Source organism: Camellia sinensis, chromosome 5 (genome assembly GCF_055761805.1).
Source record: "Camellia sinensis isolate YWXY chromosome 5, ASM5576180v1, whole genome shotgun sequence".
Taxonomy (NCBI): Eukaryota; Viridiplantae; Streptophyta; class Magnoliopsida; order Ericales; family Theaceae; genus Camellia; species Camellia sinensis.
In genome coordinates, this window is record NC_138965.1 from 93,981,150 (window position 1) to 94,053,238 (window position 72,089).

General features: G+C 39.2%; 1 protein-coding gene and 1 pseudogene across 20 annotated transcripts; both read right to left on the reverse strand.

Moving 5' to 3' along the window:
• Positions 1–2,185: 2,185 nt before the first annotated feature.
• On the reverse strand, positions 2,186–28,493 carry LOC114307908 (uncharacterized). 19 transcript variants are annotated; one of them, XM_082869280.1, is made up of 11 exons: positions 28,353–28,493; positions 27,607–27,715; positions 27,099–27,157; positions 13,260–14,490; positions 9,706–9,878; positions 9,192–9,440; positions 8,867–9,094; positions 8,731–8,818; positions 8,536–8,626; positions 8,007–8,407; positions 2,186–2,631 (listed from the first exon to the last, which is right to left on the reverse strand). In XM_082869280.1, the coding sequence occupies exons 8-10, from the start codon at positions 8,740–8,742 to the stop codon at positions 8,265–8,267; spliced, it is 246 nt and encodes an 81-aa protein (XP_082725406.1). In that variant the 5' UTR covers positions 8,743–8,818; positions 8,867–9,094; positions 9,192–9,440; positions 9,706–9,878; positions 13,260–14,490; positions 27,099–27,157; positions 27,607–27,715; positions 28,353–28,493; the 3' UTR covers positions 2,186–2,631; positions 8,007–8,264. The 19 variants fall into 19 exon arrangements, with proteins under 19 accessions (XP_082725406.1, XP_082725392.1, XP_082725398.1 ...); XM_082869266.1 differs by having other exon boundaries at positions 8,525–8,626; XM_082869272.1 differs by having other exon boundaries at positions 8,525–8,626; positions 9,188–9,440; positions 28,353–28,488.
• Positions 16,648–44,804, reverse strand: LOC145791538 (uncharacterized; annotated as a pseudogene). The gene is made up of 3 exons (XR_014331159.1): positions 44,478–44,804; positions 27,099–27,157; positions 16,648–20,473 (listed from the first exon to the last, which is right to left on the reverse strand). The product of XR_014331159.1 is annotated as an uncharacterized LOC145791538 (transcript).
• Positions 44,805–72,089: the final 27,285 nt, after the last annotated feature.

Below are 72,089 nucleotides of genomic sequence, written 5' to 3' on the forward strand. Positions count from 1 at the left end.
TAAAAAATGGGAATCAATGATTTAGATTCTCTCACTTCATTTTTTTTTTTAACATCTCTTTCCCTCTTATTTTTCTTTGGGAAAATTATACTTCGTAATTTTAAAAAAATAATTATAAATTAGTGATAAATTTTATAAATATTAATAATTATAATTATAATCTCCTCCATATATGTGTAATTATTTTATGAATTAACCACTAAATTGTAAATTTTCCTTTTTCTATTTCTTCTCAAGTCCAAGATCCAAATATAATTTTAATCTGCATAAAAATAAACTTGTAGATAAACATGGTTGTTCAATTACAAAAAAAGAAAAAGAAAAAAAAAGGATAAAATATTAATTAGAAAACAATTTGCAAACTTCCAATTATTGTACTCAAATTCTGTAAAGTTTTGGCCAAATCATTTAAAAGTTTAGTTGAAAGCTTGAATAGTTTAGCTAAGAGATTGAAAATTTGAAAAAAAAAAATAGAATGGGCAAATACAATTAAAAGTAACAAATTGGGATTGGAATTAGCCATAGAACCACAACCTTTATTGGACAAAGAAATGTTTTCATAAAAAATCTCTCTTTTCGCCTTCTTTCTTTCTTTATTCTTATTAAATTATTTTAAAATTAAACTCTTACTCTAGTAACAATATAGAACAGAGGACAAGATGGCCATATATGACTCTGAAACAATGGTGTTCGCTCTCATTGCTCTTTACTGAGAAACACTCATCTATCCTGTGTTCTATGTTTGAATTTGTGCAACAACTATAACCACAATTACTACTTAATTCAAATAGAATTCTAATTAAAAATCGATTGACAGTCAATGTAGACAAACACAACAGAATCTACAATCAGAGAGAAAACAAAACTTGAATTCAGGACTTACTGAAAATTAGAGCTCACGCCATATTAAATTCACTCTAATGTATATATCACTTGCCAACAAGGAGAGAGAAACGATACACGAAGATCAACATGAAAACTCACAATGCATTTCTTGAGTGGTATTAATATCATTATGATGATCAATGAGAATACTATACCTCTATATGTCCCAATTCCTGATTCAATTCCAATCCTAGTCCCTGTTCTGGTCCTAGTCCCTCCAAGCTTGTAAAGAAATTGAGCATTGCAGTTGTAATTTTTTTGTAAAACCAGTGGCTGAGATGACTAAAAATCAAGTCCCACGTCACTAGACTCACAACAATGACAAAAAAAATGAGCCAAATCATGTAGTGAAGCCAATGGAGCCGATTTGGGATGAAGACGAAGACTAGGGACATTGCAGAAAGAAGCCTTGAGATCAGAACAAGATGACTAAAGAATCAAGAATAGTTCAAACAAATCTGAGCCAACTGGAACAAAACTCACTACAAGAATTTTCACTTTTGGCGACTAAATTTTTAATTGCCAAAAGTCAATTTTTAGTCGCTGAAGGACTTTAGTGACCAAATTTTTTTGTCACAGAATTAGTAGCCGAAGAGTTGTCGGGAAAGCTAATTGGCGACTAAAATTATTTTAGTCACCAACTGTATTCAATTGCCGACTAAATTTTTAGTCGCCAAAAAAAATTAAATAATACATTTTCGACGACCAATTTTTTTTCGCCAAAAGCCTCAATTATTGTTAACGACAAAAGATTTAGTAGCGGAAAAAGTTTTTAGCTATTAAATATATTAGTCGCCTAAAGTAAATACTAATGTTTTGACTACTAAAATTTTAGTCGCCCAAAGTCAAATTTTTTTGGCTACTAAAATTTTAGTTAGCAAATAATTTTTATTTTGACTACTAAAAATTTAATCGCCTAAACTCTCACATTTTTTGCTACTAAAATTTTAGTCGGCAAATAATTTTTGTTTTGACTACTAAACATTTAATCGCCTAAACTCCAACATTTTTTACTACTAAATTTTTAATCGGCAAAAGTGTTTTTATTCAACTTTTGTTTTTAGCTACAAAATGTCTTAGTCGGCAAATGTTTAATTTTCTTTTGACTACAAAACTTTTAGTCGCCAAATGTTTGATTTTCTTTTTTTGCTACAATTTTTAATCGTAAAAAACATGACATTACGTTTTATTGCAAATATTATAATTTCTTCATAACCTGTCTATATTCCATGCAACCTGTAATACTTATATAAATAAAATGATACATATACTATCAATCATTCCACAATCTGCATCTGTATACAAAAAATAAATAACTTTAACTGTCAAAGTACATACAAACCAACTATTGTCCAAACTAAAATAATAATTCCATATAAAATATAGAATCATACAAAAATAAAAGCCCTCCGTATACAAAAATTACATTTACTACCATGTGAAATGACCATTTGGCATGGTACAAATTACCATCGTAATCTGTACCACGACAAAAGGTGATGTATGTACCAAGACAAAAGTACATCTATGTACCACGACAAAAACTCATATATGTACAGTGACAGAAGGTGATCTATGTACCATGCCAGTAATTATCTGTTGGCTGCCAAAAGTTTTCTGTATTAGTAATAGTGAACTGCACAAAAGCCGGAGACGACAAAAGTATTTTATTAGTTCTATACAAAAGTGAAATTTCTTCTCCATACACCAAAATGGATTATCCACAAGTCCATGCAACAAAGTCATCTACAAAAAACAAAAAAAAAATTAGCAATTGGACCCAAAAATGCCCAATTTCATGAATGAATTTGGCAACAAGTGACAAATGACATATCAAAGAAGCAACCTTCCATGATGAATCAATTATCAGTCTTTCTAAAGTCTTTTGTTATAAGGAACATTGTTAAATGCAGAACAATCATTACTAAATCTGTCATTACTAACATAAAGCTAATGTAACAATCTTCTATTTGTATACAATATCTATCCAAATTCTGTGGCTAAACCAATATCAAAGCCCAATGTGAATAGAAAGTATTCTTTTTACCAACTTCCTCATTAATTGTTTGCAAAAGGCACTTGAATCATTAGATTGGATATAAAACTATCCCTACTTCTTAATGTAGGTCAGTGCCATTTCATTTAGGATATTAGAACATGTGAGAAAAATAATAACAAAAATAAAGTTCAATCACAAAAGTAAATATGTAGAAATGTATGTTGAAACACCTATAAATGGTTCATCAAAAAAGAATACTTGATATCTCATGAAGCACATGGCCTCACAAACACCATTCAGAGTTTGATACTTGTATAAAAGCTTAAATATAATATAACACACTAGTGTACATGCAAGAAATTAATATAATATAACAAGGCGTAAAATGAGTTAATATTGGTTTCTGAATATTTTTCCCTTAATTTTCCATTACTCTACATCTCTAATAAATAATTGTATTCACTATACACTTCCAACCACAAAAAATCTCAAAACAGATGCTCAAAAAACCTTAACTAACAATACTTGAATATAGTGTCATTCCAGTCTGAGAAAAGACAATTAAAGTAGAAAAGAATAACAATTGTTGAATGATCTAACATGGCAACAACAATAACTAACAAAATGCAGAACCAATCATGTGTTGATCTATCATGGCAATAACAAATACTAACAAAATGCAGAACTCACATACCAAGCTCCTGCAAGTTCACATTCGGAGCAAGAAAAGAATTTTCTTTCATCTTATTTGTACGAATCTGAAGAACAATGGGCATTTCAACAAAACGCCATTTTTCGAGTAAGTTTAAGGTGCATTCGGCTCTAACTCCCAACCTATGGATCCGGATTAAATTCCGTCAGTTCTCACAAGTCCTATTTGTCGTAGGAAAACTGTCCGTGAGAGTCACACGGCCGTTTGGAGGCTGTTTTGAATTTTTGCCCTCAAAACGCCCTTTTTCGAGTAAGTTTAAGGCGTATTCGGCTCTAACTCCTAACCTACGGGTCCGAATTACATTCCGTCAGTTGTCACAAGTCCTATTTGTCATGGGGAAGTTGCCTGTGAGAGTCGCATGGCGGTTCGGGGTCTATTTTGAATTTTCGCCCCCGAAATGCCCCTTTTTCGAGTAAGTTTAAGGTGTATTCGGCTCTAACTCCCAACCTACGGGTCCGAATTATATTCTGTCAGTTGTCACAAGTCCTATTTGTCATGGGGAAGCTGCCCATGAGAGTCACACGGTGGTTCAGGGGCTGTTTTGAATTTTTGCCCCCAAAACGCCCCTTTTATCGAGTAAGTTTAAGGTGTATTCGGCTCTAACTCCCAACCTATGGGTCCGAATTACATTCCGTCAGCTGTCACAAGTCCTATTTGTCATGGGGAAGCTGCCCGTGAGAGTCACACGGTGGTTCAGGGGCTGTTTTGAATTTTTGCCCCCTAAACGCCCATTTTTCGAGTAAGTTTAAGGCGTATTCGGCTCTAACTCCCACCCTACGGGTCCAAATTACATTCCGTCAGTTGTTACAAGTTCTATTTGTCATAGGGAAGCTGCCCGTGAGAGTTATACAGCGGTTCGGGGACTGTTTTGAATTTTCGCCCCCGAAACACCCTTTTTCGAGTAAGTTTAAAGCGTATTCAGCTCTAACTCCCAACCTATGGGTCCGAATTACATTCCGTCAGTTGTCACAAGTCCTATGTGTCATGGGGAAACTGTCTGTTGGAGCCACACGGTGGTTCGGGGACTGTTTTGAATTTTCGCCCCCGAAACGCCCTTTTTCGAGTAAGTTTAAGGCGTATTCAGCTCTAACTCTAACCTACGGGTCCGAATTACATTCTGTCAGTTGTCACAAGTCCTATTTGTCATGGGGAAACCGTCTGTGAGAGCCATAGGATGGTTCGGGGGCTGTTTTGAATTTTCGCCCCCAAAACGCCCTTTTTCGACTAAGTTTTGAGCGTATTCAGCTCTAACTCCCAACCTACGGGTCCGAATTGCATTCCGTCAGTTGTCACAAGTCGTATTTGTCATGGAAAAGTTGCCCGTGAGAGTCACACGATGGTTCGAGGGCTGTTTTGAATTTTCGCCCCCGAAACGCCCTTTTTCGACTAAGTTTTGGTGTACTTAGTGGGAGTGTTTGTAACACTTGTATTTTTTGAAATTACGATATTGATCTGTTAATCATGTGCTTTTGTTGTGTCCATCAATCCGGACACAATGTGGTCTAGTTCAGTGGATTGGTGGGGTATTCAGTGGGGTTGTGCTTGGGTCAATTGAGTGGCTTCTTAATTTGTGGGCTGGGTTTAAGTTTAAGAAGTTCAAATGGCTGATATGGAAAACTATGCCAATGGCTTTACTGCTGTCCATCAGATTATATTTCCTGCAATGTGAGTATCAAAGCAGCTCTGAAATGCATTGTTTTTGGGACTGTTACACAGTTGATTGGGTGTTTAGTGCTTTTATTATGTGTACTCCTTGTGTAGAATCCATGCAGAGTCAGCATCGCGGATGGTTCTGGGTGGGAGTTTATGGGTGGCTGCTCTGTTTTGCATTGTTGCTGGGATTGAATTAGCTGATCTGTTTTGCACTAATGTTGGGGTTAAATGGCTGCTATCTTTGAGTTGTTGGGGCTGCTGCATTGGTTTTTCGTTTTTTGTTTTCTATGTTGCTCTTTCCTTGTTAAGTTGGTTTCTTTGAGTTGCACTATTGAGAGGGTATGGAGAAGTGAATCTGTTGAGTACATAAAGTAGATACATATTGTATCACTGACATTTGTTGTACAAAATGGTCCTCTTATTTTATCAAAATGATTGGAAATTTACAAATGGTGTCATGTAATAATAAGATGGTGGTGACCTTACAGTTGTCAAAAGGGGTTAAATTTGTGAATTCCAAAAAGAAGCTATTCAATAAAAAGATTCAAAATTTTAAGAGTGGTTATGAGGAATCTGCTTGGTATTTCCAAGTTTTTTTGGTAAACAGCTATATGTAACAGAAACTTCTTAGGGCCCCTGCTGGTCCCCCCTGGCTCTACCCCTGAGGCATACAACAATATGATGGCCAATGGGATGATCACACCACACCACAATATTGTTGGAACCCCTTGTACCTTATCACTCTGCAAAAAGTTCTAAACTTTGGAAGAGTTGTGACCTATTATATAGAGACATCAAGAGATCTATATAAGGGTGACTTGGATGACCCTTTTCAGTCAATTTAAAATTATCCACTCATGAATGTCTCAGTGCTCACTGAGGGAGAATTTGGGGGAGACTGAGAGAGAAAGAGAATCATTCTACATGAAAGAATATCAAATACTAGGAAACAATTTGAAATTCACAGGACTTCCAAACAACTAAAGTAAATTTCAAATTTCTATCAGTTTGTAGAGGTAGGCATAACTTTTGGACAATAAACGCACAAATCTTAAACACACAATTCATAACTTCGGGGGCTATTATGAATTTTCGCCCCCGGAAAGCTCTTTTTCTAGTAAGTTTAAGGCGTATCCGGCTCTAACTCTCTACCTACGGGTCCGAATGACGTTCTGTCAGTTGTCACAAGTCCTATTTGTCATAGGAAAACTATCCGCGTGAGCCACACGGTCGTTCGGGGCTTGTTTTGAATTTTCACCTCCGAAATGCCCTTTTCCAACTAAGTTTTGGGCGTATTCGGCTCTAACTCTCCACCTACGGGTCCAAATTACATTCCGTCAGTTGTCACAAGTTCTATTTGTCATGGGGAAGCTGTCCGTGTCAGGCACATGGTCGTTCGAGGGCTGTTTTCAATTTTCACCCCCGAAACAGTCTTTTTAAGGGAATTTTCTATGACTTATCCTGACAGTGAGCTCAATGGATATGCAGATAACAGATAGTATTACAACAATATAACAGCACATCATTGGTATTATTGGTGCCAAACAAAAGAATCTCCATGTGTCTATTGTTCCAGCTAGAAAGTAGCCATAATAATATTTGGCACATTAAATTTGTATTGTCACAGAGAGCAACTCCATTAAAAATACACTACACCAAATCGGCATTAATAAATATATTTTGAAGCCCATTAAACAAAAGACAACATCAAGCAGCAGACATGGCAAATCAGATGCAGTCTTGTTTATGGAACTTACCTGCCGAGCAAGTGACGCAATTTTTTATACCATTGAGTACATTTCTATTGTAACCTAAGATCATAACTATGTGGAGGCACAATATGTAGTTTATGTTGCTATAATATTAATTTTAATTTTGGTTTTTGAGCCCTTGTTTTTAATTGGTTTATCGAGATTCAATTTCTGAATGTCTTTTTTGAGTTTTGCAACTTTTCTAACTGTACTCCCTAAACATTGAATTGTATTAACTGTTTGGCGGAATACCATCTGTAGTCCCTAAACATTGAATTGTATTAACTGTTTACAAACTTCTCTAACTGTATAGAAAATTTAGGTACAATGAGATTAACTGTTGACGAGGAATGATGAGAGTAGACATTGCACAGTTGACTAGATTGTTTGCAACTTTCTATAAGTTCATTACAATACAGATGCAATGGCTCAATGCTAGAAACACAATTGCCATGACCATACCACTACTTTCCCTAGGATAGCACTGAGAACTTCCTTATTCTTTCAACATTTCTTAATCATATTGAGTAATTATGCTTAATCTTTGATAATATAATTTCTCATTTAAAAGAGACTAAAAACTGTTACTTGTGTCCAACAACATTACCTGAGTCTTCACTAAGATTTTTCATTTCTTCTTTTTTGTGTAACAAATTATAGGACTCAAAAACCGAAATTAACATCCAACAATTCTTGGACAATAAGCCTCATCTAAAAGATCAAAATTTCAACCTATTGACAAAATGAAAAAAAAATAAAAAAAATACAAATAACAACTCCAATGAGATTAGTCTAGCTCTAAAAGATCAGTGATAGAAGCATTCAAGGTCAAAATTGCATAACGGGCACTATGATAGGCCCTCTCTACCTACACAAATTTTAATTCTTCAATTGCATGATTTTTTCTTGCCCTCATGCTTCACAACAAAGAGATAGTGTTGTTTAGTGAATATGTAAATCTAAGTTTGTATAAGTTTTAATATGATATGAATGAAATTCTTCTTACCAAATACGACGATGACCGTCTGAACCCTCCAACAGTGTTGAGAGTCGTAAAACCATAGAGTTCAAATGATTCAGTTGTTCTTGTTGCGCCTCCCTTGCTTTTTTTCCTTCTACTTCTTTCATCAACTCCTCTCTCTCCCTCATTATCTCTTCACGATCTGTCTAGCGCTCTTCTTTCTCCTTCATCAAATTTTCGTGAAGAACCTCCATCTCAGATCGCATTGCCTCCATTTTTTTGTCACGAGATCGTGCCGCACTATCAAATGGCGAATAGGGTCGTGGGCCTATCCCAAATCCACGCAAGTAATTCTTTCTCTGTCCAAGCACTTGCCGTGAGAGTTCCTCCTGTGTCAATGGGATCCCCGCATCCGTGGCTGTCGCTTGTAGATTCACCATTGCATCCTGTCATTACCAAAAAAAAGTAGACTATTCAACAAAGGCACAAAGAATCACATGAAATTTTGTGCTAAGATAGGCATTAATATTAAATACAATTGGTAAAAAGAGTTTACTCCTTACATGTAGCTCACCACATTTGGGATCAATCCATTCGTTTGTTTTCTTCGATTTGTGTGATTTGAAATAAAATTCCGAAAAATCCAACTCCCCATTTTCATCTACCTGTTAGTTTCAAATAACAAAATTAATTTGTCACAATAGTAACCATGACTTTCGTCTTACATACATAAGTGATGAGAAATCTGTTCCAAATGTATCTAACTCACCATGAGCGACATTGCTATTGGAAAGGAGCGAGATCCACTAGTGTGATTGTACGGTAGCAAACTTCGGTTTGCCAGCTTTAGAGCGTTTCTAAAAAAAAAAGAATTATTCAAGAATTAGTACATATCAATGCATTACCAAATGAGAATCATCCTTCTAAGCCACATCAATCATGTGTTTCCAATCATCCAAGCATACTCCTGTAGGCGGATGACTATATGGGTCATCAACACCCTCTTTGACAAGTTTTTCGAAGTGTTGCTTCAGGGTGTACCACTAATCCTTGTACAAGAGATACGCCTTCGTATCAACGATCTCTTGAGCTTGCTGATCAGTATGAAAATCCTCACCAATTTCAAACGTGTCCTGCAAGCATAAGTGTGTGACGTATTACAGAAATTGAATGCAGCAATTGCAACTTTACATAATGAAGACATTTAGTTTAAGGTCAGAAATTACTAACACAGCTTGTACTACAGCATCTTTGATACTCTGATCAATTTTCTTCCATGACTTCACTCCCTTCAGAGGGCACAACCCGCCTTATCAACAAGCCCAACTCATTCGTTGCAGGCGTGGCATTCCCTCTAGTGAGGGCATTCAGCATGTGATTGACATATACATGTAGTTTCTCCCCTTTTTTTTCTCACAATCCTTTTTTGCACTCCTTTTCCGACTGTAGGACCACGTACACGAGTTGACGTACTTTTCCCTGGTCAAGAAGGGGCAACAAGTGTAAGGCCTTCACATGCAATTAGTGCCCCAAACATATAATCGACAATAATTAATATTAAATTTAACAATCATCCAAGCAAATTGTCTTTCTAGATGAAGAAAAATCATTTGGTTAAGTCAAATAAAGTTATCTTTAGGGGCCGAAACACACCTACAAAACTACCAAAAACAAGAATAAACATTGTAGTCCGCAGTCAGTCAACCCTGAAGATGCAACAAAAACGTATAATGATCTTACGTACGCCGTGCGCCTGTGTCTCTTCCACAAATGTTTGTGTCATCCGGCGGTTGTGTCTCATCGGATAAAGTCTGTGGTGTGACAATGACATGTGCAGATGTTCCTGAGGGTGATGCCATGGGTCAGTTGTTGTTTTCTTACGTCACCCTGTCTTCGTCCCAGGAACCATGCTGGTACCTGCAAAGTAGTTGCAAACATGATATATAAACACCACATGCATCATCGATATTATGACCAATATGGACTGTTTACAGAAGCTAAAGTATTCACAAAATTACAAGAAGACAACAATAGGAAAATAATTGATAATGATTGTCAAGTAATAGTGTTGTACATAAACCAATGTTAAGCATAAATGTCAAATGACGAGGTTCATCAATTTAACAGGTTCAACATTGCGAAAAAGTTTACAATATAGCTCAGCATGATGACAAGAACAACAATATAAACAAAAGGACTAAACTCTCAGCTAATTACATAACACATACAGAACAACAATCTCCTTAATCCTTTTCCCCATTACATCAACAAAACGATAAAAAGACAAAATAACTACCAAGAACACACATCGAAATTTAGAAGCCATACATCAAGACTTTATCACACATCCAATCTCTCTCTTGACTCATCCTGAGTTCTAGAACCTTCTTCAACGTGTCGAAGAAGAGTTCGGGTTTGATCACGACATGGGTCTTACCATTCCTTGTGAAGTAGTTTTTCAGTCACTTCTTGGGGGATAGAAAGAGTGTGTGTGTGTAGGAAAAGTAGGGTCTTTGTTTGAAGAGATCATGAAGATGTTTCACTGCTTCTCAGTTTTTTCATTTTCATTTTCATTTTTCTTTTCTATTACAGTTAGTTTAACCCAAAATCGCAAGAACACATTCTGAGTTTTAGATATAGCATATGTATATCTCAAAAGGTTTGAAATTTATCCTCAGTGTCGTTTGGTTCTATGCCCTGTGAGAGAAAAGAACTAATATTAATGATAATTGGGGTTGATGCCCATTTTAATTCACTCTCTACGTTCATATATATATTGATGGGTCGTTGAACACACCAAAATTAAACACTAAACTACACCAAATTCTTTTAGAATAATGGCAAGTCCAAGTATCGATCCATAGGGATAATTATGAAATTAAACTAATTTAATTCATAAATTCCTAAATTAATTTTTATGAAAAAAATGATTGATCATAACCCAATTTAATAACGAATAAATTAAACTAAATAATTAAATTATCAATTATAACTGAAAATGGATTTACTAAATTGGGGAAAAACCTAGGGCGAAAAGTCCACCACTAGTCACGTAAATAGGGTTTTCAAATTGAAAACAATTATGTTATAGTTCGAACGGAATAATGCTTCGTAACTACAAGTTCAAAGCAATTAACAAGAATACTATCACGTTCAATGTACGAGCACGAACCATCTCAAGTAGTATAAATCGTTTACCTAAACTAAGGTAGTGATACGACTCGTTTCTCGTAGCATGATTCGTCTCATACCTTGAATGTGAAAGAATAGAAAACTCTTGTATGGAAAACATTCAACAGTTACAGAAAGCCGAATATTTGAAGAAATAATGGAAAATATATATATGAAACTTCTAAAACACCATACAAGTGTTCAAACCTTTACATAATTGAAAATAAAAAAAAAAACCTATTACATGGCTAGGGTTTCATCAAAACCCTAGAAAATGAGACTAACCACTCATGGAGGAGTGGAAGGAGGTAGATGGAGAAGAAGCCACCATGGGAGACATGCTTGAAGCTTCAAGTTCCTCTTCTTTTCAAACCCTAGCCTCCCTTTCTTGACAAAACAACTGCAGAACCCTAATCTAGCCTTTTTCTTGCCTATTTATACTTCCGGTGTCTTTCCAAACAGGTTTAAAACATCTGGCACGTTTTCTCAGAAAAAGTCAACACACGAGCTGGAAAGTCAACGCACGTGCGGACAAAGTCAACTCTCTCCAAATTCTGTCTTTTTGCCCATTTTATGCTCCGACTATGTACAATCTGATTGACATTCAACAAACAAAGTATACATTTTGACAAACAAGTGAAGTTAAGAGATCCTAATTAACGGCCTCAATGACGTACAATTCGGCCTTAATCACATCCCCTAACTTACAACTTGCTAGTCCTCAAGCAAGTGATAAAAAAGAGATAAAATTAAACAAAATCTAGCTATTTCCTCTTTCGTGAGAAAACGGTTGCATTTAGCATATGCAACAAGCCTTTAAACCACAAAGTTATCCCAAGTGGACGAGTAAAGTCTCGTGAGGGTTTCCAGAAATGATACCCACAAACATTTTCATATTCATATACGCCCAACAATTAACCAAATTACTCCACCTAGCAATCAACTTATGTGCCACTACAGCGTGATATTAAAACATAATGAGTCATTAAAGGCACAATGGACAAAGGAACCTATTGAGTCAAAACCACAATTCAGTTAATACAAAAGTAAAGTCCCCTGTCCTTGTGCATGCTAGTAGACAAATCATCAGTACCCTCGGTGTAAAGTGCAATCTCCATATTAGTTAACTGTCCACTATAATAGCCCAGTGTAACTCATGATAACACTCAACATATACAGAAAAACTAACCTGTTGCAGCCAAGATTCTCAAGTGTTTTTTTTTTTTTAAATGATGGTGCAATGTTTTGATCCATTAAGTTTTGTAATCAACCCATGTAGCAAGTATTGGGCCAATGACTCCCAAACCAGACAGTTTTAGGGCACTAGGTGTAGAGACACCCCTACGGGCTTAATAACTCGAGTTGAAAAGGCTATGAATCCGAACAAGTTATTCTCCTTTTTTTTTTTTTCCCTTAACTGTGCAATGTCTAAGTTCCTTCTGCTTTCTAATTAACCCATGTAGCAAGTATTGGGCCAATGACTCCCAAACCAGACGGTTTTAGGGCACTAGGTGTAAAGACACCCCTACGGGCTTAATAACCTGAGTTAAAAAGGCTATGAATCCAAACAAGTGTAGAGAATCTTGGCTCCTCATTTATTCTTTTCTGCAACCTAGCTATTATTAATGATATACACCAGGGATTATAATAAAGAGGTCACCGCTATGAGAGTGTATTCATGTGAATTAAGACATACTTATGACAAATGTACTAATACCACAAGCACAAATGACTCCCCTAATGCAAACATCACATGCAAGTATCTACCCAATAAATCCTTTTCATACAAGTCTACTATGCTCCCCAATTAACATATAAAAATATCATCACCCTACTAGTAACAAGTCACATCAAGTGAAGCAATGCAATCAAGTGAAACAGGTATAAGCATGAATGATTAAGCCAAATAGGAATGCACAAAAGAAAATACAATCCTCATCCGCCAACTTGAATATGACATTGTCCGCAATGGAAAAGTAAAGAGAAATGAGAGAAGATTACCAGAGATTGTAAGTGCACATCCAGATAGGCATATAATAACACACACTCAACTTTTTTTTTTGTTTTTTTCTTGAGAAGAGGAAATAACTGAAAAGAAATAAAAATAAAAGAGATAAAGCAATATACAGTGGGTGCTACGGAGAAGCCAGTGGCGGTGGTGGCGGGAAATGCTGGGCAAAGAAGGCTTGCATCAAAGATCGCGTCTCAAAGGCTTAATCCTGAACCCGTTGCTGGATGTCGAGCTGGCGAGTGTGTAGCTGGTCGAAGGTCGCCTGAGAATAGTCTCGATGCGCCTGAAAATCCGTGCACAACTCCATGAGACTCTAGTGGTGATCACGAAGAGTATTGTGGACCTAATCCACAGAGTGCTGAAGCTGTAAGTACTCCTCGCGAGTCATGTAGAGTGGGTCCCCTTGGAGAGGTGAGGGGGGAACAAGATGAGGTGGGTGGTCATGTACGGGGTCCTGGGCCTCATCAACTGGGGCACCAACCTGCTGCGGGATGCGAGATATGCTATGTTGCCATTCCCGCTGACCGAAAGTTGGATACGCTCTATAAATCTCCTCATTCTCAGCAATGGGGAGGCCGTTCAGCTCAAACACAAGTGTCAACAAATTGGCAAATAGCAGTGGCCAAGTCAGGTTCTGCATAGGTTCAGGCCGAACTGCCTCTCGTAGAAATTTTCGCAAATGCATCCAGATGATATGCTCAAGCGAGACCTGATAGCCATGCTGATAACGGTGTAAAACCCGAACAAACTCCAAACGGTGCTTAGCTCTATGCCCAAGTGAAAGGACATTCTTATGGACCACGAAATCAATGAATAGCAAGTGGCTAGGCAGCTTGCTCCGCCGCAAGCATGTGAAACTGTTGTCACCGTGGCCCCCGGGAAGTATTGCTGGATAAGGCTATGTATGGGTTGTCGATCCTCAACTTCCGGGAAGGGCTGATATTCTGGCTTGGCGAAAAACCCTAATGCGATGGCAATCATGGATGAGGTGATGCGGACAATATGACCATCAATGGTAGATAGCAGTCCATCCTCAGTGAGTGACTCATACAGGTTCTGGTAGAAAAGTCGTACCAGACGAGGATAAGTGGGCGCTGCCACAGTGCAAACGCCCAACTGGTGCCGGAGTTGGAGCTGCTCAACAGCCCAAGTGGTGTCCATGTCACGCTGAAAATATGGAATGTTGAACTGCGTGAGCTTGTGAAGAGGGCGTGAAGCCCACTCCGGCCGTGGCAAGTCACTCGGTGGTGGTGGCGAGGATGGTGGTGACGGTGGCGGTGGTGGCGCCGAAGAGGTGGAACCTCTGCCCTTTTTGGAGGCCCGAGCAGACACACGTCGACTCATATCCTGCACACACCAACAAACACATATACCCGTGAAACCAGCATGAGAATCAAATAAAATATTAAAACACAAGTCTGCCCACTGATGTATCACATGCAACTCGCACCAAATTTTTTTTTTTTTTTTTTTTGTATTTATTTATATAAAAATGAAAAGAATTAAATGAATGAATAAAAATGACATTAAATAAACTAAACTAAGCTATAAAAGAAGTAAACTATAGTACAAAATAAACTAAAGTATAGAATAAAATAAAATAAAATAAACTAAACTTTTTTTTATTTTTTTTTAAGTTAGTAGAAGAGAAGAAAATAGAATAAAATAAAATAAAATAAAATAAAAATTTAGAAAATAAAATAAAATAAAAATAAAAACTAAACTACTTAACAATTAAATGAACAATTACATCATAATAATAAAAAAATAAAAGTAAAAATAAAATCACTAACTAAACAAGTAAAATAAAAATAAAAACAATCCACTAACTAATGAAACTAATGAGAATCACTACTAAACTATTTAAACTAAACAAATATAGTAAATAAAAAAAAACTAAATTATTATTATTATTAGTACCTTTATTTCTGAGGTTTTTTTTTTTTTTTGACCGCACGTGCAGCTCTCATCTTCTTCCTATGCAGATTTTTGTTTTTTGTTTTGTTTTGTTTGTTTTTTTTTTGTTGTTTTTTGTATGATGAACAAACTAAATAAACATGGCTAAGTTAGTATCCTACATGGCTAAATAAATAAAATAAAATAATAGAAAGAATAAACAACTAACAACAAACATGGCTAAGCAGTATAAAAAAAAATCCCTTATTTATTTATTTATTTATTTTTGGTATGAAACAAAGATCAAGATTTGAACAAAAATAAAAAATAAAAACAAAAATAAAAACAAAAACAAAATAAAATAAAATAATATAATATAATATAAAAATAAAATCAAAACTTTACTTCTCTCCTCCTATGTTCACAAATCTAAACAAAAAGTAAATTTTACCTTGAAAAATGAGAGAAAAAGAGAAAAAGAATGGAGATTCGCGGGAAAAAATGGTTGTCGCCGAAGATTTGTCGGACGAAGAGAAAATAGTGATGCCGGCGGTGAGATGGTAGGAAGGAGGGTTGAGAAGGAAGAAGAAGAAGAAAGAAAAAGGAAGAAGATGGTGATGGTGGGTTGTGGGGTTGAGAGAGAGAGAGAGAGAGAGAGAGATAAATAATGAGAGGTAGAGAGAGAGGGGGACAAAGTCTGGAGTGATTGCGGAGCGGCGTCTTTTTTTTTTTTTTAAATTTGATGGGTCGTTGAACACACCAAAATTAAACACTAAACTATACCAAATTCTTTTAGAATAATGGCAAGTCCAGGTATCGATCCACAGGGACAATTGTGAAATTAAACTAATTTAATTGATAAATTCCTAAATTAATTTTGATGAAAAGAATGATTGATCACAACCTAATTTAATAACAAATAAATTAAATTAAATAATTAAATTATCAATTATAACTGAAAATGGATTTACTGAATTGGGGAAAAACCTAGGGCGAAGAGTCCACCACTAATCACGTAAATAGGGTTTTCAAATTGAAAACAATTATGTTATGGTTCGAACGGAATAATACTTCGTAACTACAAATTCAAAGCATTTAATAAGAAAATCATCACGTTCAATGTACGAGCACGGACCATCTCAAGTAGTATGAATCGTTCACTATAAACTAAGGTAGTGATACGACTCGTCTCTCGTAGTATGATTCGTCTCATACCTTGAATGTGAAAGAATAGAAAACTCTTGTACGAAAAACATTCAACAATCACAGAAAGCCGAATATTTGAAGAAATAATGGAAAATATATATATGAAACTTCTAAAACACTATAAAAGTGTTCAAACCTTTACATAATTGAAAATCAAAAAGAAAAACCTATTACATGGCTAGGGTTTCATCAAAACCATAAAAAAAGAGGCTAGCCACTCATGGAGGAGTGGAAAGAGGTAGATGGAGAAGAAGCCATCATGGGAAACATGCTTGAAGCTTCAAGTTCCTTTTCTTTTCAAACTGCATGTGCGGCTTGGTTTACGCACGCCTCTTCGCACCTGCTTTTAAAGCAGTGTGCAATTGTTGGATTTGGAATTGAGCCGCACGTGCGGAATTTTTTTTTTTTTTTAATAAAAGAACTCTGTGTATATGTATATGTATATTTTTAAAAGATTAAAGATAAGAAATTAAAAATCGAGTACCACCCAAAGCATGCTAAACTATTTCTACCTTCATTTGACATCCGGAATAAATAAATAAATAAGAAAATAACGGAATACCCACTAGAGGTATAATCTTCACACGAAAACTATGGGGACTACTTTTCTCCCTAACTGTGTTTGTAACTTTCCCTATTCTCCAACAGGGTGACAAAGTAGGTTGATTCGGTATCCAGAATCGAGGCGCATAAAGCTACCTCAACCTCTGGGGCTGCCATACAGAGTTCAAGCCGGGGTAGTTTTGAAGTAATCTCCACACCCCTGGATATTAAAACCATACTCTAATCTCGGAAATTCCAAACCTTTGTGTTCTAAGCTTTGCCATTCGAACTCTAGTTTCTACCGTCTCAGTTGGTCTCCTAGGAACTCACTACAAACACGGTTAGGTGGCTATACCAGACCGTCAGATGCCGTTCGGGCACGACTAACACCAAAGGAATTACACCTTTAGAGGATTTAAAGTCTCCTAAACGCAAATGAAGCACATCAAGAACAAAGAAAAACAGAATAAAATAAGAGGGAAAGAAAAAAAAAACAAGAAATTAATCTATCAATCATAGTAAAACGGGTCCATCAAAGCAATGGACTCAATCATTTCCCCATTCCCAATCCCCTCTATATATGGCTTCAATCTTTGGCCATTCACTTTAAAAGTGTGGCCAGTCTTTGGATCTTGCACCTCAACGGCGCCATGAATAAATGCCTCAACAACCACAAAGGGGCCATCCCATCTTGATCTTAGCTTACCCGGAAAGAGTCTCAATTTTGAATTAAAAAGCCACACTTTTTGGCCGGGTTCAAAGGATTTTCTATTAATGTGCTTGTCATGGAATTCTTTAGTCCGAGCTTTAGAAAACTCTCGAACTCTCTCATAAGCATCATTCCGAATTTCCTCCAACTCATTGAGTTGCAATTTCCGGTTGAGCCTAGCCGCGGCCATATCGAAGTTAAACTTCTTTATGGCCCACAATGCTCGATGCTCAAGTTCAACCGGGAGATGGCAAGCTTTGCCAAACACCGCCCTATATGGTGACATCCCAATGGGTGTCTTACAAGCAGTGCGGTAGGCCCATAATGCATCAATCAACCGTTGTGACCAATCTTTCCTATCTGGCCTCACCGTTTTTTCTATTATGTGTTTTTATCTCCCTATTTGAGACTTCTACTTGGCCACTAATTTGAGGATGGTAAGGAGTGCCAACTTTATGAGTGATGGAGTATTTCTTGACTACCGACTCAAGGAACCGGTTACAAAAAATGCGTACCCTAATCACTTATTATGGCTCTAGGAAACCCAAAACGACTAAAGATGTTTTCATGCAAGAATTTGATTACAACTCTATGATCGTTTGTTCGGGTAGCTATCGCCTCCACCCACTTAGACACATAATCGACTGCCAAGAGAATATACTCAAACCCGAATGACGACGGGAAAGGTCCCATAAAATCAATCCCCCAAACATCAAATATCTCTACCACAAGAATAGGGGATATTGGCATCATGTCATGCTGAGATATCAAACCCATTTGCTGACAACGCAAACAAGTTCTATAAAATTGATGGGCATCTTTAAAAATTGTGGGCCAATGAAACCCGCTCTGTAAAATCTTGGCGGCTGTTTTATGCCCACTAAAATGACCGCCACATGCAGAAGAATGACAACATGTAAGAATGCTATGCACCTCACTCTCCGGCACACCGTCGGATCACTTGGCCGGAGCAATATTTAAACAACTCCGGATCCTCCCAAAAGTAATACTTGACCTGCGAAAAGAATTGGTCTTTGTCTTGCTTAGACCAATTCTGCGGAATTTGCCCATTGGCCAAGTAATTTACAATATGTGCAAACCACGGGAGGCTCGCTTGTGACAGCTCAAAGAGTTGTTCGTCTGGAAACGAATCATGCAAAATAAGAGGGTCACTAGTATACTCAACGAGGATTCGGGAGAGGTGATCCGTCACCACATTCTCAGACCCTTTCTTATCTCGGATCTCTAGGTCAAATTCCTGAAGCAACAAAATCCATCTAATTAACCTAGGTTTGGTCTCTTTCTTTGATAGTAAATACTGCAAAGCGGCATGATCAGTGAAGACTATGGCCTTGGAACCTAGGAGATAGAACCGAAATTTATCTAAGGCAAAGACCACAGCTAGCAACTCTTTCTCGGTGGTAGTATAGTTCAATTGTGCATCCGAGAGAGTGCAACTAGCATAGTATATAGCAAATGGTGCCTTATTGACCCTTTGGCCCAACACAGCCCCCGGCAGCATAATCGGAGGCATCACACATGATTTCAAAGGGAAGTGACCAATCTGATGATTTCATGATTGGGGCGGTGGTCAGGGCCATTCTCAGTGTTTCAAATGCCTTTAAGCATGCCTCATCAAAGATAAAAAGCACGTCCTTAACCAGTAAACTACACAAAGGACGTGATATCTTACTAAAGTCTTTGATGAACCTACGGTAAAAACCTGTATGCCCTAAGAAAGACTTAATTTGACGCACGGAATTGGGTGGAGGAAGGCCTGCAATGAGGTCAACCTTAGCCTTGTCTACCTCTATACCTCGAGGGGACACAATGTGTCCTAACACTATACCCTCACGAACATAAAATGGCTCTTTTCCCAACTCAAAATTAGGTTTGCCTCAGTGCATCGTTCCAACACTCTAGTCAAGTTCCTAAGGCATTCCTTAAAAGACGATCCAAACACCGAAAAATCATCCATGAAAACTTCCTAAGAATTTCTCCACCATATCAGAGAAAATGGCCATCATACACCGTTGAAAAGTCGCTGGTGCATTACATAGCCCAAAAGGCATGCGCCTGGAAGCAAAAGTGCCAAAAGGGCATGTGAATGTGGTCTTTTCCTGGTCAGCAAGGTACACTGGGACTTGATTATACCCCGAATAGCCATCAAGAAAACAGTAGAAACCCTACCTCGCTAACCGCTCTAGGATCTGGTCAATGAAAGGTAAGGGAAAATGATCCTTCCTAGTCGAGGAATTCAGTCTCCTATAATCAATGTACACTCGCCAACCAGTAGTGATTCGTGTGGGGACTAACTCTCCTCTCTCATTCTCAACAACAGTGATGCCCGATTTCTTGGGCACCACTTGTGTGGGACTCACCCACTTGCTATTCGAGATGGGGTATATAATACTCGCATCCAACAATTTCAATACCTCCTTTTTCACCACCTCTTTCATATTAAGATTTAGTCTTCGTTGCATTTCACGAGAAGGTTTGATGTCCTCCTCTATGTGTATATAATGCATGCACACGGAGGGATCTATCCCTTTCAAATCAGCCACTAACCACTCTATAACACTCCGATGTGTCACGAGAACACTCATTAGCTGACTCTCCTGCTCTACAGTCAAGTCAGATGTAATGATGACTGGTAAAGTATCCCGAGGCCCTAAAAATGCATACTTGAGTGTGGCCGGGAGTGGCTTCAACTCAAGTGTAGATGGTGTGACCAAAGATGGTATGGCAGGCTCTCTCGACAGAGGAGGAAGTGACTCAAACCGGGCTTTCCACGGAGGAAAATTCGGTGCAGAAGAACCATTAAGCAAGACATTCACCTCCTCAACTGACCCATCAATATCAAAATTTTCAAACCTAAAATGAGCTAGACAAGCCTCTAAAGGGTCCTCTACAAGAATGGAGGGCAAAACTTCCTCCACAACCTCATCCACAACATCCACAAATAAATACTCCTCTCTCTCATGGGGTTGTTAGGATGCTTGGAAAACATTAAGTTCCACTTGCATGTTACCAAATGAAACTTCCATAACCCCGGTCTGACAATTAATGCATGCATTGGCCGTAGCCAAGAAAGGTCGACCTAAGATTACCGGGATTTGTATCCTAAAACTGGCTATCGGTTCCATATCTAAAACCAAAAAGTTGACAGGAAAATAAAACCTATCGACCTTCACTAGCACATCCTCAATCATGCCACGTGGCACTTTAAGGGACCAGTCAGCCAACTGAAGAGTGACAGTAGTGGGCTTCAACTCGCCAAGCCCAAATTCCTCGTACACAGAGTACGGCAACAAATTGACACTAGCCCCTAAATCTAACAAGGCCCTATCAATGAAATGGTCCCCTATAATGCATGCAATGGTTGGGGCACCCGGGTCCTTAAGCTTAGAAGCTGTGTCATTCAACAAGATGGAGCTTACTTGCTCCGTGAGTAGGACCTTTTGGGACACGTGTCCTAGATTTACGCTTTTGCGTACAAAGATCCTTCAGAAATTTGGCATAGGAAGGTACTTGCTTAATTGCCTCCAGCAAAGGGAGGTTGATTTTTACCTGTTTAAAGACCTCCATCATTGCTTCCATAGATGCCGCCTTCTTATTAAAAAGGGACGGTATATCAAGGCATTGGGGAAAGGGTGCCTTGGGCACATATGGTGCCTTGGGCTCATGTAAAGTGTTAGGGACTAAGTCATCCCTCTTAAGTGTTTCCTCCTCACCCTTGCTCTCATTGGGTGTACCACCGTGGTCACCCTTCTTAGCTCTAGTTGCATCAGACGCAACTGACTGAGGCTCTAACTCCCTCCCACTTCTCAAACTAATCACTGCTTACACCTGCTCATGGTGCTTTCCATTCCCACCCGAACTCTCTGCCCCGTATTGTTCCTTAGGGTTGGCCACAGTTTGACTTAGTAATTTTCCCTCCTCTCTTCGATTCATGTTGTTAGCCATTTGACCCAATTAGGCCTCTAGCTTGGCAATAGAGTGAGTGTGGGAGTGAACTACCAGTGCTAACCCCTTAAGTTCTGAGAGAACTTCCAACACCTGAGTCTCAAAGGCAGAGTTGCCCTGAGGAACAGGCGGGGGTTGTGGTTGCCGGTACGGTTGTGTCGGTCGATAAGGTTGCGGGTGTCGGTAGGATGATTGGTTGGCAAAATTATTGAAATTCTGCCTTGGTGGTGGAGGATTGTAAGAAATGCCTTGTGAAGGGGGTCTCCATGAAAAATTAGGGTGATTTCTCCATCCCGGATTGTATGTGTTGGAGTATGGATCATTACCCGGGTTGGAGAATCCTTGAGCCACATTCACATGCTCTTGGACTAACTTCGGAAATTGTGATGCCGAAAGGCACTCACTCAAGTCATGAGTAGGGCTCGCACATATAACACATGCCTCGTGAAATTGAGGCTAATCTTGCTGGGTAGGGGCATGTCCCGTAGCTAATAATTGGTCCATTTTGTGGGACAGTGCCTCTACTTGTTAGGCTAACTCTAGATTTTGCCCAACCTCATAAATGCCCCCTCTTTTCGGGGCTCCAACTACTGGTTGCCGGACTTGCTGGGCTGCGGAGGCATGGTGAAGGGAATTATCACTTAAGTTCTCAAACAATTGCCATGCCTCGGCATCATTTTTGAACATGAATGTCCCATCATAGGATGAGTCCATCATTTGGCGGTGCGGCTCAATTAAACCATAATAAAATGTTTAAACAAGTTGCCAATCAGGCACTTGGTGGTGGGGGCACTGTTGGAGAAGGTCTCGAAGTCTTTCCCCCGTCTCATAGAATTGCTTGCCATCCATTTGAGCAAAGTTTGTGATGGCTCGCCTAAGTTGGTTGATTTTACCTATGGGAAAGTACTTCTTCAAGAACCGTTGTTGTAATTGGTCCCAAGTTGTTATTGAATTAGCAGGTAAGGAATTCAGCCAGTGTTTGGCTTTATCCTTTAATGAGAATGGAAACAATCGCAACATTAAGACCTCATTTGTGAAATTCTGGATCCTCACTGTCGAGCAAATTTCCAGAAATTCATTCAAATGTTTGTAAGGATCATCATGAGTTAGTCCATGGAATGATGGAAGCATTTGTATGGTGCTGGACTTAATCTCATAATGAGCAGCAGTGGTGCTGGGTAATTGCATACAAGATGATGATGTATATGCAGTGGGTGTGAAATAATCCTTAAGAGTCCAGTTAGGCACATTCGGGACATCTGGATCTACCATCTCTAATGGCTTAATGTATGAATATGAATACTTAAGCCTAGGAACACGGGCAGAGGCCCTAAGTTTCCGAAGAGTCCTTTCTAGTTCAAGGTCCAAATTCCACAATTCAGGGCGACAAGAACGATGCCCGTGCATATACTACCCACACACACACACAAAAAGTTCCGACTCTGTGCACTAAGTTATGAAAGCAAAATACCAAAGGGAGAAATACTTAACGAAAACGCTTTACTCGTCTTGCAGGTGCTTGACATGTAGACGTTGTCTCCAACCTCTAATTGAGCTTCGTCTTGCTTTTTAGCACTTTGGTGCTTTGCTTGCGAGTGTTTACTTCTGTTTACGTACTTTAGTGCTACGGTTTTTTTTTTTAAAGCTCGATTGCGCTCCGCTTGCACTTCGGTGATGGCTCCAATTTCAAACGCTATGCACACTTAACAACACGAAAACATAAAATCCTAAACTTAAAATTAAAATAAGAATATAACTTTAAATTAACTAATTTCGCCAGAAGTCCCCGGCAACGGCGCCAAAATTTGATGGGTTGTTGAACACACCAAAATTAAACACTAAACTATACCAAATTCTTTCAGAATAATAGCAAGTCTAGGTATCGATCCATAGGGACAATTGTGAAATTAAACTAATTTAATTGATAAATTCCTAAATTAATTTTGATGAAAAGAATGATTAATCATAACCTAATTTAATAACGAATAAATTAAACTAAATAATTAATTTATCAATTATAACTGAAAATGGATTTACTGAATTGGGGAAAAACCTAGGGCGAAAAGTCCACCACTAGTCACGTAAATAGGGTTTTTAAATTGAAAACAATTATGCTATGGTTTGAACAGAATAATGCTTCGTAACTACAAATTCAAAGCATTTAACAAGAAAATCATCACGTTCAATGTACGAGCACGAACCATCTCAAGTAGTATGAATCGTTCACTCTAAACTAAAGTAGTGATGCGACTCGTCTCTCGTAGTATGATTTGTCTCATACCTTGAATGTGAAAGAATAGAAAACTCTTGTATGGAAAACATTCAACAATCACAGAAAGCCGAATATTTGAAGAAATAATGGAAAATATATATATGAAACTTCTAAAACATCATACAAGTGTTCAAACCTTTACATAATTGAAAATCAAAAAGAAAAACCTATTACATGGCTAGGGTTTCATCAAAATCCTAGAAAAGGAGACTAGCCACTCATGGAGGAGCGGAAGGGGGTAGATGGAGAAAAAGCCACCATAGGAGACATGCCTGAAGCTTCAAGTTCCTCTTCTTTTCAAATCCTAGCCTCCCTTTCTTGACAAAACAACTCCAGAACCCTAATCCAGCCTTTTTCTTGCCTATTTATACTTCTGGTGTCTTTCCAAACAGGTTTAAAACATCTGGCACGTTTTTCGAGAAAAAGTCAACGCACGTGCAGACAAAGTCAACTCTCACCAAATTCTGTCTTTTTGCCCATTTTATGCTCCGACTATGTACAACTTGATTGACATTCAACACACAAAGTATACATTTTGACAAGCAAGTGAAGTTAAGAGATCGTAATTAACGGCCTCAATGATGTACAATTCGGCCTTAATCAATATATTCTAAGAAAAGAACAAGCACATCGAAATCATCGATCTCTCACATTTTGTTGCTATTTTAAACTTAAATTGAAATGATCATTCATCAACTTCAGTTCATCACTCCTTGCAAATAACTTTAGCTAAAAATAAAATAATAATAATAATAATGATAAATCCATTCATTATGGAGTTTAGGTTTCTCTTTCATCTTTTCCAAGGAAATAGATGATTCTGATTCATTGACTTGTGCAATTAATCATGGTTAAGAATATCAACGTAACATGTTGATATAGTGATCTTAAATGGAATTGACTTAACCTATATTAAATCTCCCCTCTAGCACGACTTTAAGAGCACCATATGCATATTTCACCGTAAAATTTATAATTATATGCATGTTTATGTCGATACTTCCAGCTATATCAGAACAAAATGAAAGGTGAGTTAGTTATAGTATATATGATTCTCTATAGTTAAATCTCTATATCTTATAGTATCTATATGGTTGCAAATTAGTAAAATTTTTAATACTCTAATGATCGTGAGTATAGGGACAGCAAAATAAAAATATTCTTAGTCTAATTCTAGTGATTTGAGGATAGAGCCACCACCATTGTGTTTGAGTCTATTTAATATTATTTATTATAAGTTAAAAGTTAACAATTAAACAATAGAAATGAAAAGTATCATTCCTTAAACATTTAGAGATAATCAATTATTTTTTTAATTTTTTTAATTATTTTTACTTAATAAATATGTTATCATAATTAATAATAATAAGAAACAATTCAAATAAATTGCATTAACCTTTTCTATATCTTGTTTGCTTGAAATTCATATTTGAACAACCAAAGAGAAAATATACTATGATAATGTGAGCCATGACATAAGTCACTGTTTAATGTCACCAGATATTCTTGTTCACTAGTTTCTTAATAATTATTCATCAAACAATGGCAAGAAGTCATTTTTCAAGTATATCCAAGTAGGTGGTGAAACAAGATAGTAAAAGAAAAATCAATGGCATAAGTCATTTTTCAAATAGATATAAATTTGAAAATCCTATAAATCAATGCAAACCTTAAGCGCCTTTATTCAAGGCAAGTGTAGAAAACACAAGAAGTAAATCACTCAAAAGGGGGAAACAGAGAAAGGGGGGGAGAGACAGAGAGAGCGACAGACACAGACAGAGACTGTGAAAGAGAGGTCAAGCAAGAGAGAGGGAGAGAGAAGCCTGCAATACGTGTACAAAGCATCATATATACACAGAGACACATTAAACATCATGTTCAAAATTTTTAATCAATTACAGCCACATTTGAATGAATCCTACAACAAAAATGTCAGAAACGGGGGAAACACAGAAAGGGGGAGCCAAAGAGAGAGACATAGAGAGAGACAGAGACAGACAGATAGACTGTGTGAGAGAGCGAGAGACGGACGCACAGACAGACTGAGAAGCAGAGCGTGAGAGAGAGCGAGAGAGAGAACCTGTGATGTGCGGCTGCGACGGTGGTGATTTGCGCCGGTGGCGGTGGCGGTAGCAGTAGCCGTCGCAATGTCACCCGTACAGTAGGCTACGGTGAGGGACGCTAATTTCTATGAGATTTGGTGAGGTGTGTGTGTGATACACTGTTGTGAAGTTGTGTGTGATCCACTGTTGCCTAGCAGATCAACACGCGCGCAGCAATAAAAGAAATGGTGCGCGTTGAAATTTCAACCTTTAGCGACTAATTTTATTCTTAGTCGGGAAAGGAATCAGTTATGCTAACTATAATGCTTTGGTAGCCAAATATCACTCAACAGCAACGAAAATATTGGACGCGAAACATCCTCTTTCGCAACTAAGTTATATTTTAGTCAGGAAAAAGCAATATTACAGATTAAATTTTTTTTTAAGCCTAAAATGTACACTAACGGAGACTAATATCCTATTTAGTCGTTAAAAAATTAAATTTTTGCCGACTAAATTGAAATTTAGTCGCCAATTATAAATATTTATCGACTAAAATATTTTAGTAGCTAGACGTTGAACCAATGCCGACAAAATTAATTCTTAGTCGCCAAAATTAGTCGCCAAAAGTGCATTTTCTTGTAGTGGCTGCCAAGCCATAAATGCATATTGCTATAAAAAAAATCTCCATGCTCTTCGAGTGAGTTTGGAACAGAGAGTCATATCTATTTTGATACTCGATTTGAATGAAGCCAATCAGCAATGTAAGCCAAGCTATAAATATAGCATGGCATGCAACAACATGGGAGAAAGTGAATTCTCTTATTCTAGCAATAACAGGAATCAAAGATAAAAAATATGTATTAGAATCATCAAAGGATTTGAAAGAAGTAACCATTTTAGTTTTTATTTATTTATTTTTAAATGTAAAACTAATTTTGTTCTCAATTGTAGAACTTTGGCTGGATTATTTAAGACGGTAGTCGAAAGCTGGAACTATTTAGGTAAGAGATTGAAAATTAAAAGATAAAATAATAAAAATGTTACACTGACCTTTTTCAGTGAATGAGGAATTATTGAATAATGAAATAACAACCGAACAATACATAAGTTAAACAATCAATTAAAAGCATTTTTAATTATCTCCAAGAAAAATGTTTCATCAAATTACTAAGTAAAATATGAAAAATTATTACAAGAGTTCATAAGTTGTTGATTGAAAAATTAAAACAAAAAATAAACACTACATAAAAATAAAATAAAATAAAATAAACAATTGAATAAGTAAAAAACACACAGCATAATGAGATGCAAAGAATACCTTAGTTTCTTTTTTCCGACTCCACTCATGCCATCAAAACTTTCAACTTCTAAGTAAACCTATATTATTCCAAATGAAAAAAACAATTATAAAAGCATTTACTATTGTTTTGGGTAAATTACATATACCTCTCTCGAGGTTTAGCTAAATTACAGATACCCCTGAGGTTTCGGAAATTACAGATAGCCCCCTGAGGTTTATATTTTCATAACAAATTGCCCCCTGAGGTTTATATTTTCATAACAATTTACCCCCTAATTTGTTATGCAAATAGTACCTTCAGGGGTATTTGTAATTTCTCGAACCTCAAGGGGGTATCTGTAATTTTGCTAAACCTCGAGGGAGTATATGTAATTTTCCCTATTGTTTTTAAGTGTTGGAAGCTATTTACAATTCAGAACCAAAAAAATAGTGAACCTTAATCTAGACCAAGATAAACTAAAGCAAAGTATGTACATCCATAAGAAGAAAAACATGTCCAACAATGACAATGAAGTAGAAAAATTACCCGGAGATTGAGGGGACATGTCTCTCGTCCCTATTGAGTCCCAATCCTTTGAAATGATAAGCAATGTGATGAAGAATGGCTTAGCCAGGTGACCAAATTGCTCTAGTCTCTGTGTATATACAAGAACCCCAAGTTACATCAATCTATCAGGCAACTAATTACAAATCAAGAATTAAAACAAACACACCAACATGCAAAAAAATGTTTCATCAATCTCTAAATTATGTTTTTGTTAGATATTCATCTCAACTCTACTTGTTTCCATGAAAAGTATTTTTATATGAAATTACCTTTCTAACTTGGAAAGAGTAAAAACACATTGGTAAATATGTAGAAGAATTAACACGAACACACCAACATACAAAAAAATGTTTCATCAATCTCTAAATTATGTTTTTTTCTGTATACCTGACATGAAACACATTTTTATATGAAATTAACTTTCTAACTCATAAGGAGCAGAAACGCATCGGTAATCCCTCCATTGGTAAAGCCATGGACTAATTTTATTATTATGATTATATATATATATATATATATATGTATAAAATCCATTTCCAGCAAAACTTTTAATTCCCCCATGCGGTAAAGGATCTCAATCTATAAAATGATACCAAATAAATAAAACTGGGGTTTTTTTTTTTCCTGTAGAACCCTAACCCAATAGTTCTAAACCTGGGGATTTTTTTAACTTTTGAGATCGTTCGACAAAGAGAATAGAGAGTGGTTTGGTGACTGTAAATTACCTGAAAATGCTTCGGATCTTTGATGACTGCTGCTCTACTCTGCAGCGACTAATTTGCTTTTCCTTCACCCTTGTCTCCCTGGGTATGAGGCTAGGGTTTTTTGTTTGGGAGTCTCCGATTTGTAGGATTTTATGAGTAAAAGAAGGGTAAATTACGTTTTGCACCCTTATAATTATACTTATTTATAAACTCAACCGTAACGATCTATTTAATTATTATCGTATAAATCTACTCATTTTGAAACTTATTTATAAACTCAACCGTAATGATCTATTTAATTATTATCGTATAAGGGTTGGTTTGGAATGTTCTAAAAAAATACATTTTTTGACTTATTGGCTTATATGGGTTGTGTTTGGATTTGGTTTGATGTAATGTGTTAGAGAGGTGATGTGATTTAAATAAGATGATGTGACTTAAATAGGATAGTGACTTTTTGACTTTTTGTATTATTTAGTGTATCCCAAACCAAGCCTAAATCTACTCATTTTGAAAGTGACTTGGAGATGGTTTGCGAGAAATGAAAGTGATATATTTTTATAGTTGAAATGATTAAAATATACGGATTTATAATTGAGTGGAGTAAAGTAATATTCTTAGTGTAAAACTTTTCACTTTTCACTCCTATAAATTGACTTAAATTTATTTTAAATTTCTATTGTTTTAATTTGAATAATTTGATTTATACATTTTTAAGTCCATCTTCAATTTGACATTTCTGTTAATTTTTCGTATGTGTACAACTTAGTCTATGTTTGGATCATTTTCTTCATTTTCCGTCATATTTTCAAATGCATAATCCAAACATAGCATTACAAGATTGAAAAATGTCTTAAAATCATTAATTTCAACTTCTAACTTGAACAAAATGACCAAATTAAAATTAGACTTAAAATATAGAAATTAAACCATTTAACTTGAAATAATTCAGACTAAAATAAAAATTAGATCAAATTACAAAGTTGAAAGTGTGATTTGATAGAAAGTTAAGAATTTTTGCAGTATAGGTAAGCCATTTTAATTCTTGACTCAATTTTATATTAAATTTAAAATGTAGTAAAAATTATACCAAAATACTTTTCCTTCTCGACTCAAATTTATATTAAATTAAATTTATTTAAATTTTTACCCAAACTAAATAAAACTAAAATATTTATTCAAAATTTTCAAAGTCGTAAATTTAAGTTTAAATTTGAGTTTATTTATTGAAATAAGTCATATCAAATAAAATTTTGATTAAAGGTTAGAGATAGTCTTACAAATTTTTATCGTTAATTTATGGATTTTGTGATAAGTAAAAATAAGCTATATATTTTGGTGCAGAAAAAATGTCATGTCAATTTATGGTTCATGTTGCAACTTTTTATTGTGTATTTACAAATGAGTATGGCATATGTATTCTTTTAAGAGTGTATATAATTACATTTTTCAAGTATTATACGTGTTATACTTATTTATTTTGATAATTTATTTAATTATGTTTTAATTTATTTGGAAGAGAAAAATAGAATTAAAATTTATTTTGATGATTTATTTGAAAGAGACAAATATAATCAAAATTTATTTTGTCCTATTATTTCTCATCTAAACCTTTATCCTAAATGTTGTTAGAATGTATTTAATATTTGATTAAATCAAGAGTTCAAACAACCCAAAACAAATGTTCAAAATGTTCAAGTGGAAGATATTCAAATTAGTAATGATGGAAGTACAACGACTATAAACGGCTATAAAGGTTCAAAAGGCCAAAAGGTTCAAAAGGTTCAAGTGAGAGATATTCAAATTGGTAATGATGGAAGTACAACGGCTATAAACGACTATAAATTCAAATGACTACAACGGCTATAAATGGCTATAAACGGCTATAAATTCAAATGAATACACGGCTATAAACGGTTATAATTTTCATTACATATACCAAAGCATCTAATGTAAACAAGTTATAAAAATAAAAACCTGAAAATATTCTTTGATCTATAATCACTCACATCTATTCTCAGAAATTATACACTGAGCCTTGTAGCATTAAACTCATCTTTCTTGTGTGAGATTTACAGAAATATTAAAATTTCATTTTATATATCTATCTTTGAGAGATATTTATTGTATGCTTTCTTTGAAAGCAAAAATATCATTTCATCTTGCAAAAGTGTTGCAAACACTGTATTCTTGAAATCTTGAGAATGATTGTGAATCACCTAAGATTTGCAAGGGTTTAGGCTTATGAAGTCTGTGTAAAATCCGTGGAGAATTGCTCCATTTGTAAAGAGGTTGCTAGCACCCATGTGAAGCTAGAAGATAGTGAAAAATCTCAAGTGAAGCTTGAGAAATGGATGTAGGCTTGGTTGAAACCGAACCACTATAAATCTGTTTGTCTCCTCTTCCCTAATCTCTTTACTTTCCTACTACTGCTATAGCTATCTAATATTCATGTGTTAATCATTTGATTTACCATGTATGTTAGTTATACTTCATTGTTATTTTGCTTGATCATTTAATGCTAAGTTCATCATTGTGCTTGTTAATAATTTGTTGTACTAGTAGTTAATTTTATTGGGGTATTATTAATTTTAATTTGTAGAAACCTAATTAACTCCCCCTTTTAGGTTGCTTTTTGGGTAACAATACGTATCAGAAAAAATATGTATACAGTTATGTATTTAAATTTCAACTGCAGTGGTTTATAATTCTCATCAAATTGGATTATAATGAAACCAAATTGAGTATAATATTGGTTTAACTGTTTTCAAAAATAATTTTTGAGCTTTCAATCCATATTTTTGAGTTTTAGTGATTTTTTAAAATATGTTAATCAATTTGTATTTTTTACTTTTTAGATCTATTTAATATACATACATTTAAAAAGTACAAAATTTGTCAATCTTTTTAAAAATTCACAAATACAAAAAAAAAAATTAAAAAAACTTCAGTACATTTTTTGTATTTATCAATTTTTTTAATAAATATTTTTCATAGATATTTTACTTTTTAAATGCATTTATATTATGTGCATCTAATTTTTTTTAAAAAAAATGACTAAAATATGAAAAACAAAAAATTAAAAAAACTAAAAAAATTATTTTTAAAAACTCAAAACCAACAGAGTGAATATCAATTTGGATCATAACTAAGTTTATGACAAAATTTACCACTACAAAACCTCATAAGTAAGTAAACGTACCACGTAATTTACAATTAAGACCACAATCTTTATAATTAAGAGTGATGTGTATTATAGATTTTTTTTTTCTTTGAGAAAATTAAGGTAAAAGTTTTGTAATAAAATTTACGAGAAATCTATTAACCCTTAGTACCGAATAGGTTTGTATACTAATAGGGTATCACATGATATTACATTCCACTAATCACAAATATATATACCCCTATTATTCTACAAACACCCAACAATATGCCCCATACTTCGTTACTTTCCACCAATCACAATAGAAAAACGATGTGCTACATATAAAGAGATGAAGGTAGCTTTTAAACTTTTAACATTTTCAATGACTATTTTACGTTTGATTTAAATTATACATATCATTATTTATTTGCTTTGACTGTTTTATCTTTTTTTGGTTGAAGTGTGAAGTTTCATGCTTATATATTTTGTGTCACACTTTTAAATATGAATATTCATATTAATACCTTTTATTTTATTTATTAAAAATATAAATATAAACATTTACAATTTTCACACAAGAATTTTCAATTGGCAAAAGAAAAATACTATTTGTTTTCTCAATACTAGAAAAGGGAGTATTGGACATGGAATTTTTTGCGACGGTTTCAAAATCGTCACAAAAAACATGTTTGTGCGATGGTAAACAACGTCGTCGTCAAGTAAAAATTTTTGCAACAGAAAATCCTAGATCATGACAAAAAATAGTATTATACGCGACAATTTGTCACCCGTCAGTTTTTTATTTTTTATTTTTTTGCGATTGTTTTTTGTTTTTCTAGATTCATATATTTGTTCTTCAACTATTTCAAACCATGCTTTTTTCCAAATTTTTTTTTTCAAATTGTTTTGGCCAAAGACTTGTACCCAGTTTGGTTCAACACAAGGAATGGGCAATTTCCTTTCAAAATCTCATTGCAAATAAGCTGTAAGAAAACCCTTGTTGATTCACTATCCCAGGATGTTTTGTACAAAGGCTATGTTTCATCAACACTGCTAGACCCTGCCTGGTCAATCCCTTTGGTTTTGGAAAGGGTATGAGAAGAAGTATGTGTGGAAGCCATTACAACTAACCACGAAGACATGACAAGAATAAGTAATTTACAGACCGAATTCGACACAAGTAAAATTTAAATACCAATGAATAATATGAACAATTGGTCCTCCCGGAAACATAATTGTGAACAAGGTATAACCATTGAATAGTAATTGAAATGAAGGTAAAACTAATCAACACATCAACAATACAAATACATAACAAATTCAAGTCATTGCACAATAATATTCATTAATGTAGCACCAAAGTAATCACAAAAACCATATGACAAATTAAAGTCATTACATGCAAAGGTTTCAACGGTCATGCATGCAAAACGCCAAGCGCATTTACATACGTAACAACAAAATGAATACGACAATGCACAACACAGCGAGTGTTGAATGTGTATGACATTATCCTGCAAGTGCATGATAATGTTGTTAGTGGAGGACGCGTAGTTCGTGGTCTGTCTCCTTGGTTCTTCGCACCAACCAATCCAACTCAAGCAGGGCTGACGACTGAAAACGACAAATTTATTAGTCAAATGGTCCAAACATAATCAAAATTATGACTGCAAAATGAATTGGTTACTCACCACGGGATGGAGACAAGCATAGTAAGGACACCTTGGATTTTTGTTAGATCTCGAGATCTTCACAACACATTGACTGTAGTCACAAGCACACATCCGACGTGGCCATGTAGTAGACGTTGCAGTTGACGTAAAAGAAGCCATGCTTTGGTTTTGGACTGTGTCAATGTCTACAACTACACAAGTGGTAAGGAAGGTTTCGAAGGTTTGTGTCCATTAACAGATGCTATGTTTTGTTTGGTATAGCAAATAGTAACTGTTAATATTAATGCAATTCATAATACAAAGAATTGGTTTGGTATGTAATCCATGTTTTAGACGAAAAGTTTAAAGGCAAGCACATTTGTTTCGACACACAACGAAAGTACAACCATAACAACCGTCACCACTAATACAATTACTTACACATTAATTTTAAGATTATAACCAAATGTAAGAAAATATTTTCTAAAAAACAGTTATAAAAATAATTTTAACCAAAACAAATAAGCTTTAATGGGAGTGTTTGTTTGGGTTTTTTTGAGCCAAATTATAGCTTCTAGCTTTGGAAAAGCTATTTTGGACTGTTTGGTTAAACTTATTTCAAACAGTTTTTGATTCTAACAACTTATTTTAACTCAAAAAAGCTGATTCTGAGAAACTGCTCACCCCTTACTTCTGATTATCAGCTTTTACTGTGGACATGTTAATTTACGATTATACTTTTAGATTTTTTTATTTTTTATTTTTTTAAAAATAGAAAAAGACCTAAATGGACTATAGATTATTTTTTTTTATGAGAAACGTAGTGAATAACAAAAAATAAAAGTTAATTGAAAAAAAATTACTTCACAACTTAAATTTATAATCTAACTGTTACACTAAATAGATTAACAGCTTATGATTAAAGTCATAACCAATAATCTGTTAAGTTATAATCTATAATATATTTTAATAGTTACACCAAAAGAGGCCAATATCACAAAATAGTAGAAAAGTCACACAATCTAATCTACTCCAATGAAATCTTTCATATGCGTGTTATATACTTTAATCAACCAATAATTCTAAAAAGTAGAAACACAAATGTGAAATAAAAATAGGTCTGTGGGGGGCCGAGTACTGGGAGTCGTAGAGATTCTGGATAGTCAAACTTGGGAGAGTCGAAATATACGGCACTCGGCGTCAGCTCGCACGCTCGAATCCAATCCTACTCGGCTAAACAACCGGTTAGGCAAGGGACCGAGTGAAGAGCGGTTTGCTACAAAATATGCCGAATAGCGAATTGAAAATGGACCTAATCCCGAGGCCCAAGAAAGAAAAGATATAAATAGAAGAACATTAGCCAGAAAGAGGTATGTGAGAAACAACATATTTAACTTAGAATACAAGTAATCTTGAGTGTTGAGATTGACTTGCCCGTCGGGGTGCTAATTTCGGCACCTTCGACCAGAGTGTTTATTCATTTTCAGGTGATTAGCAGAGGATCACGAGCGTCTCCCAGGATTAGAAGAGTATTTCCAAACCACTTCTCCACAATTGGCACCGTCTGTGGGAATACTCAAACACATCCATGGCGGGCATAACGGAAGACCCTCCGATAGTCACTGATGAAACCACGCAGAGAGACGACCTCACTCCAACAAACATGCTTGGACCGGAGACTATCCCCGTAAGGCACGCTTTGAACTTCGTCTCACCCTCGACTCCAGAGCATGAAGCAATGCAAGTGATCATGGAACAAGCAAAACAAAACGAACAAAGGTTGGAGAACATGATTGCAGAGAACGAACATCTCCGTCAGGATTTGGCCTTGGAGGTGGCGAAGTCCAAACAAGCTATACACCAAGGCCCGAAATGACCTGTGAGGGCAAGTGGTCGACGACCTCGAGCCCGACAACAAGACACTGATTGCAACTCCGACTCACTATCCCTGAAGCCTAGGAAGAATGGACGATCTGAAACTTCCAGTTCCTCTGAAGAGAGTCCCCTTATAAGGCACAAGCAAAGAAAAAATAGTTCGGATGAAGATCAACACGATCCTTTTGTACGACGGATTGCAAAGGCAGTGCTACCCAAGAAATTCAAAGCACCGTCATTCACCTTATACGACGGTAAATCAGACCCCACCGATCACATCCACCATTACAAGCAAGCCATGACACTCCATGCAGATGATGAGGCTTTGATGTGCAGAATATTTTCGAGCAGTTTAGGATCACTGGCCGTCAGGTGGTATTACAAACTGGAGCCGGCTTCGATTAAAAGCTTCCACCAACTCCAAAAATGCTTCAGGGCAAGGTTTATCACTAATGAGGTCTAGCCAAAGCAAGCCGACTCCCTCTGGGCAATGTAGATTCAACTGGGGAAAACCCTTCGTGCCTACTCGGCGCGGTATTGGGAATGTTTTTATCTTGTAGACGATGCTTGCAATGACCCCATGGCCACCACCGCCTTCAAGATGGGACTGCATCCCGACAGTGCCCTCCGCAGCTCTTTGACCAAACGGCCCCCCAAAACAGTTTGGTTGTTAATGAAGAAAGTTGAAGAATACTGTAAAGTGGAAGATGATGCCTTGAGGGTTAAACCCGGCAATGTCACCAACAAGACGGCTCCTGCTGAAATTGCTCAGCCGATAAATTCTGTAGCACCTCAGAGCCCTGAACCTCGCCATCAATCAAAAGAAGATAAGAGACAGGATTCTTGCCGATCAAGTGACCAATGCTCTCACTGAGTGAATGAATAGCTGCAAGTTGACAGCAGGAGCACAAGGCGTGCCGACAAGAAATATACTGAGTTGTCAGAACCGATCAGCACGGTAATGTCCAAAATCCAACATCTTCCATTCTTCAAGTGGCCATAAAAAATGGTGGGACCTCCCGATACTCAAAGACGAGATCGGCGGTACGAGTATCATAAGGATCATGGCCATGAAACTGAGAGTTATTATGCATTGAAAGATCACCTAGAGGAATTGGTGCAGGATGGTCGGCTGCAGTAGTATGTCCGAAGAGGCAACTCGACCAAAGCAATAGCCTTAAGACATGATTCATCTCCTCTCGGTGTGATCCACATGATTTACAGCTTGCTAATGTCATCGGCGGTGCATACGATTCAGTCAAACTCTAACCCTCAAAACCAACTCACTCTAGCTAAACAGCCCCATGAAGCCGTGGGCATTACTTTTGATGATTCAGATTAGGCTGGAGTAACAGTGCCCCACATTGATCCCTTGGTAGTTGAGTTACACGTAAACCGGTTCACAGTTAAGCGCGTATTCATCGATCCGGGGAGCACATCGGAGGTCATGTACTATAAGACATTTACCAAACTCAGCTTCTCCGAATCGGATCTCTCCCCGGCCCCGTATCCACTGTTCGGCTTCAACTCCAATCCAGAGTACCCATTGGGGAAAATCACACTACCTATTCGAGCAGGCTCCCGAACAGTAGATGTAGAATTCTTGGTTGTCAAGCTGCCATCGCCGTACAATCTCATTATGGGGCGAGCTTGGTTGCACACCATGCAGGCCGTACCGAGTACATATCATCAGCTATTGCACTTCCCGACAGAACGCGGCATTGAGCAAATTTGCGGCTTCCAGAAATCGGCACAAGCATGTTATCTCCTCGCTGGAAAGACGGCAAATGAGTTACAAGTAAATTCCATTGAGGTGCCGGATTGGGAGAGCCTCAACGATGTTGGGCGGCTTCCAAGTGAAAAGGCCACAGAAGGTCTGGATTGAGTTGAAATTGACGGAAACCCAGAGAAGTTCTTCTTGGTCAGCGCCTCCCTGAGCCAAGTCGACAGACAGCAGCTAATCTCGTTCCTGCTCAGCAACCTTGACGTCTTTGCATGGACACCATACGAGATGCCGAGTATAGATCCGTCCGTTTCGCAGCACCGCTTGAATGTTGACCATAAGTGCAAGTCGATTATTCAGAAAAGCCGGCGGTCAGTCACAGAGCACACTACCGCCGTTGTTGAAGAGGTTGACAGGCTGCTGGACGCCAGGGCAATCAAGGAAGTGACCTACCTTACATGGCTCTCTAACACAATGGTCGTGAAGAAGAAAAATGGGACTTGGCGAGTGTGTGTTAACTTCACGGACCTAAATAAAGCCTGCCTCAAGGATTGTTTTCCCCTACCCAGAATCAACCAACTTGTAGATGCAACGACACGCCATCAGCGCATGAGCTTCCTCGATGCTTACAGAGGCTACCATCAGATTGCCATGCATCCTGAGGACCAAGAAAAAACTGAATTCCTCACCCCAAGAGGAACCTACTGCTATAAGATTATGTCTTTTGGGCTGAAGAATGCAAGGGCAACTTACCAAAGACTGGTCACGACTATGTTCAAGGAACAACTTGGCTGAACTATGGAAGTGTACATTGATGACATGGTAATGAAGTCCAGAGAAGAGAAAACCCATATAGCCGATCTAGAAGAGACGTTCGGCATCTTACGCAAATACAAAATAAAGTTGAATGCTTCCAAATGTGCGTTTGGGATTGGCTTCGGCAAGTTCCTGGGTTACATTGTCAACCATCGTGGAATCGAGGCCAACCCAAGGTAGATCATAGCAATCTTGGAACTTAGCTCTCCTCGCTCAGTAAAATAGGTTCAAAAGTTGATGGGGATGGCCGCCGCACTCAATAGGTTCATCAGTTGGTCTACAGATCGTTGCCGATAATTCTTCCATACACTACGGCAGGGCAAGGCTTTTGAATGGTCCGCCGAATGCGAAACCGCTTTCAACAGCCTCAAGACTTACCTCCGCTCAGTATCACTCTTGACAACACCTGCAGTTGGTGACCCGCTCATTTTGTATTTGGCAGTTTCTGACAAGGCCGTCAGCGTCGTACTGATAAAAGAAGAGCTGGGGGAGCAGCGGCCAGTGTATTATGTGAGCAAGGCACTGGTGGACACCGAAACAGGCTACCTTCCGCTGGAAAAACTCATCCTAGCCCGAGTCATGGCGGTAAGAAAACTGATGCATTACTTCTAAGGACATAGCATTGAGGTGTTAACAGATTATCCCATCTGTTCAGTACTACAAAGGATAGAAGCATCAGGACGTGTTTCAAAATGTGCTCTTAAACTCAGCCAGTACAACATTCAGTTTCTACCCAGAACTTCAATCAAGGGACATGTGCTAGCCGACTTTGTTGCTGAATTTACTGGGGGTCTTGCCGATTTCAAGTCCGACGAAATTCGGCCGAAGCCGAACTGGAGAATTTATGTTGGGGACATCTGGCAGTTATACTGTGATGGATCATCCAATCAGCGGGGCAGCGGAGCCAGAGTTGTGATCATGGCTCCCAATGGCGCAATAGCTGATCAGGCCGTCAAGCTCAGCTTCAAATCATCAAATAAGGAAGTCGAATATGAAGCCCTTCTAGCCGGTTTGCGGAATGCACATCTTCTGGGTGCTTGGTGCTTGGCGTTTGCTTGTATTTTGCGACACAAAACTGGTGATCAATCAGCTAAAGGGGGAGTACGCGGCAAGAAACGATTGTATGGCGGTTTACATGAAAACAACCAACTTCTTGCTGGCAAAATTTGACCATCATGAATTGAACCAGATAATGCGTGATCAGAACACACATGCAGATGCCCTTGCCTGCCTAGCCTCCGCCATTAACTCAGAGATTAAACGGACCATCGAAGTAGGTTTCATCCCGGAGCCGAGCATCGGCCCTTCGGAGGAAGTGCAGGTCAATGTTATAGAATCTGGACCAAGCTGGATGGATCCCATTGCGGCATTCCTATCTTCTGAACAGCTCCCAGAGGACAAGAAAGAAGCGCACAAGCTACGAAACAAAGCCCTGCGATATTACTTGGATCCGCAAGGAAGGCTTTATAAAAAATCCCTCTCTAGTCCATATTTGGAATGTGTGCACCTTGACAAAGTTGAAGAGCTTCTTGCTTAAATACACGAAGGCAATTGTGGTGCCCATTCTGGCGGGCGCTCTTTAGCCCATAAAGCTATAACACAGGGGTATTATTGGCTGACAATGAGATCTGATGCAGAATGCTATGTGAAAAAATGTAAACAGTGCCAGAAGTTCTCCCCGTTAACCCATCTGCTTGTTGAAGAGTTGAGCTCTATCACCAGTCCCTGGCCGTTTGCCCAGTGGGGGCTTGATATTGTAGGACCATTGCCGAGAGCCCCAGGGAACAAACGATACTTGATCGTCGCCACAGACTACTTCACCAAATGGGTCGAAGCGGAGGCATTAACGCACATTCGAGATTCTGATGTCAAGCACTTTGTGTGGAGAAATATCATAACGCGATTCGGCATTCCAAGAGCTTTTATCTCTAACAATGACACCCAGTTTGATTGTGGCCTCTACCGAGAGCTATGCAGCAAGCATAGTATCCGGCCTTACTTTTCTACGCCGGCTTACCCACAAAGCAATGGTCAAGCCAAAGCCTCTAACAAATCCATCTTGAACGACATCAAAAAAATGCTGGAGAAAGCTAAAGGCAAATGGGTCAAAGAATTGCCGAGTGTATTGTGGGCTCACCGAACTACGCCGATGTGATCTACTGGAGAAACACCGTTTGCTCTATGCTTTGGAACCCAGGCAATCATACCCCTGGAGATTGGCCACCCAACACTGAAAACTCAAGTTTTTGACATGGGCCAAAACGACATGATGCTGGCTTTGGATTTGATTTTGATTGAAGAACGAAGAGACCATGCCCTTACATCCTTGGCGCAGTACCAGCAGCAGCTTGCCAAATCATATAATCAACGTGTTTAGTTGCGCTGCTACATACTAGGGGAGTTGGTCCGGAAGAAGGTACTTCCGGCTGCCAAGAAACCGACTGACGGAAAATTGGGTCCTAACTGAGATGGCCCCTATCAAATTGATTCCATCGCAGGAGTAGGGGCATATCGGCTCAAAGACATGTCAGGAAGAAGTCTGCCTCGGGCTTGGAATTCCACGCATTTACACAAATTTTATCATTGACCCGACTTGTGGGGTATAATACTTGTTCTGAACGATTCGCCATGTACATCTCATTTTCTGTAATGCAAATAGTGCTATTTACTCACTTCAAAATCCAGTTCAAAGGTGTTCCGACTAAGCCTCCGGATTCGGAGCGCCCTTCGTGGATATCATGATTGGCCAAATAAGTCTCTAGATTCAGAGCCCCATCGGCACATGATGTTTTTGGGCCGACTAAGCCTTCAAATTCAGAGCGCCCTTCGTGGATATCACGATTGGCCAAAAAAGTCTCTGGATTCATAGCCCCATCGGCGCACGATGTCTTTGGGCCGACTAAGCCTCCGGATTCGGAGCGCCTTTCGTGGATATCACGATTGGCCAAAAAAGTCTCCGGATTCGGAGCCCCATCAGCGCAGGACGTCTTTGGGTTGACTAAGCCTCCAGATTCTGAGCGCCCTTCGTGGATATCACGATTGGCCAAAAAAGTCTCTGGATTCGGAGCCCCATCGGCGCACGACGTCTTTGGGCCAACTAAGCCTCCAGATTCGGAGTGCCCTTCGTGGATATCACGATTGGCCAAAAAAGTCTCCAGATTCGGAGCCCCATCGGTGCACGACGTCTTTGGGCCGACTATGCCTCCAGATTCGGAGCGCCCTTCATGGATATCACGATTGGCCAAATAAGTCTCCGGATTTGGAGCCCCATCGATGCACGACGTCTTTGGGCTGACTAAGCCTTCAGATTCAGAGTGCCCTTCGTGGATATCACGATTGGCCAAATAAGTCTCCGAATTCGGAGCCCCATCGGCGTATGACGTCTTTGGGCCGATTAAGCCTCCGGATTCGGAGCGCCCTTCGTGGATATCATGATTGGCCAAATAAGTCTCCGGATTCGGAGCCCCATCAGCACACGACGTCTTTGGGCTGATTAAGCCTCCGGATTCGAAGCGCCCTTCGTGGATATCACGATTGGCCAAATAAGTCTCCGGATTCGAAGCCCCATCGTCGCACGACGTCTTTGGGCTGATTATGCCTCCAGATTCGGAGCGCCCTTTGTGGATATCATGATTGGCCAAATAAGTCTCCGGATTTGGAGCTCCATCGGGGCATGATGTCTTTAGGCCGACTATGCCTCCGGATTCGGAGCGCCCTTCGTGGATATCACGATTGACCAAATAAGTCTCCGGATTCGAAGCCCCATCGACGCACGACGTCTTTGGGCCGATTAAGCCTCCGGATTCGGAGCGCCCTTCGTGGATATCACGATTGGCCAAATAAGTCTTCGGATTCGGAGCCCCATCGGCACATGACGTCTTTGGGCCGACTAAGCCTTCGGATTCAGAGCGCCCTTCGTGGATATCACGATTGGCCAAATAAGTCTTCAGATTCGGAGCCCGATCGACGCCTTTGGATGTTCGGGCAACATAATTATGCCGCTTAAATACTTAATGTAGAGTGCTCTCATATGAAGCCGGCAAAACCCGTTTATACATCAAAGCATGTAAACATTCGTAATGATGTTTATACAATGAAACACAAAACACATTTATTCAAACATTCATGCAATAAAGAACAAAACATGCAGACATGTGTGTGCCGAACAAAAATTGTAAAAAAACAACACGAACAATGAAAACAAGACATTTTATTTAATCAAACAATGATTACATAGTTTTTAACACAATCTGCGTTTTCAAACATCATAATGAGTGTATTTATCAGGCGTCTCCCTCATCGTCACTCTTTTCGATTTCAAAAGCGAAAAAGGGCAAATGATGACGCCGGTACAGCGGCAACGCCGGTACAATACCCCTTGCATGAAGAGTCTCCGTTGCCTGAAGTGCCTCGATCCAACAGTGTTTAAATCCCCGGTTCTCGCATCGGCAGACCTCCTCCGCAAGTTTCTCTTTGGTTTTCTCGATGCCGACCTTCCGGCCCGCGTGAAAGCCTTGTTCGTAAACCATGGTCCTTGCATTCTCTACGGCGAACATGCTGGCCATGTCCCGGTCGGCAATGGCATGACTCAACAGCCGTTGAGTCACCCTCTCCTCCACGATTGGATTGGAGTGACCCACCGCACGCGGCTCAGCGGTTTGAGCCTTCCTAAGCTCCCTAAACTCACGCTTGGCCTTCTCCGCGCGAGCCTCCAAACTGCAGATTCTTTCCTCCTTCTTCTCTATCTCACGTCGAGCGGCGCGCAGGCGCATGCCGACTTCATAAGCAGTATACAGCCCTTTCACCACCCCGTGGATGCCCTCTCGAAATACGTCGAAATCCTATCAACCAACCATCGACTGCTGGACCTCTGGTGGAAAAATTTGTCGAGCAAATTCGACCGCTACACCTGGGTCCTTGATAATGGAGTCCGCCTCTGTCATCGATTTATTCCCCACGATGACTGCGAAACTCAGCGGTCGCGACGTCATGTCGGCCTCATTTCTCGGTCGCGGTCGTGGAGAACTTTCTCGTTGCTGTTTCTCCTTTCGGGGTGATCTGCTTCGACGACTTGGAGGCTGACGCTTTTCCTGTTCTTTGGACGCCCTACCTCCTACGCGGGCGGGTTCGCCGCTGTGATTCATTGTAGTATCAAGATTAGCCAAAGTTCGCGCTTCTCCTCTGCTGTTGAAGAAAACTCTATTTGACATTCGCACTTTTCTATGCAACAAATTGTTTTAAAGTGATTCTGAACACAGTAAGTGAAGTTACTGGCGCGAAGAGTTCATCCTATTTATTTCTAATACTTGTAGCGACCTCGAGGTGATTTCATTAATGCTAAACTCCAAAAGACGGATGCCGATCTAAACGACAATTATACACGAATGCCTTGGAGTTCATGCACTAGCTGGGGCAATGACAGATTTATTAATCTAACCGGCCAAGCATCTAGGCCCCATGCCGATTGATATGTGCCACAACCACTCCATGTACTAATTTTTGGCTTTTTGGAGTTAAAATGGCCTAATTATCTAAACGGTAATCATACATGAATGCCTTCAAGTTCATGCATTGGCTGGGGCAAAGGCATATTTATTAATCTAACCGGCCAAGCATCTAGGCCCCATGCCGATCGATATGTGCCACAACCACTCCATGTACTAATTTTTGGCTTTTTGGAGTTAAAATGGCCTAATTATATAAACAACAATCATACATGAATGCCTTGGAGTTCATGCACTGGCTGGGGCAAGGGCATATTTATTAATCTAACCGACCAAGTATTTAACCCCAGCGCCGACCGATTCATGCCGTAACCATTTCATGAACTAGTCATATTCGGCTTCTGAAGTTCATGCTTTGGTTGGGGCAAGGGCAGATTTATTAATCTGATCGGCCAAGTGTCTAAACCCAATGCCGATCGATTTATGCCGCAGCCAGTCCATAAACTTCAAGAATTCGGCTTTTTGGAGTTAAAATTGCCTAATCATTTAGTCGGCGAGTATACATGAGCGTTTTATCCAAAATAGCAACAAAACAATATCATTAATTAAATAACACAATTTAGCACAAATAATAGCAAGGTACAAAAGGAATTTTCATTAAGTAAATTGGGCACAAATTGTAACCATTTTACATATGAAAACTACTAAACAAAAAGCTGTAAAAATACATGAAAATCCAAAAACAAAAATCAGAGTCGCCCAAATTAATCTCAAAGTCAGACTCCAGCGGCTTAACACCCACTTGCTCGTATGGAATTGGCATAGCTAATGTCATATCAGCAGCAGCAAGGACTTTGAGCCAGCTGTGTTTGAATCCCCGATTTTCAAATTTGGGGACTTTATTAATGTATTCGGCGAAAGCAGCATTTTTCTCGGCGTCGAGCGCCCTGGAAGCCTCCAGGTCGGCTGCTTCCTTCACTGCCTTTATTTCTTCCAACTCAGCCTCCAACTTAGAGATCGCCTCTTGGGCCAATTTAAGCGCGTCGTTGCTCGTACCCGCCCTCTTCTCGGCGACCGATCTCAATTCTTCAGCGTTACGAGCCCTCCATTTTCGCCCTTAAAGCCTCGAACTCGGCCCTACTTCTTTGGCCCTCAACCTCTGTTTGTAAACGGCCAATCTGCTCAACGGCATCATGATGGCGACGACCCATCTCGGTTATCCTTCCGACGGTCTGCAAAACAGAAAGTTGAGACCAAAACAATATTTGCATAAAGTGAAAAGACAAAGTCAAGATATATACCAAAAAAGCCGATTGCGCGGCCAACGCTATTGTAACCAGATCCGGCTCCGCCCGAAAAGCCGCCTTGTCAGCAGGCAATGAAACGGACGTAGCCATGCTGAGTGCAATCGCTGGATCTTTGATTACCAAAGCATCAGAGGAGATTAGCATGTTTTTTTATCTTTGGTTGAATAACAAAAGGTATAATCACATCCGATTCCTCCAAACGAGGTTGTTTGTCAGCATGGTCTTCTTCTAAGCCAGCCTCAACCTCGGCAGGGCGCTTCTCTACCCTTTGCTCAGCCTCTGCACTGGCCTGCACAACTTGCTCCGCCTCGGCACTTTCGTTTTTTGCTGTTTCCTCCTTAATAATAGGCAAGGAGGGCTGAGATTCGCCAATAGGTAGGAAGGGCTGAGATCCGCCAACAGTCAGGGAGGGCTGAGATTCGGTAGCCCGAATGGCCTCTGCTCTTCTCCGCGTAGCCATCCTTTTTGCATTCGCCTTCTTGGCAAGTTTAGTGAGGCTTAACCCAGCCATATCTTCTGGGTACGCGCCGGGAAGGTCCTCTAAACTGTGAAAAATATCGTTAAGTGGAAGGTTTTCTCGGCCCGAAGTGGACGGAAGGTTGACTAAATCGAGGCCGGCTTCTTCAAATGCTAACTTCAAAGCCTCATCGACATCGACTTCGGCTTCGGCTTCAGAGTGGTCTGACTCGGCAACCTCAGCTACTTCCGGTCGCTCCGAATTTGATCCCTCGAAACCGACTTGCCTCAAATTTTTGAAATCAGTCAAGATGAGGGTGGTAAGAAACTCCTCACTCTTCGGAATTGGGATGTTTTCTGCCGCCGAAAAGATCGTATAAGTCGGCTTGTAATGAAGCAGAACGTGGGCCGCCCTCCCCTATTTCTAAAGACTCGGCCGGCCGAAATATTTGAGCGCAACCTTGATTTCTGAAAGAACAGCGTCGTTGGTTGAGGTTAGGACTTTTTTCAAATCATTTCCTGCACAAAGCAAAACCGTGAGGTCCCGAAAATAAAGCTTTATAAATATAACAAAAAAAAATAAATAAAAGAAGCTACATGGCCACCTGGTTCACCCCTCCGTCTAGGAATAGGATCGAGGCGATTCTCGCCTTCGCCGAATTCCCAGTTTCCTTGGACGACGACCATAACATCATCGACTCGCTTCCCAGAGCTGGAAAGCATAGTCACTAGTTGATGGTCGGTGTCTTTGGCCCTAAGGAAATAACGCCCGTGCCGACAAGAAGACTTGGCCAAGGTGTAACAATGCTGAATAGCGGGAATGCCAAGGTTAAGCCCAAGGCGACGGTTTAGTGCGATAATCCCCATCACGATTCTAAAGAAGTTGACATTGGGTTGGGAAGGGATTAAGCCCCAATGACAGAGCACAGCCCTAAGGAGTGGGTGAAGGGGGAAACGGACTCCACCCTCTGCGATTGATAGGAGAGGGAAGACGATCGTGGTTTCATCAGCTCTCTCCATATCGAGGGTGCCGTCTGTCACAAGTGACAGACAGACGTCATCAGGAATGGAAAAATGGCGCCAGAAGCCAGAAATTCGATTCGGTGAGAGGAGATCTTTTAAATGTTTTGCCATTTCCCCCAGCCAATAGAAATATGCTAAGCCAAAAACAAAGCAAGAAAATAGATTCAAAGTAGAGAATGAGAGAACTTACAAGGGGCGAAGAAGATAGGGAAAAAAAGGAAGTTGCAGAGGTAATTCGGAAGGCAGTCCAGCGACGAGCGTCTAAAAGCGTGTATGTATTTGAAAAGACGTCGAAATTTTAAATCACAATAAATAGAAATGTACGAAGAGGCGGGAAGTTGAAATGATAACCGAGAAGTGTGTGCTCAGACATTTGCATTGGAATATGGTCAGCTGCCAAATTTTGGCTCTGACTTTTCGAGTTCAAAGCCAAACACTCCAGCCAACTGTCGTTAGTGGAGTGCTTGGGGGGCAATTGTGGGGGCAGAATACTGGGAGTCGTAGAGATTTCGGATAGTCGAACTTGGGAGAGTCGAAATATGTGGCACTCGGCGTCAGCTCGCACGCTCGAATCCAACCCTACTCAGCCAAACAGCCGGTTAGGCAAGGGGCCGAGTGAAGAGCGGTTTGCTACAAAATATGCCGAATAGTGAATTGAAAATGAACCTAATCCCGAGGCCCAAGAAAGAAAAGATATAAATAGAAGAACATCATCCAGAAAGAGGTATGTGAGAAACAACATATTTAACTTAGAATACAAATAATCTTGAGTGTTGAGACTGACTTGCCCGTCGGAGTGCTAATTCCGGCACCCCCGACCGAAGTGTTTATTCCTTTTCAGGTGATTAGCAGAGAATCATGAACGTCCCCCAGGATCAGAAGAGTATTTCCAAACCACTTCTCCATAAGGTCTTATATGATGTGGGGTTTCTATTTGAAATTTATCCCTCTATCCTACATGTGTTTCATTTTGTAAAATATTTATGTCTACTTAGTACTGTTTGTATCATAAGACGCGTAACTTGTTTTGTGAATCATATGCTTAGTAATATGCCCAATCCCATTGGTCCAACTTTTGCAATAGTAGCCCAAAGTTCTCTACGCTGCATTTCCAACCCAATGGTCCTTTTAATTAGTCATTATTTGATCAATAATGTTAGGAATTATTAAAAAAAATATATAATGAAAAGTTTTCATGAAATTTTTTTATTATTGGATTAGTTTGTAGTGTTTTATTATATGTTATACAATCACCCTTAGATTAATTTCATTAAACTTTTCATGATATTTATTTTATAATATGTAGCATTAGTCGTGTTTGCTTCATAGATTTATCTAAGCAGTTTTCACCTTCTTTTTTTCTTCTTCTTTTCTTTTGTAAATCTCTACTCATATTCATAAATCAAATACAGCGTAAGTGTCACGCAACATTCCAAAGTAAAAAAGCCCAGCTAATGATAATGATTAGGTAGTTGAATGAAACAATTAGTCATTTGGTGTAAGCTATGGTAAGCTATAAATTGATAATCATAAAATAGAAATTAAGATGGTATTTGAAAAAGTTGAAAACTGAATGAAAATTAAGTATTAAAAATTGAATATTAAATTTTTTAAGCTGAAAAGCTGTTTAATAAAAATTCCAAGTGTTGAACAAAAAATAAATTGTTTGATATGTATAAGATAAAATTTGAAATTTATTATTTTCAAATTGTATATTTCAATTTTTATATTGTGATGGTGGTGGTGGTGATATTGGTGGTGGTGATGGTAGTAGTAGTGGTGGTGGTGGTTGTGGTAGTGGTAGTAAAATGATGGCAGTACTTATGGTAACAATAGCAATGGTGATGAAGGTGATGGTAGTTGTAGTGGCTGTGGTGGCATAAAAGTGGTGGTTAGGGTTGGGCATATGGTTTTGGGACACCGAAACCGAATCGCCCGCACCTATTTGGGCGGTTTCACATAATCGTTAGGATCAGACGCGGGTTAAGATTTTTCTATTTTGCGGATTGCGAACAGGTCACGAGTTTTACCCATATCCACACTCACCCACCCGCATCTGTATACATTGTTTAGTTTATACCTTTTCTACAAAATGAATATAAGTCAATTGACTAATTATGGCTTGCTTATAATCTGTTTCCTTCAGGAAGTAAATTGGATAGATAGGCAGTAATTTATTTGAGATAAATCATTTGGAAAATAACGATGCTATGATAAGAAATATGTGATTTTATGGCCCAAAATAATATTTAAAAAATGGGGAAAAAAGGCCCAAAAAGAATATTTTAAAAATTGGAAAAAACAAGCCCAAAAATAAGTTTTTAAAAGAAAAAGCCCAATCCGCAAGCTGCTCGCAAGCTCCTGCACATCCACGAACCCTATCTGCACAAACCGTAATTTGTACTGCAGGCGATTGCAGGTTCAATTTTTCCCAAACCGCAGACATGTGGACGAGTTCAAACCTTAAAGCGAACCCTCAAAAATCGATCCACAGCACCCCTAGTGGTGGTAGTAATAGCGTTAATAGTGAAGGTGGTAGTTGTAGCGATAGCGATGATAGTAGTAGTAAAATAATGGTGGTACTTTTGGCAATTGTAACAATGATGATAAAGATGGAGGTGGTGACGACAGTGGTAGTAGTGGCGGTGGCATGGTGACGACAATTTTTTTTTGATCAACGAAAATCAGTTGTTAATTATTAAATTAGCACATCGAGAGAATTGAAACTTATACCCATACACCTTGTAAGAGAATTTTGCCCTCCCATTCTACTCCTAAGAGTGGAACCCAAAACCTCTTCTCACTGGAGACTTGGTGGCCAAAGGGATAGCCAATTAAAAAAGTTAATCCTAGTTAACACGTAGATCAATTTTTTTGAGAAAATTGTTAAAAAGTTCACTCTAGCAATTGTCTAAAATATTAGGTTTAGTGAATTTTTTTGTTAGTGAGAAATTCATTCTTTGTGAAATAGTTTGATGCAAAGTCTTTTTATTTGTTTGAAAGACATTTTGTTTTAAATTTTTCCCTTAATTTATCCGTTTGCTTTTTTTATCTGTTGACTATCTATTCAAATTTTTTTTCCTATCCGTTCAAAAAAATTTCTCTGTTCAAAATTTTTCCCTATCAATTTAATTTTTTTCCCTTTCTATTCAATTTTTTACCTTATCTAATTAATTTTTTAATCTTTTTAATTCAAATTTCCCTTATCTGTTTAAATATTTATCCAAATAAAATGCTATCTATCCAAATTTATTATTTGTTCAATTTATTATTTTATTTTTTCTATCTGTGAAATACCAAACAAACCTGACATGGGTAAGCCTATAAAGATTATAGCCCACCATTTAGGGCCTAATACATAACTCAAATACTAAGGCCTAGCATTGTCGAAGCCCCACGTAGCACTAAGAGCCAATGACATCAAGACACATGTCAAGAGAAGGGCAAGCCACATAAGCAGACAAAGATCTGCAAAGTTATTACCACTGCACATCGCCATTAATGAAGTCCCTTACAGCATTTATTGCGACAAGCCCTCTCCGTCGGGACAGAACGCCTTCACTATGAACAAGGTACGCTAGAGCATAGACTTTCGGTCAAGGTGACAGGTCGGAAGGGACAACGAAATGATTACCAGAGGATATAAGCAGACGTCGAAGACAGGAAGAAGGTTAAGCTTTCTATCTCTAATTCATCTCTACATTCTACTTCCCTCTGTAACTTGCTCGTCAGAGGGTTCGCTGAGGGACTCCCCGTTCCCGTTGAACTCTTGTGCAGGTCTTCTGGTGGGCTTGGTCACTCGGACACAGGCCAGAGGAGCATGGATCAGTCCGACCCGTTCCACCTGGAATAAACTGTATTATCAGTTGGCGCCATCTGTGGGAAACTTCTCTTACTCCGCACGCCAGTTGTGTTCATTGTCAGTGGAGGCCCTTTCCCAATAGCCCCTTCCTACCACCTGCGAAGGTAGATGGTCACAACTAGATCCATGGCTTCCCACCCCAATGTTCCTGATCACCAAGCCGACCCTCCCAATCCAAATAACCCACCACAGTACTTTACCGAGCTTACCAACAGCATTAATTGCCTGGCTGAGCAGAACCAAGCTTTGATTAATGCCCTACTCCAAAGAAACCTTCTCATGCCCCCTCCACCACCTCCAGATATTCCACCCAACCAAGAACGAGCACCGAGCCACACAATTCAGCAGCCCTATCCACCCAACTCGGAAGACTTGCGACCTCCTCCCCCAGATATAAATCCACCACCCCAGGCCCCGCATCCATCGGTCCTGGCACCAACCCCCGAAGGAGAGGCCAGCAGCGTCTAGCCTCTGCTCCCCTCCGGTGGTGGCAACATTCCTCTCTAGGATGCAGAACTTCGAGCCATGAAGCTCCAACTCCAAGGAGTCATGCAGACCATACAACACAAACCCTCCACCACAGTCAACTCACCATTTGTTGCCTCCATCCAGGACAAACCTCTACCCTCCAAGTTCAAAAGAGTCGATGGCGGGCATTTTGAACTTGGAGGGTAGAGGTTTGTCCTCATGATCCTCTATGCCTTCCTTGACGAAATCAGCACCACCTAACCAAGGTCATGATCGCCCACCACAGCAACCTCGGCCACACGATAATCCCCCTCCACCTGTTGGAGAAATCAGTGTTATTTCCGATGGGCTTGCTTGTGGAGGACCATCCCGCTCGGCTCAAAGGGTAGAACTTAGAAAAATAAGGCAGGGCTCAGAAAAAGAAGTTGCCACATTGGACCGACCCTCCAAACAACCCAAGCAGTGGACCGAGCCTATCACCTTTACGGACGCCTACTGCACAGGCATCCGTTACCCCCATGACCACCCTCTCGTCATTTCTGCCCTCCTTTCCAATTACAAGGTCAGACGAGTTCTCATCGACAACGGTAGTTCTTCAGACATCATCTTCATCAACTGCTTCCGCCAGCTCAGGATTTGGGAAGAAAGTTTGTCCCCTCTCCAAACCCCTTTGGTCAGTTTCACTGGTGACCGGGTGACCTCCATCGGCTCCATCGATCTTCCCATCACAATCGGCGAGTACCCGCGGCAGACCACAAAGTTGCTCACCTTCCTTGTTGTCGACTGCCCTTCTGCCTACAATATCATCCTTGGCCGCACCGCCCTAAATGCTTTCCAGGCTGTCACATCTACTTTCCACCTTACCATCAAGTTCCCCACCGATCTTGGGGTCGGCATAGTGAGGGGAGAGCAGACTGTGGCCAGAGAATGTTATGTCGCCTCCCTTAAAGAAGTCAAGCTCAAGGAGGCTATGATCATTGAAGGACTCGACGTCAAAGAAGAGGACGAGCTGGTTAGAGGGAAACTAGTGGAGGAGCTCGTCGAGGTCCTCATCGATCCCACCAACCCGGCCAAAACCGCCAAGATTGACAGCAAACTATCCCCCCAGGCCAAGGCCGACCTCACCGCCCTCCTGATTGAACACAACGATGTGTTTGCCTGGACTCACTCCGATATACCGGGTATTGACCCCTCCTTCATCAGCAACCGTCTCAGCATTGAGCCCTATTTCCGACCTGTTCGCCAGAAGCAGCGCATTTTTCACCCAGAGCGCAATAACCTTATTGCTTCTGAAGTAGATAAGCTCCTTGAGGCACAGTTTATCACGAATGTGGACTACTCCAGATGGCTGTCGAATGTGGTTCTGGTTTGTAAAAACAATGGTAAATGACGACTCTGTGTTGACTACTCCGACCTCAACCGAGCTTGCCCCAAAGATAGCTATCATCTCCTTCGCATAGATCTGCTGGTTGACGCCACAGCTAGTCATCAAATGCTCAGCTTCATGGATGCCTTCTCCGGATACAACCAAATCCTGATGCACCTGTCTGGCCAGGAACACACCTCCTTCATCACCGACCGAGGCACCTACCATTACTGTGTGATGCCATTTGGGTTAAAAAATGCAGGGGCCACTTATCAACGGTTGGTCAATGCTGTCTTCCATCATCAGATAGGCCGGAACATGGAAGTATATGTCGACGACATGCTGGTCAAGAGCAAGCTCCCCATTGATCATCTGGCCGACCTGCGAGAGACCTTCGCCATCTTGCGAAAGTACCAAATGAAGCTCAATCTGGAGAAATGCGCCTTCGGCGTAGGATCTGGAAAGTTTTTGGGTTTTATGGTCAGTCAACAGGGCATTGAAGCTAACCCCGAAAAGATCAAGGCCTTAATCGAAATGCAGTCACCCAGAATGGTTAAGGAGGTTCAGAGGCTCACTGGTCGAGTGGCTGCCCTCAACCGCTTCATTTCCCGAGCAACGGACAAGTGCCTCCCCTTCTTTAAAGTTCTTCGACAAACTTTTGAATGGACGGTAGAATCCGAAGAGGCTTTTCAGCAGTTGAAACAGTGCATGGCTAACCCCCCTACTTTCTCAAGCAATCACGGGCAAACCCCTCTTCCTCTATCTAGCCGTGTCAAACATTGCAGTCAGTGCAACACTCATCAGGGAAGACAACTCTGTCCAACGACTGGTCTGCTACATCAGTCGGGCTCTTAGGGGGGCGAAACAGAACTACCCATGGTTAGAAAAAATGTCCTTGGCCTTGGTCACCACCTCCAGACGACTTCGCCTTTACTTCCAAGCCCATTCCATAGTGGTCCTCACTGACCAACCATTGAAGAAGATAATGCAATAGCCAAAACTTTCCGGCAGACTTATGCAATGGTCGGTCGAGCTCAGCCAATTTGACATCTCCTACCGGCCTCGAACGGCAATTAAAGGGCAGGCTGTTGCCAATTTCATCCTGGAATTTACTAATCCCACTCCAACCACAGCTCCTTCGCCTCCGCCACCCCCTACCGAGCCGGAAGACCCCCACTCTTGGACTCTCAACGTCGACGGATCATCTCACAAAGAGGGCAGCGGGGCTGGTCTCATCCTCACCGCCCCCAAGGGTGGTTATTTCAAGTGTGCTCTCCGGTTCTTGTTCGATGCAAGCAATAACGAGAATGAATATGAGGCATTGATAGCAGGTCTCCACCTAGCCCGAGACATTGGTGTCAGCTACATCTGGGTGTTCAATGATTCCCAGCTTATTGTCGGACAAATTACGGGGGAATTCGATGCCAAGGAAGGCACCGTGCGGGCTTATAGGGATATTGCACTCCCCCTTGCTCGACTGTTCAACACCTTTCACATCAAGCACATCCTTCGGACGGAAAACTCCAAGGCAGATGAAATGGCCCAGTTGGCTTCGGCAGGCCAGTCAGACCTCAGCCACGGTGTCCACCTCAAGTACCCAGCCCACCCAGCCCACCTAGCCATTTCCCCGAACCAGCAGTAAGTCTACTTTCTCCAAAATGAACCCATTCCTTGGGCGGCCAACATCTTTCTATTTTTGACAACGGGGGAACTACCAGCCGACAAACAGCAGGTCGCCAAAGTGAGGGCCCGGTCGTCCAACTACATTCTTGTCAGCGGCCTCTTGTACAAACGTGGCTTTTCACGCTTGTACCTGTGATGCCTTAATCCAGCTCAAGCAACCTACATGATGAGGGAAGTCATTGAGGGTATCTGTGGTAATCATTCGGGCGCCCGGTCCCTAGCCCACAAAATACTTCGCACCGGTTATTTATGGCCTACTCTCAATCAGGACGCGACTAACTTTGTGCTCAATTGTGATAAGTGTCAACGTTTTGCCAACACCCCCCATGCTCTTTCTACAGAATTGATCACACTTTGTAGTCCCTACCCATTCGCCAAATGGGGGATCGACCTAGTTGGCCCATTGCCCATTGGCCGAGGCCAAACCAAATTCGCCATCGTCGCCATTGATTACTTCACTAAATGGGTAGAGGTAGAACCTCTTGCCACAATTACTGAGCGGAACACAACTATATTCATCTGGTAGTCAATCGTCTGCAGATTTGGCATCCCTCAAGCCATCGTCTCCGACAACGGCAAATAATTCGACAACGCTAAGTTCCAAAAATTCTATGTAGAATTTCAAATCCAGCCATGTTTATCTTCCTCGGGCCATCCCCAAGCCAATGGCCAAGTTAAAGTCACCAACTGTTCTCTTCTGAAGATCATCAAAACTAAGCTGGAAGCCGCTAAGGGACTCAGGGCTGAGGAATTACCAAATGTACTCTGGGCCTACCGCATTACAGCCTGAACCCCCACTGGAGAAACCCTCTTTCGCTTAACATATGGCGCTGAGGCGGTCATCCCAGTGGAAATTGGTCTGCCTACCCCAAGGGTTCTACATCCTTATCCAGAACTAACTAAAGAGCTACGTCGGGCAGACCTAGATCTGATCTACAATGATCCCGGTTTTCCCTCCATTTTGTATTGTATTCCGGACTTGGTTCCGTAGACGTGGGTTGTTGTATTTAGCTTGTTTCCGTCCTTCAATACTTTGTATTTGAGTTATAGGATGTTTTAGGTAGGTTCGTTTCAGGTTGGTTGTGATTGGAAACATACGGTTGCTGTCCAGTTTTTAGCCTCTTCGCTCGAGCCAGGACTTTGTCGCTCGAACGAGCCTTGTGTTGTTGCTTCTTCGCTCAAGCGAGAGTTTGTACACTCGAGCGGGCTTTTCGTGTCTTCAAGTTTTTGTTCAGACGCAGCCTTGGCTCGAGCGAGATGTTCTTCGCTCGAGTGAGCGAGCTGTATGTTTTGGGCTTCTTCGCTCGAGCGAGAGTTTCTTCGCTCGAGCGTGCTTCTGGGTTGCAGTCCTGAAGCTTCGTGTTGTTCACTCGAGCGAGGCTTTGTGCGCTCGAGCAAGGTTTCTTTGTGTCTGGTCGCTCGAGTGACCACTCCTTTGCTCGAACGAGGAACGTATATATCAGTTCGCAGCAGCAGCTTCTTCTTTACTTTTTGATTCCCCTTTTGTCTCAAACCCTAGATTCGACTCTCTCTCTCTCTCTACACTCACCTTCTCTCTAAGGATTGATCTAGTTCTTGGGTGTTCCTACCCTAATCTCTTTGTAAAAAAGATAGAGGATTGTGTGGGCTTCGTTTTGATCCGAAAAACTTTGGGATTGGAGCACTTCCGAGTTTGGGTCTTCTTCTCCTTGGGTTCTCCATTTGAGGTAGGGATTCTCCTTGTTCCTTTTCAATACCCCGTCTATAAATAGACATGTGGTAGTTTTGTATTGCATGGAAATCATATCATGCTGAATTTCTTTGAAAACCATGTGAGGGAACCTAGGGTTGGTTGTTTGAGAATGATTAATTTATCATTGTTAGTTCTTTGGGTTAATTGGAGTGTAAATTAGCATGTTGTTGTAGAAAGAAGAAAAAGTCCTAAATTATATTTTGTTTTGGAAAATTAAAGAGGGAGGTTGATTGAACAATAATTGTAAATTACTATTGTTAATATGAGTTGGGTGAAGGTATTAATGCCTATAGGATTAACTATGGCTTTGGGGGTTGTTTTGAAATGAATGTATTGAACTGAGTTGGCTTATGGTTTTTATTATCCATGGAATTGATTTTGTAAATTAAAAAGAACGGAATTGATTTTGTGAATGGGAAAAGTGTTTTTGGGAATAAGTGGTGTAACTTGTTGACTTGGAAAGTTTATGAAAGTTGACCTTGAAAATGGAAAATGAAATGTTAACTCTATGTGAGTGTCAGAGAATGAATATGAGAATTTAATTGTTGTATCATGAGTGTTGAATACCCACATTTGGGGTTTTACCTTTACCTATCGTACTAGCGTTGTTGTTGGGTTTATGATCTCATGATAGTTGAGTCTTCTAATAGGTGTATTGAATACATGCATTTAGAGGTTTTGTCCTTGGTCATTGGTGGAGGATGACATTGTTGTATTGAATTGCTGTGTTTGCATTACACCGGTGTTGATTGAACATTGTACGTAATGAAGTGCTATGATACATTATATATGTATAATTGTTAGGGAGGAGATAGATGATGTGCTCCAGTGTGTGGGAGGAGATAGGGGATGTACTCCACACACCTATGTGTTCATATACTTTAACACATTGCTTATGTATCTTGAATAGTTTATGTGTACGTATTACACTTATTGGTTGTGCTTTGTTATATTGAGATGGTTGGTGTTATATATCGCGCTTAGAATAAGGGGTACCAGTGCCTTCCAGCTAGCACTTGGAGAACTTGGACTAGGTGCCATTACCTTCCAGCTTGTGTCTGGAGAATATGGTTAGTCATTTGATTGTAGGTGTATCCTTAACTTATCGTGCTTATGGCAGGTAGAGTAGAGTTTTATTGTTATTGTCTCAGTATATCTGAGTATATCATGAATTGCGATGGTTACAGTTTTCGAGGGCCGAGTTGCCTCATTTGTTGATTATATACATGTTGATGATTTGTTATCTCATTTCTATATTAAAGGCATGCATGTATAGATATGAATGTGTTGGGAATAAACCAAAATGCCATTATGAGATTTTGGGAAAGTGTGGAGGAAAATTGGGTATTTGAAAGTATGTTTTGAAAAAGGGAAAACCTGTTGTAAGTATGGAAAATGGGAGAAAAGTAATGGGCTTAGTGTAATTGTTTTCTAAGTTAATATTGTTATGAAAGTTTGGGAACAAGGGGTAATGAAAAGAAAAGGAAGATGAATCGCTTATAATGTTGAATGAAATGACTATTTTTGAGAAAAAGTTCATACTTATGTATATTTTTGTATAAACTGTCACATTAGTATTCTAGTATGAGATTGTGCATTCATGATCATAGCTATCTGTAAGTTGTTATTGTTGAGGATCATGTTGAGATCCCTACTGGACTATATGTTCATCCCACGTTGTTGAATCTTTTTCAGGTGATAGACAGGATGTGCTACAAGATTTGGATCTTCTTATTTGTTGGCCACGGGGCCTCTTTCGTGTTGGCAGAATGCCATATATGTAAAAGGGTTACACTTTTCTTCTTGATTCTTTAATGATGTAAGCCTTCGGGCATTTTATTCAGTATGCTCATGTTGTATTTAATTTGCATTTGGATGAGAGAATGATTATTTATTTCTACTCATTGGACTAAAGAGTTTATTTCTGTATGTTATCTCTGAAATTGAATTAAGTAATGAATTTGGTAACACTTCCGAGTAATAAAAAGTGGGGCATGACATGATCGAAGAGCTCCGAGAAACTGCTGCTGTCAAACGGGCCTCATACCAACAGAAAATGAGAACACACTACAATTGCAAAGTCCGACCGAGGGAGTTCGCCGTGGGGGACCTCGTTTTGCGCGAAGCCACTCTTGCTACCAGAAATCCGACTGAAGGCAAACTGGCAGCCAAGTGGGAAGGACCTTATGTTGTTAAAGCCAAACCTCGTCTGGGCACTTATCGACTTCAAGACATGGAAGGCCGAGACCTCCCGCATCCGTGGAACGCTGAACACTAGAAGCGTTATTTTCAATAAATTCTTATTTTTGTATTGATCAGTTATTATATTTTACACACTTGAATGCTCTTGTTCTCCTATCACATGATGTAAATTTCTGATCAAATGGGTTACACCTTACATGATAACAATCTTGTATCTCAATTATCTGTGTGGTATCTCAATAACGTCCTGATCGCAGCACTCATCTCTAAGCCTCAGCCAGACTGAGCATGACAAAGCCTCAGCCAGACTGAGCACTACAAGCCTCAGCCAGATTGAGCACTATAAGCCTCAGCCAAACTGAGCACTACAAGCCTCAACCAGACTAAGCATTACAAGCCTCAGCCAGACCAAGTTACTTAAAGCCTCCGCCAGACTGAGCATGCAGAGCTCGGCCAGATCGAGTTACTTAAAGTCTCAGCCAGACTGAGCATACAGAGCTCGGCCAGTCCGAGTTACTTAAAGCCTCAGCCAGACTGAGTATGAAGAGCTCAGCCAGACTGAGTTACTTAAAGCCTCAGCCAGACTGAGCCACCATTGCAACTTCATGATCATAGCATACTTGCCATACTTATTCAAATTCCAGTTCAATGTTTTCCAGGTCAGGCTTGCTTCTTGCTGGGTCATGATTAACAACTTCACGTTTTTTAGCTTCACTCTGCGTTGAGGTTTTATTACATTTTACACTTCACTCTGCGTTGAGGTTCTATTACATTTTAAACTTCACTCTGCATTGAGGTTTTCTTACATTTTGCACTTCACAGTGATTTATACACAACCCCTGGCCAAGTCACCATCCTCATTCATTGTAGAATTACAAACATAAAACAACAGCATGCCAAACACAAGTCACAATTTTATTCATTCACAAACTTGTACATAAGTTTATTACAGCAATTCAAAAAAAAAAAAAAAAAAACAACAACAACAACAAGACAAACAGAACACAAAACAACCACAACCACAACTCTAAGTACAAATTTTGTCTGCACCATTCATTCCTCTTCACTTGAGGCGAGGTCTTCTTCTTCAACACCCTCATCTAAGGGGGTCTGGGCCACATCGTCTTCGTCAATCTTCACACTGCTGAAGTCCAATTCTGGGAACAACACTTCTGGTGTACGCTTAAACATCTTCCAGACGCAGTCCCAGAACTTAGCCATCTCGTGTTTGTAGAAGTCCGACCGCTGGAAGCTCTGGATTACTTCTTCCTCACTCCTGCTCCCAGCGGTCGCTCCCGATGGCCCAGCCCCCCCAGACACCTCTCTCGCTAGGTTGCTGGTGATCGCAGCATCGATAGCCATCTGAAAGTCAGCAGACCCCTTGAATTGCTCTACTGCTACGATGCACAAATCGAGGTATGCTACCCTCTCAGAGGCTGACTTGGTTTTCTTTTCCTCCAACTCCTTCTCCAGCGCTGCTTTCTCCGCCGCTGCCTTGGCACGCTCGTCTGCAAGATCCCGCTCCAACCCAGTGATCTTCAGGTCTGCTTCTTCCTTTTCTTTGACCCACTGGGCGCGCAGATCTTCATTACTGGTCATGGCTTCCTCAAATCGCTCGTTGGTGATAGTGCAAGCATTTTGGGCATCTTCCAGCTTCTTCTGCTCGCCAGCCAGCTGGAACTCGAGCGACACCACCTTGCGGCGTTCGTCCTCTAGCTCCAACTTGGCCGCGAGCAGCTCAGCATAGGCACGATTGGCAACGTTGCCCTGCACCACCGCCAACACCCCCATCTTCTTAGCCTTCTAAGCCTCTTCCAACCCTCTAGCACACGCACTTTGCACGGCCTTCTGCCAACCTGTAGCCTCTCTCCTCAAACTTTCAAGTTGGGCCTTCGTCTCCTCCAACTTTACCATCAATGGCCTCATTTCACCTTTGGCAACCGCAGCCTTGTTTAGCAGGGCTCCTGCTAAGGTAGTTGCCTCCATCTGAGCTGAGCACATCCCCCTTAGCAGTTCGGCCTCAGTGAAGCTGGCCATCGATCGCACTACCACATCTTCCACCACGTCCAAGAGCCGGTCGGCAGCAGTCTTGGCTGGGCCTCCTTCTCCCTCCAGTCGGCCAGATACTGCTGCAACGTGGTAGAAAGCAGTATTCAACTTGACCCCCTCTCAATCTCCTTGGGGGGCAGGTCTTTCCTTTGGCTGCTGCTCTACCCCCTCCCCAGCTCCCATCACGCCACCTTCTATTGGATTTTTAGGGACCATCGCCCCACTCTCCATCCCTTTCACCAATCCCTCTCTGGGGGTCTTCTCCGCCATCACCTCTTTCACCTTCTTCAGGGCTGGCCCCTTCTCCCTCTCCTTTACCCTTCTCTTCTTCTTCACTACACCTTCCATCTCCTTATTGGCCCTTTTCTTCAACAGATCACTTGGGGGTGGTCTCGGCTCAAAATCACCCAAGTCCTTTTCCCCCAGCGATTTTGGACGCTGTCGGATTCTTTCCCTTGGGATCACCTTCGGCGGATGGTCTGCCTGTGTCTCTTTGTATTTATTAGCCTTGGCAAACATCGCCCTATCCTCCGCCTCCTGCACCCCTCCTCGTCTCTAATTCTGCAGGCGTAAAGTCTCCACCGGTCGGCTGAGGACCCAATTTGGTGGCAAACAAGGCTAAAGGCTGAACGAGGTCGTCCTATTTGGCTCCCTCTTTCTTCCTCCATGCCTTCACCTTCTTCACCCTCTCATCTGTTGCTGCCCCAGCTTTGGCTCCACAGAGTTGTTGGGCACTCTCCACACTGTGCGCACTCCAACTCCTTCGTTTGCGGACACGTAGAACCACTGCGGCCTCCACCGCTTGATTGACGACGGCAACCCCGCTACCAGACCCTTCCTTGCCACCGCTTGCAAAGTCACCCAAGTCTCTTGTTGGCCCGAAGCCTTGTAGCATGCAAAAAACTCGTCCATCGTCATTTTCGCCTCCTTGTTCGCCTGCGGCCACGCGCTCGCACAGGCCGGTAAGATCTTCCACGCATTGGGCATCAGTTGGCTTGGAGCAACCTCCAACCGATCCAACACCTCTACTACTATCCAGGGGAGTGGCAACCTCAAACCCCCCTTTAGCGCCTCCTCGTACAGGGCGAACTCCCCCGGTTGAGCATTGGATGCCCTCTCCTATGATGTCAGCAGGTTCAACTCTATTTCTGCGGGAATCTGGTATTTCTCGTGCATACCCTCTAACTCCTCCACCGTAACGGTCGACTTGTCGGCCTTCGTATGCCAGTGATCTGGCTCAACCTGGCTAATTGGCCTTGCAGCTGCAATCATTGTGGACGAACGATGTCGCCTCTCCGTCCTGTATTGCTCTGCCAAATTTACCACATCGTCGTCTCCAACACTTATGTTTGTTGCTTCCTTTTGGGCCATCTCTCTCGTGTGTCTGCGAATAGCTTCAGATGCTGGTGTGAGATAGTTCACGAAATGTTGTAACGGTGTATCACTCGACACGAAGGAGTTTACACTTGGAATATTTTGGTTGTTTGCAAATAGGTACGTAAAACGGATAATACCAAAAGCCCAAGGTTTGCCTATATTCCAAGGGTCGCAATTAATTTTTCGCCAGTTTGAAAATTTTCAATAATCCGCAAAAACTGTCTTTTCAAACACCCTATAATGACCTATCGTTTCACTTCTTGCCCAACGTTTAACCTTCCCCACCCTAGGATTCTACCACGTGTACGACCATAATTCAATGCCCCCTTCCCCTACTCGGTCTTTTCCACTTCAAATCACCACGTGCCCCGCCGTCCCTCGAGCCCCGCACACCACTACCCACTCTTTGCGGTCGGCCCTTCTCATGGTCGGTCCCTTCGCTCGGCCACCCTTCGTGATCAGCCCTCCTCGCGGTTGGCCCTCCGCACGGTCAGTCTCTTCGCTCGGCCACCTTTCGCGGTCGGCCCTCTTTACGGTCGGCCCTCCTCATGGTCGGTCCCTCCGCTCGGCCACCTTTCGCGGTCGGCCCTTCTCATGGTCAGTCCCTCCGCTCGGCCACCCTTCGCTGTCGGCCCTCCTTGTAGTCGGCCCCTCCGCTCGGCCACCCTTCGCGGTCGGCCCTCCTCATGGTCGGTCCTTCCGCTCGGCCACCCTTCGTAATCTGCCTTCCTCATGGTCGGTCCCTCTGCTCAGCCACCCTTCGCGGTCGGCCCTCCTTGTAGTCGGCCCCTCCTCTCAGCCACCCTTCGCGGTCGACCCTCCTCATGGTCGGTCACTCCTCTCGATCGACCTTCACCCTGTCAGTCTTTCATTACCCTCATTTTCTTGATTATCCCTTTCGTTGGACTAAAGCTGCACTTGAGAATGGGGGACTACTGACATGGGTAAGCCCATAAAGATTATAGCCCACCATTTAGGGCCCAATACACAACTCAAATACTGAGGCCCAGCATTGCTGAAGCCCTACGTAGTAATAAGAACCAATGACATCAAGACACATGTCAAGAAAAGGGCAAGCCACATAAGCAGACAAAGATCTGCAAAGTTATTGCCACTGCACGTCGCCATTAATGAAGCCCCTTACATCATTTATTGCGACAAGCCCTCTCCGTCGGGACAGAACGCCTTCACCATGAACAAAGTAAGCTAGAGCATAGACTTTCGGCCAAGGTGACAGGTCGGAAAGGACAACGAAATGATTACCATAGGATATAAGCTGACGTCGAAGACAGGAAGAAGGTTAAGCTTTCTATCTCTAATTCATCTCTACATTCTACTTCTCTCTCTAACTTGCTCGTCGGAGGGTTCGCTGGGGGACTCCCCGTTCCCCGTTGAACTCTTGTGCAGGTCTTCTGGTGGGCTTGGTCACTCAGACACAGGCCAAAGGAGCGTGGCTCAGTCCGACCCGTTTCACCTGGAACAAACTGTATTATCAAAATCAAATCTTATCTATTAATTTTTTTTTTCTATCTGTTCAAATCTTTTCTTCTCTCTACCCCTCACTCTCCTCTATCTGTTGCAATCTATTTCCTCTCCCTTGTCATCATCAACAAAAACAATAGCAACAGATAATAAAGAAGAAGAAAAATCAGAGAGAAATTTTAGAGCATATCTGTTTGTTGTATCTGTTGATCAATAACAACAACAATAACAACAATCATCCACAACTACAAATAAATAAATAAATAAATAAAAAATATATTCAACAAATGCTTTGAAGCTCTACATCTTTTCTGGAGAGAAAAGTATTATATACAATTCATAGTAAATCAAGTGAACAATTTGGAAACAAAATCACATCACAGCACACTAGATTCATCGTCCCCAAGGATGGCACCAACTAATATTCATGTTACTTGTGCATTAGTTTATGAGAAAACATCAACAGGAGGAAAGCTATGATTACAGCTGGGCACCCATTTTTGTTAGGGCATATATATATATATATATATATTTCTCAAAATCAATATCCATATATAAATATATATATATATATATATATATCTATTTTTCAAAATCATATTTATATATATAAACATATATATATTTCTCAGATCTGAATCCATAAATATAAATTGATCAAGATTTTTTCAAAAAACACCATAGATCTATTCAAAAAAAATTACAAATATATTTGAAGCTTCGGACATAATCGATCTGCAATCTGTGCAGTAGATCTAGACGAGCGTGATGATGAATCTGGTGAAACCCTTGCTTCAAAGGCTTGCCGACGACCATAGAGGTGGAATCAGAGTGATGGAATGAGGTAGCAATGGTCGTACCAAAGTCGCTGATGTGACTGGACCGAATGAAGGATCGATTTAGGGGACGTAGCGGCCGATGCGGAGGCGGAGGTGGAGGCGGAGGTGGAAGAGGTAGAGGAGGTGGTGAGTATGGGTTTAACGACAGTCGGAGTGGACGCAGTGGCGATGAGGGTGGTTACAACGGCGGTTACGGAGGAGGTGAAGATGGTGCTCAGACCTGAGGGGTGGTGAGAGAGAGAGAGAGAGGGCAACGGTGAGAGACGGTTAGGGTTTGGTTTAGAAACAATTATACTTGGGTAGTTTGGTCTAGCTTATTGTTATTTTAAAACGTGGATCTTTGGATTAAAAAAAAAGGATAAATTACACTGACGCCCCCTGAGGTTTATATTTATTAGAGTTCCTTTTCTCACCCTTTGAAAATTATTTTTTAAACGAAATGAAAATTGTTTTTTTTTATTTTTTATTTCTTAACCAACTTAATTTTTAATTTTTAAAAAGAATTCTAAAAATCAAACCTTACATAGTCTAAGAATATTTTGATAAGTCATTTCTTATGTTGGTAACTTATTTAATTATTTGTTAATTTTATGACATTTTTACCATCTGAAGCTTGTTTGGTAACCATTTCGTTTTCAGTTTTCAATTTATATTTACAAAAATTTTAAAAACTGTCATAAAAACTTGTTTGATAATTTTTTTGGTTTATAAATAATTGTCTCAGTTTGTAAATTTGAGGAAAAAACGTAAATTCAAAAATTGAGTTCACGTTGGTTTTTAAACAAAAATTTAAAAAATTTACTAACAATTTTTTTTTTCAATTAATTTTTTTTTCAATTAATTTTTTTCCAATGAATTTTTTTTTTCAATGAATTTTTTTTCCAACTAATACTAACCGAATGGGCAATTGGTAACATTACTTTAAACCTTAGGGAGGGGATTGTAATTTCTAAAATGTGAGGGGTGTCAATGTAATTTACCCAATGAGGGTAAAATTGGTATTTAAAAAAATTAAAAGGACTGAGGGGGGAACCTGTAATGAAACTTTAAACTTCGGGGGGAGATGTAATTTTCAAAAGGTGAGGAGGGAACTGTAATAAACATAAACCTCAGGGGGTTTAGAAACAATTATACTTGGGTAGTTTGGTCTAGCTTATTGTTATTTTAAAGCGTGGATCTTCAGATATAAAAAAAATTGAGTTTCTAGGAGGAAAATTAGTTCGATTTAAAAATTAATCTTTTCATTTTTTTGTATTTGTATTTAAAAAAATAGACAATAAATGTACTTTTGAAATAGATCATTAATTTTTTTAGACACAAACATAATAAAATAAAAATGTTACGATTATCAGATCGTCCTAAATTTTTCCATGTATATTATACGTTACAGACCTTATAAAATAAACGGTTTGGATTATCGATACGAGAGGTGTGTTAGGCCTTATGAGCCCTTCAAGTTCCGTCATGTTGAGATCTGAAAATGAGAGAAGCTCAACCATTTGTTTAGAATTAGGCTTCTCTTAGGTTGAAATCTCAACATGATAGAACTTGAGGGGCCTCTATGGCCCACTACGTGTCCGATCTCGATGATCTGAACCATTTATTTTGTAAGGCCTGCAATTTATATTATCCATGAAGAAAATTAGTTCGATACGATAATCATAACATTTTCATTTTATTGCATTTGTGTTCAAAAAAATAGACGACAAATACACTTTTGAAATAGACTATTCATTTTTTTAGAGACAAATGTGATAAATAAAAATGTTACGATTATCAGATCGTCCTAATTTTTTCCATGTATATTATACATTGTGGACCCTATAAAATAAACGGTTTGGATTATCAACATGAGACTTGTGTTAGGCCCTATGGACCTCTCAAATTATGTTATGTTGAGATCTCAATATGAGAGAAGCTCGTCCCTTTTGTTTAATATAGATTCTCTCATCACATTTGAAAAATTACATTTTCCTCTTAGAGATTTGTAATCTCATTACAAATTACTTCATGGATTGCTGATGTCATGCCCTAAAATTTTCTAAATGACCATTTTGTCCATTTTCCTACAATTTTTTCTTCTTATCATTATGATTACATTGTATAACTTTTCATCATTAAATTCTATCTGAAAATGTTCTTATTGAGTGATGATATATATACAAACATAAATTTTGTATAGAATTTTCAAATACAATGATATAGTTTAATGGCGACCTTTCACTTTAAAATAAAATACCTATAAACATGATTTATATTTACAATAATATCACTATCACAATATTTTTATGATATTTTTATATAAAATTTTATATATGAATACAATTTTTCATTTTTATTTCTATCATTATATCTAGATTAGATCAATTTAATCTAGATATATTTAAAAAGTATAAAATTTGTACAAATTTTTTTTAAAAAATTCATTGATTGCAACAAAATAAGATAATGTATTGAATTTTTGTATTTTTTTTTTGTATTTGGTGAATTTTAAAAAAAAATCACAAAATATTATATTTCTTAAGTATATCTAGATTAGGTGTACTTAAATTTTTTTTAAAAAAAATGCTTAAAATATTAAAAAATTTCAGTAAAAAAAAAAGAAAAATAAAAGAAAAAAAAAACTCAACTTTTTGTATAAGTTGAATCAAAGAAGATGATTGTTATTTCTTTTGAAATAACATGAATAAAATATATGTATTATTTTATTATTTTATATGTATAAAGGCAAAGGGGCAAATATGTCATTTTAATCTGACATGGGGTAAATGTAATTTTACAAATGTGAGAAGGAGATCTGTATTAAATAGAAACCTTAGGGCGTGTCAGTGTAATTTACCCAAAAAAATTTTAATTGGATTTTTGAATCAAATGCCTTTTTTTTATATTTATTTTTACTAGTGGCGGTATACACATATGTTGCGCGTTGTATTTGTAATTATATTTTTGAAATGGAAAATTTTATAATAATAGAAAGGAAACAAACATTAGAAAAATAGTATTTTATAGTGAATTCATAAACTTTATGGATTTATCAACCAAACACACAAACAAAATTTCATAGTGGATGAGAAAAGTGAGAGGTTTGATATTAGAAAGCTGTAGAACCATTGATATAAAGTAAACTAAAGATGTAGAAATGTGATTTGGTCGATGAATAACTAAGCAGAAATTTTTGAAAGAATAAACTTAAACCCAAAATTTATCGAGAATCTTGATAAATGATATAGATTCAATTCTTAAATGATGGATCCTACTTGTAAAATAAATCTCAACCACACATATTTTCTAAATAAATTTATAGTAAAACTTTTGAGTTTGTAGAAGTTCTCATAACAAAAATAAATATGTGTTATCAAAAAGTGATTAGATTCTCTCTTATACAGTAAACATAAGTACAAGTTGCATATGTGAAAAATAATGAAGAACTTACACCTTATATAGAAGATAAAATGTCTCTTAATTAATAGATGTGTCTATTCAATTTAATTTTGTAATGATTTGTATAAGCATGACCATTCAGTCTATATAAATAATATTAACTTTTAACTTTTAAAATTAGGGTTGAGTTTAAATTTGATAGAGCTTGACGGTCTCGTGGGGCTTACTAAAAGTTCTGTTTCGATGATTCAAACCAGTTATTCTGTAGAACCCTAAGTATATATCATTCAAAGAAAAAATTAGATTGATCAGATAAGAATAACATTTTTATTTTATCACACGTCTCTAAAAAAATAGACGGCAAATATATTTTTAAAAATAAAGTATGTTTTTTAGACAATCACAATAAAATTTACAAGGGTCGTACAAAATGAATAATTTAGATCATTAAAACAGAACTTGTGGTGAGCCTCACGAGCCCGTCAAATTCTTTCAAGTTTATATTTGAATTTAGATTTGAATTTTTGAAAAACTCAATCATAAAATCATGTATTATTATATGAAAAATGTTAGAGATCCACAATTTTATATCTATAAATTCAATTATAATAATGTGGCAAGACAATTGGACACTATATCTACTACTATAATTAAGTGTGTGACAAATTAAAAATTAACATATATTAGCATCAATTATGTCACATTATTGTGGATTAAATTAGATTTTTTTAAAAGTTTCAAATATTATTATTATTATTATTATTATTATTATTATTATTATATGAAGTTTTTTAATGGATTAAAATCATAAAACAATCATTGACAAAAATTCAGAAGTCTTAATGTCTGTTGCTACATGGTGCCTATGACTATTGCTATATGGTGCCTTTTCAGGAACAACATGTTAAGAAGGGTATTTTAGAATTATGAAAAAGTAGAAAATAAGTGAGATATTTTAAAAATATAAAAAAAAAATGAGGGTGCTCATACTTTTAAAATAATAATAAATAATAAATAGAAAATTATATATATATATATATATATATATTTTATTGCTTTAGATGCAACACAAATTGGTCCTGGTCAAACCAACCTTAGACATCATTTACCTACCACGCAAATGGGTAAAAAATTGGGAATCCAATGATTTAGATTCACTCACTTCATTTTTTTTAAATATCTCTTTCCCTCTTATTTTTCTTTAGGAAAATTATACTTCGTAATTTTTAAAAAATAATTATAAATTTTATAAATATTAATAATTAAAATTATAAACTTCTCCATATATGTGTAATTATTTTCTGAATTAACCACTAAATTGTAAATTTTCCTTTTTCTTTTTCTTCTCAAGTCCAAGATCCAAATATAATTTTAATCTTCATAAAAATAAACTTGTAGATAAACATACAAAAAAAGGATAAAATATTAATTAGAAAAAAATTTACACACTTCCAATTATTGTACTCAAATTCTGTTAAATTTTTGGCCAAATCATTTAAAAGTTAGTTAAAAGCTTGAATAATTTAGCTAAGAAATTGAAAATTTGAAAAAAAAAAAAAAATACAATGGGCAAATACAATTAAAAGTAGCAAATTGGGATTAGAATTAGCCATAGAACCACAACGTTTATTGGACAAAGAAATGTTTTCATAAAAAATCTTTATTTTTCACCTTTTTTCTTTCTTTATTCTTATGGAAAAATTACCCATAAATCCTATACGAAGGTAAGTTAAACCATTTAGTCCTAAGAGTTTTGTTGTAGACGATTTAGTCCCATTTTTTTGGCAAGTTTTTTGAGTGTGATTTGATCCCATATAAGTTTACAGTAATACCCTTGGCAAGTTTGGTTTCCTAAATGTTTATTCTGTTTTGGGGTGGATAAGGAAATGTCAACGTATTCGGGGGGATTTTGAGTGATTTTCATTGATCTAATTAGTTTCTAGGAGAAGATTTGTGGTGGGCATTCAGTCTGGTGTGGGTGATTTCTTCCGATGGTAACCATTGTCCGTAACAGTGATCATTTCATCGGGCCATTTTACTGGTTTTTCTGGTTCTATATTATGCGCAATGCTCCTACGATTTGTGGTGTCTATTTAGTGGGTTCGTACTGGTGTGGGTTCCGCCATTGTAACAGGTGATTGGCTATTATTTGTTTGGTGTATTTTCACGTTCGTATGTTTGTGTGTTCTCAATGGTGTTGATTTGTGGGTGGCCATGTTTGGGTTGTTATGTTTTTACTGGTTCATTTTTTGTTCTTGTTTGCTGAGTTAATGTTGGGTGTATGGGTGGGTTGTGCTAGATTAACATCACAAATGCCATGTGGAATGGAATTTAATGGTTTGTATTTTATGGATTATGTTTCCATTGTAATGGGTTTGCAATTGTCGGTCTAACAGGTTTGGATGGTGGAATACTGTTGGTGTATACTTACGGGCAGGACAATATTGTTGTTTGGTTGCATCGCTGTCACGACCCAAACCCGCCCCTATAGGTTTAGCATCGTAACCGGCCAGTAATCCCTGTATTACCGAAGGCCTCTGAACAGATTAACAAGATTAAGGGGCTAGCAGAAGCAAATACATAAATATAGTTGTCCAATGAGCTGTGCTGACTTATATGAAACAGAATATTTAAAACTTTATGTACATAACCGGTAGTCATACATTATACCCACACACATTACAGTATTTTAAGTACAGCCAACGACATCAAATCAAGTCTTAAATAAACAGAAACTACAGAACTTAAACACAGGACGCTTTGGGAACCTCCACCTAAGGCACAATAGTTGGCTGCCAACAGAACACAGATCCAGACAAAAGCCTTCAGGCTCGGGCTCCAGAATGCTCACCTATACATATATATACACACAATGAGCTAAAGCCCAATGAATAACATTAAGGTAAAGGGGTTAGTGAACGAAATCCGAATATATCATAAGCAGGAAACAGACCAGAGCATAATCATTCTCATATCAGAACATAATAATGGTACATCCCATAGAATACATCATAGAACGTCTTCCGACTAGAGTAATCGGTTCTGGATACCGATTAAACACATATCACCACAATGAAGTGGCTAACGAGATCTCGTAATTACTTGTATGTCATGGACCCGCATTTTCAAGCCATCCCCCATGACTTGGGACTATCTATGGCTGCTATAATAGATTTCAAACATGAAATATCCGTTCACGAAAATAGATATCATTTCATAAATCAAAACTTAATCATATTTCATTTGGAACGTAATTCATATGAACGTATCTTTACAATAACGTACTCATAGTGGTTCCAGTAAGCGGTCAATTAGTCCTCGAGTCTTAACCTACAACCACAAAATACATAACACAAGCAGGTCTTATCATTACATATTCAAGTGGCCAATAAGACTTAGCTTTCATTACATTGGTTCTTATTCTTTCTTATCACATTGCCTAAAACACACACACTTGCAGTCTCGGAACTTGGTACATTCTTTTCTTAGTGTATTTCTAATCCATAACCTCATTACTATGGCTTAATTAAGGCTTAGGAATGCCTAAGATGCAATGAGGATGCCAAAACATGCCTTGGAACACTTAGTCAAATTTCTAAAAATAAGGTCCACGCTCGAGCGTAGCTTTCCTCGCTCGAGCGGACATGCAAAATGTGAATGGTCGCTCGAGCGCACATTCCTTCGCTCGAGCGATTTGTAAAAGACATGAAACTTCTGGGAGCTTGCAATTCACGCTCGAGCGGACTTTTGGTTAGTGGTCGCTCGAGCGTGAACTCCCACGCTCGAGTGTGGATGCAAATTCTGAAATTTCCAGATTGCACCTTCAAGCTCAAAACTCGAATTGCAACCTTCAAAACACATCTCTTGGGCCCCAAAACTTGAGATAACATAGTAAACTTGTAAACCATGATGAATTAAGAATTATTTCATAAAATCATGGCCCAAGAGTTTGTTAAAAACTCACAATTTCAACTTAAAACATGATGAATGTTCATGAACACAACATGCATGAATTTTTCTTGTAGCAAATTTCTCAAAACATGATTAACACCACAAAACAACTTGAAACTTGATGATTTCCCTAAATGAAGGTGAATTTCAAACATGCAAGAGAGGATTCATGGAAATCATGCTCAATTTGTAAGAAAATGTACATGCATGCATGAATTAACTCTAAATCTTTATTCTAAGCTCAATATACACATCAAACTCATAATCTTGAAGAAATTTTGTGTTAAATGACTTAGTTACACAATCTAGAGGTTGTAATCTTACCTAGAGTCTTGAATTACTCTTGTTCTAGCACAATCTTTGATCAATAGCCTTCAATTCTTCTACAATCTCTCCATCTCTCTCTCTAGAATTGTGCTCCCTTTCTCTCTAAAATGTCTCACCAGATTTTTACACTTAAGGGATAAAAGAAAATGAGCTCAAAATGAGCTTATGTCTCATATATATGCTTATGGTGCTAAAACACATTAATTAGGATATTAGGCTAACCAAACATGACTTAATTAATCAGACTGAATCAATTTTTAATAAAATTTGTCATGTAGTTCTAAAAATTTCAAAAAACACATCGGTGTAGTCAATTTCGATTTCGGATGCCGATAAGGCTTTCAATTTACAGCTTAAAGTGAAATTCCAAACAGATATTTCTATAAGTAACAGATAAAAAGCCAAAATCATACAAAGTGCAGAATAAACACATAATTTATTTTAATCCTCTCATTAACACCATTAAATATGGATTAGTGGCTAATTACGAATAGGGGTTGTTAGAATCGCACGGTGTCATTTGCACAGATTGTTGATAATATTTGTGAAAAATTTGATGGGTTGGTACATGGGGCTGTGTGTTTGTTGTTCGATGTTCCCGGGTATAAGAAGTTTAAGGTTGTTAGTGATAATGACATTTGAAACATGTTGTGCCTTGGTAAATCGTTCGGACTAAATCACATCGAGGTACTCATTCAGATACGGAGTGTTGAAATGGGCGGCAATTACGGAGTGGTTGAGTGTACGGAGGATGGTGGAAATGACCAAGATGATATTCAGAATATTGGCAGGGATGATCAGAGGGATTTGTTACCAACATACTGTCCTAATACGGGTAAGATGTTTTTGTCGGCTCAATGGGCGTATGAGATTACCCACGTAGGACAATGTTTTGATGGCGGACCAAATGAGTTCTGTGAAGTTCTATGCAAGTATGCTGTGGAGCGTGGATTCCAATTCAAGTACATTAAAAATGATTCTGTTCGCATTATAGCCGTGTATAAGTTCGTAGAGGCCATAGGGTGTAAATGGTCAGTTCATGTGAGGATGTTACCATCAAGAGGTGTGTTAGCATTAAGAGGTTCGATAACGTGCACACTTGTGGCGTTGCTGTATGCACTTACAGGAACCTACGTACGGGGTCTGATTTGGTGTCTAACATTATTGCAGATTGGGTGCGTGATCAACCTTTGACACGCCCTACGGATGCGGTGTTCAATTTGAGAAATGAGTATGGATTGGAGATTAGTTACCAGGTGGCATGGTTGGGTGTCGAGAAAGTGAGGGGTGAAGTGTATGGGGATCACGCTATGTCATTCAACCAACTCAGGTGGTACAACGATTCTGTTATGAAAAAAAACCCAAACAGTTACTTTAACCTTGACTTCGAACAGAATATCGGGAGGTTTGTTAGGTATTTCATTCATTCCGTGCGTGTATAGATGGATTCAAGCATTGTCGGCCTTTGTTGTTTTTGGATGAAATGTTTTTGAAAGGCAGGTTCAAAGGTAATTTGCTTGCCGCTATTGTGAAAGATGGCAATCAAGGTAATTTCACGGTATCGATATGTTTCAAAAATAAAATTGCTAAAATAAATT

Bases quoted from the DNA above. Each gene is read 5' to 3' on its own strand.
- LOC114307908 (XM_082869266.1), bottom strand. The intron at 8,408-8,524 runs GTAAGGAGTAAA...TGGTAATGACAG, and splicing joins CCAAATGTGGTGAGCTACAT to GATGCAATGGTGAATCTACA.